General features: G+C 49.0%; 2 protein-coding genes and 1 non-coding gene across 6 annotated transcripts in view; all 3 read left to right on the forward strand.

The window, feature by feature from the left end:
- RPS7 (ribosomal protein S7) overlaps window positions 1-5888 on the forward strand; it is a 6001-nt gene extending 113 nt beyond the window's left edge. Inside the window, exons 2-7 of the mRNA XM_063078134.1 lie at window positions 199-281; window positions 367-438; window positions 1380-1523; window positions 2338-2402; window positions 5008-5158; window positions 5778-5888. Of these exons, the coding sequence (XP_062934204.1) occupies window positions 207-281; window positions 367-438; window positions 1380-1523; window positions 2338-2402; window positions 5008-5158; window positions 5778-5855 (585 nt within the window). The 5' untranslated portion in view covers window positions 199-206 and the 3' untranslated portion in view covers window positions 5856-5888. The remainder of the gene's footprint in view (window positions 1-198; window positions 282-366; window positions 439-1379; window positions 1524-2337; window positions 2403-5007; window positions 5159-5777) is intronic.
- Window positions 5497-5704, forward strand: LOC134363459 (small nucleolar RNA SNORA73 family). The gene has a single exon (XR_010021714.1). It is a non-coding gene; the product is annotated as a small nucleolar RNA SNORA73 family (small nucleolar RNA).
- Window positions 5889-24551: 18663 nt separating the features above from the next.
- On the forward strand, window positions 24552-60693 carry COLEC11 (collectin subfamily member 11). 4 transcript variants are annotated; one of them, XM_063078762.1, is made up of 6 exons: window positions 24552-24684; window positions 34928-34999; window positions 54555-54626; window positions 57294-57347; window positions 59292-59387; window positions 60186-60693. In XM_063078762.1, the coding sequence occupies exons 1-6, from the start codon at window positions 24552-24554 to the stop codon at window positions 60575-60577; spliced, it is 819 nt and encodes a 272-aa protein (XP_062934832.1). In that variant the 3' UTR covers window positions 60578-60693. The 4 variants fall into 4 exon arrangements, with proteins under 4 accessions (XP_062934832.1, XP_062934834.1, XP_062934833.1 ...); XM_063078764.1 differs by lacking the exon at window positions 54555-54626 and having other exon boundaries at window positions 24555-24684; XM_063078763.1 differs by lacking the exon at window positions 34928-34999 and having other exon boundaries at window positions 24555-24684.
- Window positions 60694-68768: the final 8075 nt, after the last annotated feature.

Here is a 68768-nt window from a genome sequence, read left to right on the forward strand (position 1 = left end):
CGCTCTTTGGAGTCAGCCCTGGAGCCGCGGGCCGTGTTCGCCGGGAGGGGATACAGCCGATTACCCAGCTTGCGACCTCCGATGGCTGCTGCGGGGCGGCCAGGGCAGGGGTCGGGGCCGCGGCCGGGACCGGGGCGAGCTCGCGGCGCCTGCGGCCCGGGGCCCTGACCCCCGACCCCCGCGCGTTTGTGCCCGCAGGAGAAGCCATGTTCAGCTCGAGCGCCAAAATCGTGAAGCCCAACGGCGAGAAGCCGGACGAGTTCGAGTCCGGCATCTCCCAGGTGGGCGCGGGGTCACGGGGTCGCGGGGTCGTGGGGCGCTCGCGGGCGGCGGCGCTGAGGGTCCCTGTGCCTTGTGCCGCTTCAGGCGCTACTGGAGCTGGAGATGAACTCGGACCTGAAGGCTCAGCTGCGGGAGCTGAACATCACCGCGGCCAAGGTGGGCGCCGGGCCGGGGGCGTGGGGGTCCTGGAAGCGGGGACCCGGGGGGTCCGGGAAGCGGGGGTCGTGGAGCCCGGGGGTACAGGGGGTCTTGGAAGTGGGGAGCCGGGGGTCCGGGAAGCCCGGGGGTGCAGGGGGTCTGGGAAGCGGGGGTCGGGGAGCCCTGGGGTGCAGGGGGTCGGGGAGCCCGGGGGTGCAGGGTCTGGGAAGCGGGGGTCGGGGAGCCCTGGGGTGCAGGGGGTCGGGGAGCCCGGGGGTGCAGGGGTCGGGGAGCCCTGGGGTGCAGGGGGTCGGGGAGCCCGGGGGTGCAGGGGTCTGGGAAGCGGGGGTCGGGGAGCCCTGGGGCGCAGGGGGAGGCCCTGGCTGGACTCGCGTGCCGGGGCTCGGTCCCCGTCCGTCCTCGCTCCTGCCCTAGTGCGGAGGCTGGACAGAGGCTTGTATGAGCCTGGTGCAGCCTGCAAAGCTCGGGCCTAGACTGTGCTCCTCCGCCTCTAACTGGTCCGCGGCGCTTCTTCTTTATTTGCTGGAAGCGGTTGTCTAGAGTTAGTACATCTGCTTCGTGTGCAGAGAACTGGGAATAGTTTTTGTAAATCTGTTTTTATTCCTGAATCTATAGTGTGCGTGGACAGTGTGGAGAAGAGGCCTGTGTGGAGGGCGGCCAGTCATCGCTTTTGGTTGCAAGAAACCTAAAAATTTCACACTTTAAGCTGAACGTTTTGCGTTTCATGTTTGTCAGGCATGAGAAACACTGATAGCGGGGCTGTGGTACGTGGCAGTGAGAAGTGAGCTAAGAAATGGCTTTCAGAGGAACTCGAATTCGGGTGTCCTCCTACCTAACTAGTATTTACGTTAACTGGTGTCACGTGGGATGACGCCTGAGCGGGGAGAAGAGGATGGTAGGAGCTTTAAAAAAGGAATTTTTTTTTTTTTTTTCTAAAGGAAATTGAAGTTGGTGGTGGTCGGAAAGCTATCATAATCTTTGTTCCGGTTCCTCAACTGAAATCCTTCCAGAAAATCCAAGTCCGGCTAGTACGCGAATTGGAGAAAAAGTTCAGTGGGAAGCACGTTGTCTTTATTGCTCAGGTATCTGTTTTGTTAAATGTTTTATTTTGTGGGTTTTGTGTAAACTACTTGTGTTTAGACTGTGTTGGTAGTTAGAATAATGAAAACAATCCTATCATGAATACAAAGAAACTAGTCTAGGTGGTAGGGTGCTGGGAAAGTTGTGTTTGCTTTGGGCTAGAAAGATAAAGTACTCCATTAATCTTAACAATTTAAGAAATCTGTGAAGTGACAGGGCTGTATTTTTGAGCTATTAAAATGGCCCTCCGTATTTACAGTTTCATGAACGTAGTGGTGATCAAACTAAGAAGCCTGGTTGATACTGAGCAGTGATTTTTCTACCTGATAGAATTACTGGTCCTAAGCTCATGCTGCTCCGGTGAATCAGACTATGGGAGGGAAAAGAGATGCTAAAGACTAGTTGGTAGGAAAAAGGGCAGATAGTCAAGAAAGGTTTTTTAAGGTTCGGATGCAGAGTGAAGTCTATGGGGAATTAAATGTCAGGACTGAGCAGGAGTAAAAGAAATAGTATTTAGTACCTGTATTGGGTAGTGGGCCTTATTGAATGTGGAAAGATGTACTATGTTTGGGAGATGTTTTTCTCAGTAGCATTTTAATAAAAGCTATGGATTCTGAGTGAATTTCTGAAAAATCAGGAAGTAACTTCATAGAAGGGTTTCTCAGTAAATGATTTAGGTTGTTTTGCTTTGAACTTTGAACTTACTCTGTTACTGTCTTTGCTTTTAAAGGAGTTTAACAGTTTTTAGCTTTCTATCAGTTTATGGTCCTTTTTATTTTTTTTGCATTTTCTTACATGATAATTTTTACCTTGCAGAGGAGAATTCTGCCGAAGCCAACTCGAAAAAGCCGTACAAAAAATAAGCAAAAGCGTCCCAGGAGGTGAGTATTTTAGCAGCATTGAAAATGTGTGTACTGTTAACTCTTAATTTGTGCAAGTTGTAGTTTATTATACAACAAGCTGTTCACGTGGAAATTTTTGAGTAACGTTTGGTTTTCTATGTAATTATATGTGATGTTTTAGAATTCTAAATGTAAAGTTTACGTGTAGTGTATGTGTAGGCAGTATATGCGATAGGTCAGTGCTGTCGCAAAAGATGAGACTGTTTCCTCCAATTCTTTGGGTAAAGGCTAGGAATGAGAAGGAAGTCATTGGTATTATGTGATAAGGCATACTCAACAGTAGAGGTAGGCTGAGATGTCTCTTTGCTCTTCATTTTTGCTGTGGATTACAAGTAAAAAATTAGATGGATTTTTCTGGTGCTGACATCACAGTTAACACTACAGTTGAAGATGCTGATGGAGAATGATTTATGAACTTGATTGACTTACAGGTAATCTGGCGTAAACTCAAATACTGATAGTTGATTTCTTGAACTAGGCCTCTGGTATTTTGTTAATGTCTCTGATGAGTACATTGTTTCACAAACTTAGATTATTAGATTTCTGCAGACCCTTCCCTAGGGACCATTTTGAGAAAAGATGTTCTAGGTATCCCTATTAACTGCAGCCACCCTGTGAAATGTATGATTGTCAGTGGATGAGAAAACTGACTCAAGGCTTGGAGTATTTGCTTATTACAGCTAATAGTAGTAGTACTAAGAATTTTTTAGAAATCCAGTCATGGTCTAAAAACCACTGGAAAAGGGATGGGCACCTAGTATTGTGGGTAGATGTTATTACAGCACCTTGCGTGCAGAGAGGAGAAGTAGCAGATGAGACCAGGAAGGGAGGGGCCAGATTTTCTGGAATATGAATTATATATGGCTTAGGATATTTTTTTCAGGATTTTTTTTATCATGATACTTAAAAAGGGGTTTATAATCTCAATTCTGAGAGTCCGAATTAGAGGTTAAGTATAAAAACAGTACCTTTGCTTTGTACCCAACCAAGGGACTGCCTCCCAAATCTGCAGCTTTTTCTCCCTCATCCCAAACCTATGTTTTCCAAGTTTTCTCAGGTAATGACTTCACTGTGTCCCTACACATTTAAACGCTGTTCATTAAACACTGTAGATAGAACACTATGTTCTGTACATTTATGCCTTCTATTCTCCTTCACACCAAGGTCTAGTTGGTAGGTCATAGTGTTTCTGCCACTTGTCCAATCTGGTTTCCTGCTTTCAGATTTATTTTCTCGCATCAGCAGAGTTCTCTTCAGCTCAGATTAAATGCTGAAATTTTTTTTTTTTGCGGGGGGGGGGGTGGCTATAGCAGTGGTATTTGGCTATAGCAGTGGCTATACGGTCTGTCATACTCTGATACTGTTTAGAGTTTAACAGTAGGTGTTCTCACTGACTTTTCCTCTGAAGCACTCAGTGTCTGTGTTTTGTGATTATTAAAGGGGCAGTGCCATTGCTCCCTGTTTTAAAGGATTTTAGATAACCTTGTAATCGGAGAGACGACTTTTAAGGAGAGTGTTAATTCTGTTAGATTCCCATATTTGTGTGCCTTCCTAGTACTGTAAAAATATGCCTTATTAATGAGCAGAGAACAATCTAGCCATCTAATTTGCTTTCTGAAGGGTAGTGAAAGCTTTGGGAAGTGGATTTCCTTCTAGCTTGCTGTCTGATCATGGAACAGTAAGTCCTTGGCAAACAGATTGAGAGTCATTACAAAACCTTTACTGTGTAACTTGGTACCACCAAGCAGGAAATACAAATGAGTAGAATGTAGTGTCTGTTCCTTCTGTGGGGTGAGTAAGACCTAGACAAATTGCCATAATATAGGCAGCTCTATAAATGTTGAAAATAAGAACTGTCTTTTGATTTACTCCTGACATCTTGTGGTACAGAATAGGTGCCCAGAAGTTTAGAATTAATAGAGCCTTCTTATTTGTAAGGCAGCAACTTAGGTAGTTGTGTACTTGATAGTGATAATCAGATGAGGAGCAAGATTTCATTGGCAGTATGTGCAGTGGGGTAGGTTGAACATCAGGGCACATGGGAGGGGCCGCTGTCCTAGAGCTGGTGAGACAGTATCTTTTGGGATAGAATATTGCCTCATTTGATCATGGAAGACGAGGAGGAGCTTTAGTGGTATCTTGGAGTCTAAGAAATCTTCGTAAATTATGTGATCACATCAGTATTTTAGAAAGGTTTCTTTGACAGCTTTGGAGGGGGTGGTTTTGGAGGAAGACTAGTAAAGTTACTTCAGTGACTTAATTGAGACATTATGAGTGAAAAATAAAGATGTATAAAATTCGTCATTAATCTTCTCCTTCCCAGAGATAATTACTTATAATGGCTAGGTAAATATGTAATTTACCAGGTTATCACATTTAAGATAGACTAAGCTTTTGTAAATTAATAAGCTACTTATCTTATTCTAGTTAACAAAGGCTTTAGTGTGATATATGAAATATAATTAGACAATTTGAAAATTAGTGTTCATTGGACTTCAGGAATCCGTGGTTTGCATTTTTGTTTTGACTTGGGGGTCACCTGAGGTAGGGAAGGCATTGCTAACATTTGTCACTATCCCTTAAGCCGCACGCTGACAGCTGTGCACGATGCGATCCTTGAGGATTTGGTCTTCCCGAGTGAAATTGTGGGCAAGAGAATCCGTGTGAAACTAGATGGCAGCCGGCTCATAAAGGTGCACTTGGACAAAGCACAGCAGAACAATGTGGAACACAAGGTAACAGGTTAACATTTTATTACAGAAAAAGTCAACCACAGAGGAGAGTGGATCGCAGTGTAAATGGGTCTCCATGTCCACTGGAAACAGTAATTGTAAACTTAGTCTGCACCTCAGCCCTGTCTGCTTTGGATTATGTATGTCAGGTTTGAAATTGGGAGATGTTTAAAAAATTGGACACTTGACACTGTGTACTGTTCAAGTTATTAGGAGTAAAATAATTTTTATGTTCTGACGTTAGGAAGGCTGTATATTCTAGATAAGTTAGGGGTGGGATGCTGGTGGTATTAAATGAGTCTTGGGAGAACTGTCATTTTTCTTCACACTTGGTAAAACAACCAATGTGGACAGCCACTGGGTCCCTTCGTGTCTTCGTCTGTGTGGCACAAAGGAGCACAGCACTCAGGTGCAGTGGTGTAGAATCCTGTCCCATGACATTGGAGATGAGCTTGTCCCCAGTCTTGGGACTGTTGTGGCCACATCTTGTACATTCCTTGTCTTCTCAGTGCCTGGTTGCTGAGGAGAAAAACCATGTAGGGCACAACTTCACAAAGTCATTAGGTTTTAAGATGAGTGTGTGTATTTAAAAGTTTTGTGACGATTATTTCTTTTCTTGTAGGTTGAAACTTTTTCTGGTGTCTATAAGAAGCTCACGGGCAAGGATGTTAATTTTGAATTTCCAGAGTTTCAGTTGTAAACAAAAATGAGTAAATAAAATATATTCATGGTATTCTGTTTTAGGTATGTTTTTCAAAATTCCGAAGACTGGATGCATAGCTGTCTACATTACGTTGTAATAGTAGCTTCCTATGTAGGCTGGAGGATTTTGGGCTGAGTGGGGGCCTGTTTGTCCAGGAAGTTTGTATTTGAAGGATGTCCATGTACCTGGTGAAGAAATATACAGGTACTTTTTTACTGTGACAAGAAACAAAATTTACCATTTTACCCACTTTTTGTAGTTGAGTTGCCTACACTGTATAGCTGCATTATGAAACACATCTCCATCTTGTAGAATGGAAACTACACATTGACAACTTCTTCCTCTTCCAACGGAATCACTCAATTTTTATACATAAGTCCATGTTAGGTTTTAAATGGACTTTCAGAAGTCAAGTGTGAGAGCACAATTAATAGATTCTAATACACTCCAAATGGTATGTAACGTGGGTGGGTAATTAACTGCTCAATTCCTTAGTTTTCTAGTCCATAAAATGCAGACATTAGGTGAAGTGAAAACTCTGAAGTTAGGATCCTGGAGCAGTATTAGTTGACCATAGTGGTTCTTCCAGGGGAAGTTAGGATCCTGGAGTCTTAGGGAAGGTAGCCCCAAACAACGTGTTTTACTGCAATTATTCCTACACGCAGACTAGCTCATCTGATTTCAGACTAACTTTGAAAGTTAATTTTTAAGACTAACTTTGAGTTGAAACAATAGTATTTTCCCATTTTGCAGTTGAAGGTCAGGCTGTTGAGGGGCTGAATTACATGGTGATGCAGGCATAACAGATGTTTCACACCTGCAGTACCTGCTCTGATGCTCTCCCCTTACGTGGTGACCGAGGTCTTGGTAGATTCACGGGTGAGTGAGGAAGATACCCCCTTAAGCAGTCAGTCACCAAGAACCTCGTCTTATCCTCACTGGTCCATTTTCTCCCTCCCCAGTCCTGCCGTGTACGTCCTGTAGTCCCTGTCACAGTAGACACGGCTGTGGTCCTTTTCCCTGATTTCTCTGGAACGTATTTACTTGGGCCAGGGTGCTGTAAACTATCCATCTCACCCTTTGCCAACTCAAAGTCCCCCCTTCGTCTTCTGATCTGGGTTTTGTGGTTTTGCAGTAGGCTTCATCATTGTCTTGTCATCTCAATGTTTAGCATATGTTGGTCTTCAGAAAATACTGGATGAACGTAGCAGAGGAATGTTCAGTTTTTGTGGCCATAAATCTGGAAACTGATCTGATAGGCTGTATAGGAGGATGCATGTTTTTACTTGAGCATAATTCTTTTTTTATTTATTTTTATTTTTTTATTTTATTTTATTTTTTTAAATTTTATTTTGTCGATATACATTGTAGCTGATTATTGCTCCCCATCACCAAAACCTCCCTCCCTTCTCCCTCCCCCCTCCCCCCCAACAATGTCCTTTCTGTTTGCTTGTCGTATCAACTTCAAATAATTGTGGTTGTTATGTCTTCTTCCCCCCCCCCGTTTTTGTGTGTGTGTGTGTGTGTGTGTGTGAATTTATATATTAATTTTTAGCTCCCACCAATAAGTGAGAACATGTGGTATTTCTCTTTCTGTGCCTGACTTGTTTCACTTAATATAATTCTCTCAAGGTCCATCCATGTTGTTGCAAATGGCAGTATTTCATTCGTTTTTATAGCTGAGTAGTATTCCATTGTGTAGATGTACCACATTTTCCGTATCCACTCATCTGATGATGGGCATTTGGGCTGGTTCCAACTCTTGGCTATTGTAAAGAGTGCTGCGATAAACATTGGGGAACAGGTATACCTTCGACTTGATGATTTCCATTCCTCTGGGTATATTCCCAACAGTAGGATAGCTGGGTCATATGGCAGATCTATCTGCAATTGTTTGAGGAACCTCCATACCATTTTCCATAGAGGCTGCACCATTTTGCAGTCCCACCAACAATGTATGAGAGTTCCTTTTTCTACTTGAGCATAATTCTAAGGACATAGTACTCTTTGGATGTCACCACTGAGCCTCAGTTTCTAGTTTGTAGTGTGGGATTTCATTACCTACTCCATAATGTATGTAAAATATCTATACCAACAGATGAGTTCTTTTTCATAGTAGTGGCTAGTTAGTGTCAGGGATTGTAAATATGTGCCTCACTAAATTGCACTGGCTAGGCCTTGGTGTCAGCCACTGCAGCTCCATTACCTAGGGATCTTCAGGGTCTGAAGCAGATCTCCAAAGGTGCCATATGGGATGAATCGGTGAGGGAGAAGATGAAGCTTTTTAACTTTAAATTATAGAAGGTGACATGAGCTAAACAGCATGGAGGAGTGGACTGGAGCAAATTCAGTCTTGTTTTTTTTCAGCTTATAAAATGCTGCAATTAGCAAGCAATTATGGGTTATATTAAGTGGTTGAATGTTTGAATAAGACAGGGCATGATTATGAAACTTGCTTGTATCATGGGTTCACTGGTTAGTCTGGGAAACGATTTATAAGCTACCTAGAATATTAGACGTTTTTCTTCTAAGATTTTTTCTGAATTTATTTTTCTGTGACGCCATTGTCTATCAGTGAGACACCTAGTAGATGTTAAATCAAAAAATCTATCTGTAGGAAGAGAAGTTTTAACATTACATGAGAAAATAATGGCTTTTGGAAACTAGTAGAGTGAGCATATTTTAAGATGGCCATTTGGGAAATGCTTCCATTTAAGGTGAAAGAACGTGACATATTACTCTGCATACTGTAAAAACTTAGGATTAGAGCATTCTAACCTATTTAAGACTTACGAATAGTTTGAGGTGGCTTTAAATTCATTAATTAAAAATTTAAGTATTCAATACCTTCCAATTTGCAAGAACAAAGATTACCACAATACAAGGAAAGATGGAAAATTTTGGTTGGTTTTTAACAAAAACTTCTGCGCAATTGCTAGATAGAAAGCATAGCCGAAGACAGGCTTCTTCCATTTGCGTTTGTCTTTGAAAGATGTCTTTAAAATCAGACTTCATAGTGGAAAGTGTGTCACAGGCAGAAGTATAACAGAATAGTGTAGTGGACTATATGTATATGGTGCAGTTATATATTTCTGTGTATAATAGTGTGGTGGATTAACTGTCCCTGTCACTCAGGTTCAGCACTTAGTGATATTTTGCTGATCTTATTTCATCTATTCCTGCCCCTCTTTTTGTTGGAGATTTTTGAAGTGAATTCTAAGCCTCGTATTACTTGAATCTTCTTTTAGCTCTGATAATTATTAAAATTAAGTACAAAAATAAACTAAACTTAGAACTAGGTTTTAAATTGATACATCGTTAAGTATTAAGCCAAGCTTTTCTGGGCTGGCCAGTTAGCTCGCTTGGTTAGAGTGTGGTGCTGATAACACCAAGGTCAAGGGTTTGGATCCCCATATTGGCCAGCTGCTGCAAAAAGGCTAAAAAAGAAAAACTAAGGTTTTCAAAATTGTGTCAATCACATTGCTTTCACTAAAATTAGTATCTAGGTGAACAAAAAGGTTTGGGTACCATTACTACTTTTATCCATTTAAAATTTCTTTGTTTTTATAATGTACATACTCTTTGTACTGTAGTACATTCTACATTAATATCTACACATATTGGAGATGCCAAAAAATTTTACTTGATGGAATACATAACAAAACAGTTTGGGAACTAGTGTGCTTATAGTCACTACAATTTATCAGTAAACTTGCTCTCAAGAAAGAAAAATGTGTAGAATAATTTTGAAAAACAGTTCAACAAAGATTTGATACTAAACCCACAAGAATGTATGGGAAGTAATTGTGGTTTTTAAATCTTCCTTTTTTCCTTGTTCTATATAATTCTATCTTTTCTCTGATTTGAACAGAATAAGAACTGGTAACGGTACAGTTGCACAGATCCTAAGTGGTACATCATTTTGAGGTTTTTGAGGCACTGAGATGCATGTTTAAAATAGGTATTAGGGGCCAGCCTGTGGCTCACTCGGGAGAGTCCGGTGCTGATAACACCAAGGCCACGGGTTTGTATCCCATATAGGGATGGCCGGTTTGCTCACTGGGTGAGCGTGGTGCTGACAACACCAAGTCAAGGGTTAAGAGCCCCTTACCGGTCATCTTTAAAAAAATAAAAAATAAAATAGGTATTAGACTTGATATTTATTAAAACTTATAACAGTACAATATAACTACAGTCTAATGAAAGTAGAGATGTTTCAATTCCCAGAGATGGGCCTGGTCACTGAGATCCCTGTTATGGCTGGAGAAGCTGTTAAAGATGCATTTAACTATTGAATTTTCTCACTATAATAGCAACAATGGATGCGTGATTATAATGAAGTTTAGTCTGAATGCCTCTTTGGCAATTACATTTTTACTCAAACTTCTGTGTAGATAAAAATGAAATACGTGCTCTGTAATAACATTTAAATGAGGCTGCCATTTCACTTAGTGTGATGTTCATTGCACCTAAAATGGCCTAACCAGTCCCTTGAAAGTAGAAAAATTCACTGCTTACTCAGTTTTTAATCATTTGACAGAACTCAGCATGTCCCATAAATAGACTTATCATTCTGCTAATTTTATTCATAACTGTTCTCTGGCAATTTGCAAGCCTGTTATAGTACCCTGAAAGCGTGCTCACCACTAGTCCATGTCTCAGTCTCATGAGGTTAGAATCTCTACTGAAAACTCCTGCTTGGGAGGATGCTGTGGATGGGGAATCACACCTGTATGTGGGTTGTGGCCTGAGGATGAGTCACCTTTTTTCTCTGGGCCTCAGTTTTCTTATTTGTGAAATGAAAGGGTTGGATTAGACCAGCGGAGTCTGATGGTCCTTCTAATTCTGAAAGTCCTTGATCTTAAGTCATAACAATTCTAAAAGTAAGTACAGACTAGTCCTCTGCACCCAACAAGGAGGTATGTGTGCTGAGCAGATTACCTGGCACTTAGTAAAAACTTGAATGAATGAGCTGTCCTGTCCTTGGAAACTGAGTCAGTTATAGGATTTTTTAAAGGAGGAGTGAGAATTAGTGAAACCTCACGATGACCATGGTTGTCAGTGCCTGAGAGTCATCTTGGATGCGGGGTTAGTAGATGAGGAGCCATGTCTGCAACTGATGCATGGAACAAGGGAGGAGATTCTGAGCTTCATTCACATTTTCAGTTGGTTGCTTTTCCCACTTCATTCTGTGTAGCTTTCTTGAAGTCTCTTAACTCCTTTGGGCCTCAGCCCTCTATGACATGAGGGGATTGACTGAAATAAACTCATCCCTGATTGCTTCAAAGTTAGATGGTTCTGCGAGGTGGCTAGGAGGTCCTCTGGCTCTCAGCTGAGGGTCTGACATCAAGGATCTCTTAGGAGAAGCGAAGAGATTAGATTGTGTGTGTTTGTGATGGGTGTATTTCAGAAAAGATGCTACTTCTGATAAGGTCTTTTAGCTGAAATATTTCTTTTTTAGTTCCAGGTCATCACTGGTATGTTTAGTGGCCAGTACTTATTGACAACCGGTGTAATTAAGATCACTGACTTCAGCCACTGGCCTGCTAGACTCCAGCCGCAGCAGTCACTGTCAGATTCAGCCCTGATTTGATGCACTAACAGCATGTAGCGAAGATGAGTGTGCAGTTCAGTTCATGCTAGGTTGTGCAGAGGCACGCTTTGTCAGGCGTTCACTGCATGCCAGATATTGTGGACCCTGGGGACAGGAAGATGAAATACGTTGCTGTCTCTATCCTAAGGTCCTCATTGCTCAGTGGGTGAGACAGACAGAAAATAATTTTAAAACAATGCAGCACACACTTTTAAATTACTAATGTGTGCCTTAGGCAGGCATGTTTTTCTTTGTGGCTTGCGGAATGTATTTCTTGGACCAGTGTCTACCTCTGGCATGGATGCTCAGGCTTGCTTTGGAAGATGGCTTGGGAGGGGCCATGAGAAGACTGAGGCCCCCCCCACCCCCGCCAGTGTCCTTGTGTGATGTTGTCAGCTTTTACATCTGCCCTTGATGTCCATTTTAACCTGATTTTCCCCACCGCTTAAGGAAACCACACTGTCAGACTCACTTTATATGTTTCTGTTGGTGGGCGTAACTACATGGGTGTGTCTGTGTGATTGCTTTGTGCCATTCCAAAGTGACCACTGACTGGATGGTTAGGTAGTGTCCCCCTAGGGTGGTTCCCACACCCAGCAGGTCTTTCCCTCAGTCAGGGGCCCATTTGTTGATTTTCAGTTTTGAGGTATGTGGTGGAGCAGAAGTGTCCAGTCCAGCGTGACAGATGGTTGAGGCATGGCAAACGGTGAGTAGCACAGATGTTTGGTAATGCCAGCAGCAGCTGCCACATGTTTACTGAGTGTCCACAGGTCAGGCATCGGGGCAGACCATTTGCTGTGTTGGCTGAAATCCTTGCAATGATCCTCTGAGGGAGGCACTGGTTCTCAAAGTCCGGTCCCTGGACCAGCACCCTCGGCACTGCTTGGGAACTTGTTAGAAATGAAGATGCTCAGATCCCACCACCAACCTATTGAACCAGAAACTCTAATGGTGGATCCCAGCAATTTGTTTTAAGAAGTCCTTAGATGACTCTGATGCAGGCTTGAGTGTGAGAACCTCTGATACTAGGTTCCTAATCTCTGATGGGGTGCTGTCTCTCACGTAGTCACGGTAAGTGGTGTGGTCCCAATTTAAATGTGTCATCTGGGTGCCTGTACTGTTGGACTGTCTGTGTCCCGTATCCATGAGTGACCAGGGAAGACGGAATGATGAGTCCCATGTGGTGGAGGGGGAGGCGGCAATGCTGTGCTGCACTTCCAGGGAGCTCTGGAGAAATGAGGGATCCCTCTTCAGGGATGAGGAGGGAGAGAGGTGGCCACGGTGAATGTCCTGGTGGGCAAAGAGTCGCAGAGATAGGGCAGCACGCACTGTAACCTCCAGTGAACGTTCCCATCAGAGACAAATGGTTTCCTCTGGCTCCTGCTGTCCACATTTCTCAGCTATCTCTGGGAAATGTAAATACCAACTGGGATGCGAGCCAGACTGCGAGAGGGTCAGAGGCCATGAGGCAGAAGGCTGTTCCCAAAGGCCATGACCTCGATGCTTTCAAGAAAAAGCTGAGGAGACAGGAGGAAGGTGGAGAGGGCCTACAAGGGCCGCCAGCACTCACCGGGACGTTTGGTGCTTATTTGTGACGTTGGGTGTAACCTGAAAGTGATTCTGACTTCCCGTCTACCTGACATAGGCAAATTGAATAGTCACTTTTATTTCTGTGACTGAGGGTAATTGTCGGCTTATTGGCAGTTTTTAAAAAGCCTGTAACCTTCCAGGAGCACAGAACAAATGGGAACCCGCCTCTGTGAGGCGCGGGAAGGGGCTGTAGAGGAGGGAGGTTTGGTCTGGACGCGTTCTCGACGGCTTGCTCCATGGAGGTGACAAGTGTGGCATTAGTGAGGCAGGTCTGGACTCCAGTCCAGCACATTCCCTTGTGAACCGTGAACTTGGACGAGGTACCTAGTTCTTGGGCTCTGGGGTGATGGTAATAATATGTCAGCGAGGGGTTCTGAACGATCCCAGCCGACACCTGGGTGCCGAACACGGTTCTGTTCTTTTCACCCATTAGCCGTGCACAGGCAGAGGGAGTGGCTGCCCGAGCGATGGGATGTGAGTGTCCTGGGCTGCCAGGTATGACACACTGTGCCTGCCACCCCCTGCCCGACACCACAGGCAATCAGGATTCAGCTGGAGGGGCCCTAGTGTTCCTTGTGCTCCATGGTCACGTATTTCTGTAAAATTACCAAAAATAAAATGTTAGCCACAATCAGTGAAGACCGCTCGTTCCTCCATCAGTCCTGCTGAGTGATACTGGAGTGGCCACCGGCCTCTCTGGGATGGGCTGAGGTTTCCCGAGCTCAGCACTGCTGACACTTGGGGTTGGATTGTTCTCCGTCGGGGGCGTTCCTGTACGTCGTAGGATGTTTAGCAGCGTCTTCGGCCTCTACCCACTAGAAGCCGGTGGGTACTGTGCCCCCACTTGTGACAACTAAAAATGTCTCCAGAACACTGCCAAATATCCCCTCAGCCTGGGGTGAGGGGTGGGGGTGGGGGGACAAACTGAACTTGAGCTGGATTATTTTGGATTTCCGTTGGATGTTATGTGGTTCAGAGTGATTTCCATGTACAAAGAGGTCGTCAGTCACAAATTGGTCAGTGGTGTGTGGTCAGTTCAAAGACTTAAGATCGTTGTCTACACAAAACAAAAAACCAAGATGCAAAATGCCTGAAATCATACACCTTATATGTGGAAGAAATCTGATAGAAGTTTTCGTGAATTTGATAACCATCCAAAAAACCTATGTGACATTGCCAGTACATACATGTGAAGCCATGGGGCCGGCTGGTTAGCTCAAATGGTTAGAGCGCAGCCTTGTAACACCAGGTCGTGGGTTCAGATTCCTGCACTGGCCAGCCACTAAAAATAAGTAATTCAAATAACCATGCTAGAGAAAATATTGAGTTCTCTTTACAGAAACTTGTTTTCATGGAGGAGGCAATAAAAGCCAAATAATATAAGCAAAGAAACAAAAATAGTAGGGCTGTCAGGCAGCTTTTTAAAATTAAACATTTTATTTTGGAGTAGTTACAGAGTCACATGCAGTTGTGAGAAATAACATAGAGAGATCCCACGTATACAATTTCCCACTAGTAACATCTTGTACAACCGTGGTGCCTGTCGCAGCCAGAGTACCGACATTGATCTGCCAGGTCGCACATGTGGTCATCACAGAGACCCTCCTGTTGCTCTTCCTCAGCCACCCTCACTTCCCTCCTGCCCTGCCCGCTCCTTCATCCTTGGCTACCACTCATCTGTTCCTAGTCCCTACAGCCCTGTCATTCTAATAGTGTATAAATGGAATCCTGCAGTCCGTAACCTTTTGGAAATAGATTTTTTCACTGCGCAGAATCCCTTGAGCTTCGTCCAGGTTGCTGCATGTATCAGTGTCTCATTCCTTTACAGTATTTCCGGGGAGCATTCTGCAGTGAGCACGTGTCTCAGTCTGCCTGACCATTCACCTGCTGAAGGGCGTCTGAGCTAATTCTCATTTGTGGATATTACAAATAAAGTTGCTGTGAACATTCGTGTGCAAGTTTATGTGTGAACATGTTTCCATCCCTCTGGCATAAATGCCCAGGAGTGCATTCATTGCTGGGTCGTGTGGTGGTTGCGTATTTCATTTTTCAGGAGACTCCCGAACTGTTTTCATCTTATGTTCCCACCAGCAAGGTATCAGTGGCTCCCATGCTGGCCAGCATTTGGTGTTGTCACAGTTTTGTTGTAACCATCCCAATAGGTGTAGGGATATCTCCCTGTGGGATTAATTTGCATTTCTCTAACGACTAATGATGTTGAACATCTCTTCATGTGCTAATTTGCCATCTGTATGTCCTCTTCAGTGAAATGTCTGTTTTCTGCTGATTTTCTAATTGGATTGTTTGTCATTTTAGTGTTAAGTTTTGACATTAATATGTCCCAGATACTAGGCCTTTGCCGGATATGTGGTTTGTAAATACTTTCTCCCATCCTGTAGCTTGTTTTTAAATCTTTTTAACACGGTCTTTTTCAGAGCCCAAGTTTTCTTTTTTGTTTGTTTTGTTTGGCAGCTGGCTGGTGCAGGATCTGAACCGTTGACCTGAACACAAGTTTTTAATTTTGATGAAGTTCAATTTATTGATTACTGGTTTTGTGGATTGGGCTTTTGATGTTATATCCAAGTACTATTTAGTTATCCTTAGATCCTGAAGATTTTTCTCTTACTTTTTTTCTAAAAGTCTTGCAATTTTACATTTTACATTTGAGCTCATGATCTATTTTGAGTTAGTTTTTGTATAAGGTGTGAGACTTAGCTGGAGGTTCATTTTCTTGCCTGTAGAAGTCCAATTACTCCAGCATCATTTGTTGAAAAGGCCGTCTTCCCTCCATTAACTTGCTCCTTCATCAGAAATCAACTGGGTATATCTGTAGGTCTGTTTCTGGGTTCTCTGTTCTATTCCATTGTGTAATAAGTCTTGGAGGTGGGTACAGAGATTCCTCCTAGTTTATTATTTTTCAAAATTATTTTAGCTATTCTAGTTCCTTTCTCTTTTGTTATAAATTTTATAATAATCTTGTCTATGTGTACAAAAATTCTCACTGTGATTTTGATAGAAATGGTGTTAAACTTGTATATCAGTTTGGGGGAGAATTGAAATCTTCACTCTGTTGAGTCTCCCGATCCATGAACATGGTATGTCTCTCCATTTATTTAGATCTTTGATCATTTCATCAGCATCTTGTAGTTTTCAGCATATAGGTCCTATATATATTTTATTAGATTTATACCTAAGTATTTATTTTTTTGAACAATTGTAAATGATAATTTTAATTTCAGTGTCTATGAGTTCATTGCTATTTTATAGAAATATAATAGCTTCTTAATGTTTATCTTGTATTCTGTGACCTTGCTGAACTCATGTAATAGTTCTAGGAGTTTTTTTGTGTGTGGACTCTGGGATTTTCTAAGTAGACAACCATGTCATCTGCAACAAGCAGCATCCTTTTCATGCCTCACTGTAGTGTCTAGAACTTCCAGCACTGCTGAGTGAGAGTGGAGAGGGTAGACATTCTTGCCTTTGCCTTGATCACAGGAAGAAGACGTCTTTCACCGTGAAGTACGATGTAAGCTGTAGATTATTTTAATATATGCTCTTTATTAAGTTGCAGAAGTTTTCTCTCCATCCCTATTACCCTGAGAGGTTTTTTTTTTTTTTTTTAAATCTACCATGAAAGGGTGTTGAAATATGCCAAATGTTTTTCCTGCACCAGTTCATATGATCGATTGTGTGATTTTCCTGTTAGCTTGTTAACACAGTGGATCACATTGATTAATTTTTGGATATTGACCCAACTTGCCTCCCTGAATGAAACCCCATTTGGTCATAGTTTATATATCTCTTTATATATTATTAAATTCTATTTGTTAATATTTTTTAAAGTATTTTTGCATCTGAATTCATGAGGGATATTGCTCTGTAGTTTCTTTGTACTTTGGTTTTGATATTAGGGTATTATCAGGTTTATAAAATGAATTGGTGGTTATTCTCCCTGCTCTTCTAATATTTTGGGGGGGTGGGCAGTGGCTGGCCAGTACGGCGATCCAAACCCTTGATCTTGGTGTTACAGCACCATGTTCTAACTGAGCTAATCGGCCAGTCCTTCTCCTCTTCTGTTTTCTGAAAGTACTTGTGTAGAATTGGTATTAATTTTTCTTTAAACATTTGGTAGATTCTCCTGTGAAACCATTTGGCCTAGAAATTTCTTTCTGGGGAGTTTTTAAATTGCAACTTTAATTCCCTTAATTGTTGTAGAGATAATTAAATTATTTATTTCATATTGGATGCATTGTGGTAGTTTGTGTTTTTCCAGAAGTAGTCCATTTTGTCTAAGTTGTCAAGTTTATACATAACTTGAATACATTTTTAATAAAGAATTCATACTTTTTCATGGATTTTGTGATTTGTGTGGAATTTGTCAGTATTTACATTTTTCATGTTATGATTTTTCAGTCTAAATAAATATTTGCCTTTGAACCTAGCTTTATATGATCATAATTTTATGTAAATCTTTTTGTTAAAGAAGGCCCCTCCCCCTCCGAAAATGTGTAAGTTCAGGCTGCACAGGAGTTGGGTCCGCCTACCCCACTACAAGGACTGGTCTCTGGCGTGTATTACCTTTTAATGAAACTTAAACAAGCCAGTGAGTTTGGGGCCTCACTGTAGGCTAGGTCTCCACAAGCAATGGTCAAAGACTTACTGCCTTCTGAAGTTATGTCCCATATGGAAGAAAATGAAAGGAGATGTCAGCTGCATTTACTTCTGTCCGATGTGATGCCAGGTGGTTATTATTACTCTTTATACTCTTCTGAATTTCCATAATACTCATGCTTATTTTTTCAAAGAAAAAAAAAAGCAAGAAGAAAAGAATGAAAGAAAAAGAAAAACAGAAAAGAAAGCCAAAACAGAGGCAGGATTGGGGCGTTTGGGTTGGAGAGTTAGCAGGGGCATCTCCAGGAGGGTCCCACACATCCCCCCACCCCCAAGCCCGGCATCACGGCTGTTCCCAGCATTCCCACACTTTCCCCTACTGTCCTGCAGGACAGCCGAGGTATTTCAAACAGGAAGCGGCTTGCAGATAACCCTGCAGCCGTTCAGCCTGATTTGCTGGGCTGCTGACAGTGTCAGGCAGTGGCTTCGCTCTGTGTGCTGGACTGCAGCTGGCTTCTGTAAATAGCAGCCATGAGGCTCCCGAGTGCAGTGTCCTGGCGGGCTGGCGACGGGCAGGACACCCCCTTCGCCTAGTGTGCGTTCAGGTAGGAGACGCTGGCCGGACACTTCGTGGCCCCAGAGCACAGAACCGAGGGCCGGACCGGTGCTGAGACAGGCAGAAAGGCAAGATTCCAAACAGGGACAGAGGTAGGAATCGGGCTGAGGGGAGATGGGGGGGATTTGTTCTTAGATCCAGGCAAAAGACGGTGTCTGTACATAAATCACGAGAATTCCAAATTTTGATTAGTTCAGTAGTTCATGGTGGAAACTTCGAGGAGCCTGTTGATGAGATGGATTCAGACCCATCAGAATTGGTGATGATGGGGTCTTGCCCTCTCGGGTTACTTGGAATTCAAAGTACCTGAGGTCCCAGAGGGTGAAGCAATCCTTCCTAATTCCAGACCACAGTGTGACAACTGGCCCGGTCAGTTGTTCCTGGGCAGCGTTTGAGGGCGGGGCTGCTGGACAACAGCATCACCTTGACTCGGGGCTCAGTGACAGGAATCACAGGTGGGAGGGACTTGCAGAAATGACTTTCAAGGGGGTGGCTTTGGGGTTCTGATGGGGTCATCTAGTACCCAGTGGGCATCATCTTGTCTTCTAACACTGGAAAAGAAAGATGTTTCATTAGGTAGCCCCCCTGCCTTGACACTGTGTGTCAGGAACTGGCTGTCTTGTGAGAGCTGAAGGAATGTGGTAGTTCTAAATTCAAACGACAAGGCTTTAAAGCCATTGCATGTCCTAACTGGATTTCTGATTTGATGGAAAACACTGCCAGGTGCCAGGTCGAGCAGTGCCCAGACCTGCACGGCTGTTCCGTTCTATGTACGGTTTTCAAGTGTCTGTGTGCCAAATAAGAGGACAGACCGACGAGTAAAGCGAGGGAAGGATGTAGGGGGGAGGCCTCTTCTCACTCCCTGGTCTTGGAGAGAAGCTAAGAATGGGTGTGGCCACGGGGAAAGCACATTGTCAATGCAGGAAGCAAAATGGCGGGGGTGGGGCCCTGGTGCCAGTAAAACAAGCCCCCGAGTGCTTCTTGGGATGTGGCTCCCAGGAGATGGTTATAGTCTCTGAGATGCTGCGCCTTGCTGTAGATAGTTCAGGAAAATGCAGATTGTACGTTTGGCAACCTAAGGCACATTGTTTTCCCCACTGTCTATTTTTTTCTTATAATGTATTTCTTCTAAGAATCCCACATTTAACCCTTTCTCCACTCGGAAGCCAGCCTCTTTCATTGCAGGGAGGGCCCTCAGCGCCCTGGGCCCCTGCTGGGAGATAAGGATGTTGTTCTGAAAGACATCCTGGGGGTAGCTGTGGCTTCTTTGTTTATAAAACTAAATTCCTCTTCTTTTTTTTTTTTTTAAAAAAAGATGACCAGTAAGGGGATCCAAACCCATGGCCTTGGTGTTATCAGCACCACACTTTCCCAAGTGAGCCACTAGCTGGCCCTCTAAATCCTCTTCTAAGAAGGCAGTCAGAGTGCAGGAGCTCTGGGGAGAGGGCCCTCCAGCGAGCCTAGTGCCTCCGGCCCGTGCTGATGCGCCCTGGTTTCTGCAGTGGCACCTACTGAACCTGAACTCTGAGTCCAAGCCTACAGGGCAGGGCAGTGCCTCTTTTGTGTCCACAGCATAGACTGGCCAGCCACAGGGAAGTAGACAGAAGGGCAGGCGGGTCAGTGAATGCGTGAGTGGAGGGACAAGGGACCCTGGGTTTAGCTTCGTCTGTGTTTCTACCTCTTGCTGTTGCCCGCTTTCTTGGACGAGGGCAGCCAACCTTTGGCGAAGCTGCTTGTAGGAGTTCTTAGAGCAAGAGCAGTGAGGGTCTTGCTGAGCACTGGGTTGTCTGCGATGGAATCATTTTTAACTAGAGAGGAAACTCCCAGATCAGCTTTTGATACCAGAGACGTTTAAAAAAATCTAACCCAGTTTGCGTCCAAAAAACACCAAGAAGCAAGTGTCGGCTGAGCAGAACGTGGGTGGAGTAGGCCTGTCATCGCTTTTGACAGACATGCACCAGACAGGACCACAGAATGCAGCTCAAGCAGCAGCTGAGCACATCGTGATGGAGCAGCAGGCCTGGCTGCAAACTGTGCGGGCCCCTTATTACTAGGAATTTCAGGATGATGATGGCAGGGCAGTGACCCAAGTGTGTGGGCCCCACGGCTCCACACAGGCCGTGTGTCTGAGGACACGAGTTGTGATAGAGACTCGAGTGTAAAGTTCCATCTGTGTTGCAGCTGTGAGCTTCTGTTCATTCATCCACACACCGTTTATTCCCTCAGTCTAGTGCCTGCTCATCTCCAGGCTCTCGGGCGCTTGGGCACTTCACGAACGACAGAGCTGTCACACATAGCTCACTCATACGTGGGCCCACGCCCGGAGGGAGCAGAGAGAGAAGGGGAGCCGCCACTTGAAGGGGTCCTGGCCTGGTGGGCTGCGCCCCCGTTTTGTCTTTTGCTCACTGCTCTCATGCTCGTGCAAGTGTGAGCCACGTGGCCCGAGCAGCAGAGCACGGAGAGGAGGCCGAGTCACAGCACCCCCCACCCCCACGGCTGGGCTGATCGTTCAACTTTGCCCTTCACTGCCTTTAAAACGAGGACTCAAACTATTTTGCAAAGTTGTTTGGGGAATTAAGTAAGATCTATGTGCCCACAATTGGTATATAGTATATCCTGGCTCCTTTTTCCCTCTACGTGGCGGTGACTGATTGAGGGAGGAAGACGGGCTCTTCTTTTGATGGATGGAGCTTACGGCCGGGTGGCAGGAAGAAGCCCTGGGTGGCAATCCCATCTTCACCACTTACAGCGGCGTAATGCTGGGAAAATGACTTCATGTTTCTTAGCTTTGGTTTCATCTGTCACACGGGCATAATGGTGCTAATCTCTGTGGGGAGTTATAAGTTATTTTCTCCAACTCAGTGAACACTCTTCATTCCTGTCCTTTACAGTGGCAATTCTGTAAGTGTCTCCACAGAAAGAAGCCAGGTCCTCGTTTCGTGCATAATGATACACACTCCCAGGTGTCCTAGAGTGGAAATAGTCTTTACCTGTGTCCATCTCGTGGAAGAACTGACTACAGCAGAGGCACAGAGCATTGTCTGTGGAGAAACCCTGACTTCCAGCTCTCCCTTGTCTGGGAGCCCACCCACGTACCAGCAGTGGCAGCAATAGCTGTCATTTGGTGAGGCTAGGCCCCGTGCGGAGGGCTTCGTGGGCGTTACCACCAGTATTCCTCAAAAGAACCTTCGAGGGTTCTTGTCACCATTGTAATGTGAGGGACAGGCTTGGAAGAGGCGTGTGATCTGGCCAAGGCACTGGCAGGTGGTGCTGCCAGGTTCGCCACTGTCCTGTAAACAGAGCACCCTCCAGGTATCACAGTCCATGTGGCAGGTCTCTGTGTGCCGTCTGTGACTTCCTCGGTGGCCATGGAGGGAGAATTGGCCCACCTGCTGCCACGTCATGGGGGCGAGCTCATCCAGCTTCCACCCCGTCCCCACACCCATGAGGGATGGGTGCTTTCCGCCCCAATTTAGACAGTCAAGAAGCCACAGCTACACGTAGTGACATGGAGCATAATGTTGAGAAAAAAGTCAGACAGAATGTGTCTTGATATGTTGCATGACATTTTGTAAAACTCAAAAACAAGGAAATGCAGTGATACATTGTTAAGAATACATGCATGTGTAGTGATGCTGCTTAACACTGCAAGGGAATGATAAGCTGAGAACCTGGCGCAGTGAGTGGTCCCTCTGCGGGACCTCCCTGAGTGCGGATGTGGGTGCTGGATAGGACCGGGGCGCACAGGGACGACAGTGGCGCAGCGTCTTCTTGCCTGTGAAGCTGGAGGCTACAAATGTTTGCTTTATGGTTAAGCTTCATAGTTTTCATTTAGGAGGGTACCTCAAATATTTCACAGAAAAGTAGAATTAAAAGATAACACGAATCTTTCCTGAACTTTATGAAGTGCCCTCGTACAGTACATGTGTACCTTTGTGTGTATTAAACATTGATAATAAAGAACTTGAAGAAGAAAATCTGAAGTAACACTGCACAGGTATTAATAGTTGTCAAAGCGGGCAGTGGGTATGGGTAAGTTCACTGAACTACTTTTGAGTGTATTGTAATTTTTCCATCATAAATAGTTAAAAAATAATGAAAAAGACCTCGTCAGGAAACTGTGGCCCGTGTGATGGGTGTCCAGGCACCCGCGGGGCGGCCTCCCCCGCTGCGCCCTCTCAGTGGGCATCGGGAGCCCCTCTCCACCTGCCCCCTTCTCTCTCATCCTGATTGAGAACTTAGATACTTTTACGTCTGTCTGGCTTTAATGTTTTTTCTCTTAGGAAAAGCAGAAACGCCTAGGGGCCACTCTCTTCTCCCTATTTAATTTTTCCAGCTTCCTTCCCCTAAGCCGGCCTGCACTCTGAAGTCGTCTGCACTTCTGATTTCTCGCAGCTTTTGAACATTTGAATAAGGGGGGCAGTGGGCGTTTTGTTAATTAACCTCTGGCCTCCGTGAATTCCTGTTCCCACCCGCTGTGCACCCCCACAGGGAGGACAGCCTAGTCATTTGGCAGAAGCTGCGGAGCTGAGCCCAGGGGGCGGGCAGCAGGGCCCTGAGCGGCCCTTGGGACCTGACCAGCCTCTAGAGCAGGGGGCTGGGGCACTCATGTCCTGATGCTGCACGTCCCACAGCCACAGCGGCCTGGCTTCCTTCCCGTGATCTGAGCTTTAAAGTATCTTTTCTCCCCTGGGCCATTCCCGGACATGGGGATGAGGGGACGTTTTACCTTCCACACCTCTAGGTTTTCACAAAGGTTTAAATTCAGTTGTCTTCACATTTACATTCCTGGCAAGTGACTCTTTAAACCCCGAGATCCTTGCTCACTCCCCTCTCCTCCCTGGCGTCCTTTCACTGACCCTTTCTGTAGGCTTATGTGGACGTTTAGCATTCAGTGTTCATGGCAGTAACATTAAAAAGCAATCTCCGTATAGTCTTTTCTTCTGTTGCCGCTTGGGATTTTTTCAGAGTTGGTGGAAGGATCTCCAGTGACTTTCCTATGCTGCAGGGATGGGCTTTGCTCACGATCACAGGATGGAGCTTTTCCATCTGATGCACACGTGGCCGCGTGTCCATGCGGATGTCCTCGGGCATCTCCATCCTTCTGTACATTTCTGGGAGGCTTTTGGAAGTGAGTGTAGCAGGGACTTCAGGTATAAAGGTGGGTGTTAAAACGGACTGGCCTGCTAGCTCACTTGGGAGACCGTGGTGTGGATCAAGGGTTTGAATCCCCATACTGGCCAGCTGCCAAGAACCCCGCCACTCCAAAACACCGATAAAGTTTGGGTTTATCACACCCAGAGACAGGGCTCTGTAGACTCGGGATCTGAAGACTGGATGGGACCTTGGCCTTTAGGGGTGTCTGTCCGATCATCCTCCCCTGGCTTTTGTACGAGGAAATGAATAAACGATGATCCCATTGGGCTGTTGATGTGGGGACCCTGCTGCCTCAGATGGCCTTTCTCTGGCAGCTGACATGACCTTCTTGTGTCTGAGAGGGCTAGCCAGCCTGGAACCAACGGGAGAGCACACAGGGCACCTTGGCCTCCGAGTCTTGCAAACCAGACCACTGCTCGGTGCCCCAGGCCTTGCTGCTCCCTGCTGGTCCACTCTGCAGCCTTACCAGTGTCTTTAGACTCAGAGTCAGACCCCAAACTCGATCTGTCCTCCCGTCCCACCCTCTTACTCAGTGGCTGGCTGCACCATTCACCTGGCTGCTCAGGACAAAAGCGTGAATCTTTGACTCCTCTTGTTTCCCACATAATTCATCAGCAAAACCTGTCTGCTCTGCTTCCAAAGCGTGTCCCAAATCTGACCTCCTGCACCTGCGCCTGCACGGTGGAGCCCACCGGCTGTCCCTGCTGCTTTGTTATTGCCATCACCTCCAGGGTCTCCTTGCTTCCCTTCTTATCCCCTAAGTCCAGCCTCAAGAGAAGGGCCATGGTGACCCTTCTACAAAGCCACCCCCCTGATGCAGACCCTCTTTCCCACTTAGAGATACCTCCAAGCTGTCCCACGAAGGCCAGGGATCAGCCTGGCCTCTCCTGCCACCGGGGCGGGGGCCTGTCCCTGCGTCCCGACCACCTGCCGTGCCCTACTCTTGCTGTGGCTCTGGGCCCCGCCGCTGTCCATCTCTTCTAGCTGGAGTGACACCTCACATTGTTGCTCTGCTCCCGGTGCCCAGAGCCAGCGGGAGGGCTGGCTGGGGCGGGGGGACAGGGCTACTTGCTGACCCCGCTCTGTCTGTCACTTCCCCCGTGTAGGAGCCTCATCCCACCTGTGCATGATGACGAGGCACCAGGCGCTGGCGGGCGCGCTCATCGGCCTAGCGCTGCTGTCGCTGCCGCCGTCTGGGGAGCCCCAGCCGACCGCAGACGACGCCTGCTCCGTGCAGATCCTCGTCCCCGGCCTCAAAGGTAGTGCCTGCTGTGGTCACGGGGGTTGCGCACGTGGGGCGGGACAACGAAGGCGGGAGACTGGCTGTGGCCTGGGCAGGGTGCTCGCCTCCCGAGGCCTCCGTGTCCCCGTCTGTGAGCTGGGGCCAGGCCCTCTGCAAAGGGCCCTGCAGGGCGCACCCCACCTGGGTTTCAGGGTCTGCACGGGTCACCTCCCGGAGTCCCAGCGTGACATGACCTCATTTGGTCCCTTTTACAGACAAGGAAACTGGAGGCTCACATAAACTTATTTATTTTTAAAAATTTTCTAATTTTTTGGCCACAAAACAAGTCTTAATACATTTAAAAAGACTAATATCATAGGAAAGATGTTCTCTAACTGTAATAACAGAAGGAAATTTAGAAAACTCGCAGATGTGTGGAAATTAAACAACACTCTCCTCAATGAACAATGGGTAAAAAGAAACATCACAGGGAAATTAGAGAGGACTTGAGATAAAGGTCAAAGTGCAACTCTCATAATGTACAGGATGCAAGGCTCATGCAGTGCTTAGAGGAACATTTATACTTGTAAACACCTATATTAAAAATAAGAAAAATCTCACATTAGTAATGTAAACCTTAAGAAAATAGAAAAAGAAGAGCAAACTAAACTGAAAGCAAATATAAGTTAGGAAATAACAAAGATTACAACAGAAATAAATGAAATAGGGGGTTAAAAAACAATAGAGAAAATCAACAAAACCAAATATTGTTTCTTTAAAAAGATCAGTAAAATTTGCAAACCTTTATCTAGACTTGCCAAGAACAAAAGAGAGAAGACAGAAATTACTAAAATCAGAAATACAGCAGGGGCGGGGTAGAGAAGTTGCTTTTTCTATGACGCTGGAGTGGGCTTTGAGGAGAGAGACGTCATCTTCTTTTTCCAGTCTCTGCTGGTGACTCTCCTGTGTCAATGCACTCGAGTGTCTGGCGGTCCTCCTGCATGGCAGCTGTGGCTCCTGCCGTGGTGTCGAGTCACTTTTGCAGCAGCCGTGGCTGTGGCGGTGGCAGTGGTGGAGCCACCCCTGTGGAAGTGGTGTTTTCAATGTGCTCCTGGCCTGCTTCTGGGCAGAGGGGGCGGCTGCCCTCAGCTCCTGCCTGGCACCCTGGGTGTGCTCTGTTTCTTGCCTGCTTCCAGGTGGAGGGGACTGTTACCCTCAGCTCCCACCTAGGACCCTGGTCGTGGGCTGCTTCTTGCCTGCTTCTGGGTAGAGGAGGCTGCCCTCGGCTCTCAGAGAAATTTAATAATATGCCTGTTGTGCTCCTACATTGGTTCCTGAGAGCTCTTAATATTCTTTATTTTAAAAGTCAAACCATTTCTTTTCTTGTTGCTTTGTCTATAAATTAATTCCAGGTAGAGGTAGTTGTGCAGATCAGATCTGCAGGTGAACTACAGCATACGAGAAACGTACCTGAGGCTACAGTATCTGAAGTGAAAAATCATGTTTCTACAAAGCACAGGCAAGAAATTCCAAAACTTTGTGATTCTAAGCAGGACCAGTTACATGATTTGTGGGGCCCACTGCAAATGCAAATGTGGGGCCCCTTGTTCAAAAATTGAGAATTTCAAAAAGGGACAGCAGGGCCTGCACCTTGTGTGGGTGGGTGTGGGCCATTCCTAAGTGCAGGAAAGGAGTGGTTGGGGACCCAGCCTGTGACTTGGAGAAGTCAATGAGGATATGGCGGTGACATACGGTTATGTTCTGTGCCTCCAAATTTGGTTTTGCCTCCTCCCCAGCCCCGCAGGGGCTGCTTGGGACGGGGACTCCTGGGAACCTGGACTCTGCTGAGTGGTGCCTTTTGTGAGAAGGCTGCAGGCTCTTTTTACAGAAACGTTAGAGAAGAGTGGATTCTCACATTTAGAAGCGTTCAAACCCATGATCAAAACAACCACCACAAAAGACAAGCCTCTATTATCTCTGTGTTGCCCCAAATAAAAGGAGCAGCCCTCTTGTGGGGCACAGGCAAGGTTAGGTCCTGCAGTCCCGATGGGGACTCCCTCCTGAGGGGTGACCAGGGCTCCAGCATCCGGACTAGGGAGTCAGGAAGGCTGGCTCTTTCCAGGAAGTTGTCCAAGGGGACAGCCGTGTTTGGGAGGTTGTTTTTTGGCTGCTTCCACTCTGCTGTGTGGAAACCAAGGAGACACCCCTGCGGCCCACATGAAGGTGGTTAGGAGTTAGATCCCACTGGCTTTTACATTTTTAGTGATAATAAACGTGCTGACTCTTTTTTAAAAACTTTTGATTACGTTGGAAGAACTCAAACTATGGAACGTGTACTGCTCTCTCAGACATTTTGGTGAGAGTGGTTTTGGCCCTCGACTTTGCCACAGTGTGTGGGTTTGTGAGTGGAACCTTCAGGTTTAAATTTGAAAATGTGGCCATGGGAGAGTCACACTTTCTGCCATGGACATCACTCTCCATATGCAGAGGTGGGCGGCTCCCTCGAGTCCTGAATGCCCCCTCCCTGGGCTCTGAGGCTCCTTTCTGGGTGATTTTCCCAAGCGCCGTTGCCAGGGGCCTTCCCGGATGAGATGCGGGTAGCAGGAGGGCCGGGGGTGTGGACCGCAGGAGGCCTGAGCTTGCCTTGCAAGAGCTGTGCGTGTGATGCTTCACTGTGCTGCCTGGCCTTGGCCTTGGCCTCTGTGCCCATGAGATGGGGAAACGATGCCAGCCTCAGGGCTGTGAGGATTAGGTGGTGGCAGCAGGTATGGTGCACATGGTGCGTTGTCACATGCAGCGCTCACTGGCTGGTTTGGGTGGTCACGAGTTAGACTCAGACAGTTGTTTGTTTTCCAGTTTTGAATGATTTGGGGCCTCCTGAGCACCCAGCTCTTGACTCTGGAACTAAAGCCTCTAACAACCCGGGAAACAAACTAAAGGAAAGATTTTGAAAAATGGTTTAAATGTATATTTATCGTTACAGGAAGGTTCAGGATTTTCTAAAGCTAAAATAGTGAAATACAAAATTTTAAATAGTCCCTTCCTAATTTAATTTAAAAATATACAAGTATATAGAAATATAGAAAAAAGCTAGAAGGAAATATACTGAAATGTTAACAACAGCGATAATCTCAGTATAGAGTTACAGATGTTTAAAAATGTTCATGGGGTAACACTCCAATTTTCTACAGTTTTGAGTATTTGCAATTTAAATATAAAATTGAGACAATATCAGTATTCATATCTCTGGGTTGTCAAGCATGTTGTAATAGGTTTCTGTCACTTACAACAGAATACCTGGAACTGGGTAATATACAGAAATGGAGTTTATTTCTTACAGTTTTGGAGGCCGGGTAGTCCGAGGTGGAGGGGTCATCTGGTGAGGGCTTCTCCCTGGTGGGGACTCTGCAGAGTTCCATGATGACACAGGGTATCGCATGGAGAGGGCTGGGCAAGAGCTCCTTCTAATGTGCTTTCCTCCTCTCCTTTTAAAGCCCCCATTGCCACTCCTGTGACAACCCACACATTCACCAATCCACTGATCCATGAATGAACCAATCCATTCATGAGGGCACAGCCCTCATGGTCCAGTCACCCTCCAAAAGCCCCACCTTTCAACACTGCCACCTGGGAATCAAGCTCCCACAGGAGCTTTGTAGGGGCAAACATTCAACCCATAGCATGTCTCAAGGGCACTTCTGAGCCCTTTTGGAGATCTGTGTTGGCAACTGTGCCAAGTCCAACATTAAAGCTTGTTCCACTTGTGTGTGCTCTGCAGGGGCAGGGCGAGAGGGTCTTCAGGTGGGGCAGCCAGTGGCTCCTTTCCTCTTTGTGGATGGCACGCCTCCCAGGGCATAGCTGCACCTCTTTTTATCAGTAGTTTATTAGCACTTTAACACTGTGCTCTAGTTACTGGTGAGTCACTATAATTGTGAGACTCCAGCATTGTCTGCAGAGCATTGACCTGATGTTATTCGTACCTTTCACATGTACTTATTGAGCACCTACAATTTATTGGGAGGAGCTGTAGGTTCTTTAGAGGGTCCTGTCAATGAATCAGACATGGATCCTCCTTTCTGTGGGTTTACTGTCCAGCAGGTGACCGAGGACACGTTCCTATGAGCTGACGAAGCTGTGTGGAATGTTTTAGGGCCCTGGGCAGGATACAGACTGCGCGCCGTGGAGCTTGCATCTGTACCCCTAGATTCAAATCATCGTTTCACGAGGCAGACCCTGGTCTGTCAATACCAAAGGGATGATTCTAGTAGAGAAACTTCTTAGCACAGTTATTCAAGCCTTTAAAATCTGGATGTCTTGTTCTGACAGCAGAAACACAGAGTCCTCTGTGATAATGAGTGTGCTGATTGAAAACAGAGCCACCATGATTTCAGTGAAGGAATTGTACTGTTCCAGTGTTTAGATTGGGCAGCAGGGGGAAAGGTAGAGAAGGGGAAATTCCTAACCAAGGAGTGGGGGGAAGCAAGTTTGGAGCTTCCAAGCAGTAAAAATTCAGGATTAATGCAAATTTTTGTCAAGAGCAAAGTAAACAGATTGGCATCAAAAAAAAAAAAAAAAAAAAAAGGAGCCTCTACTTTTGAGTCGTGCCCCTCCTGAGGCGGGGCCTGCTGCCCATGGCATGAGGTGCTCGAGCATGGGGGTTAATGTCTGCGCCCTCATCTAGGCTTGGTCCATTCTGCACAAGCGCCTGGTCCCCTGTCGGTGCTCAGTCCTTCCCTGTTGAGTGGACAAAGCTGCTTGCTTGTCTGGAATGTTCTTTACCTGTATAGCAGGGTCTGTCATGTCAGTCCCCTGACCTTGCTGAGACACTGTGATGCTCACACAGCATAACGCCCACAAAAGCGGAGACATGGGAGCCCATAGCGTAGAAATCCAGGACCTTTCCAAGCCTCAGGCTGTTCCATACCATTTGGTAAAGATTTTGTGGAGTTACTACTATTCACCATAGTTTATGTGTTGTGTGTATGTCTGTCACGGCTGCCTTCATGGCAGTGCCAGGCAGTGGGTGCACAGGGATGATGGGATCCAGGCCCTGCCCTGCTCCTGGACGGCGACTTACAAATCCCTAATCACACGCCAGGCACGTGGGAGCAGAGAAGGTCTCCATCCAACAGATATCCCATGAGAGTGTGCAAGTTAGAGACAGGCACAAGGAGCAAGGACAAGTTCTAAAAGGACGTGTCATACCCCGTCTTTCAGGAACTGAGTTAGTCGATGGCGGAAAAAGTACAAACACAGTGCAGTTCCTGCTTTTAAGGGGGTGTAGGCACAAAAATGGTCACCACCTATTCACCAGACAAACATTTACTGGGAATCTGGAAGGGCCAGGCTCAGAGATGGGGGAAGAAGCCCCTGCCTGTCTCTGTAAAGTCCTGCCATTGGGCGAGACGTGGAGGGTGGCGTCTGGCCAGCCAGACACAGCACATGGTGCCGTGGGTCCCAGGACTTCTGCTAAATCCCTATGTGGCTGTAGAATCTTCCTCAGCACATGCTCCAGGCAGCCCATCACCGGTGGTGGTGTTTGAGATGGAGTTTACTTGTATTCGCTCTTGCAGGTCTAATAATAATATCCTTACATTTGTATTTAGAGAGAGTGACACTCAATTTGATGGGGAAAATATTCCCATTAAGTCTTTCCTTAATGGTTAAAGAAATTAGTTGTAGGTGGGAAAACATTTATATGTATTAGCAAGCCTGCTGTTCACAATTTGAAAAGGCATAGTAATTTTTATAGATTTTATCAAATCAATTAAAAAATCATTAACTGTCATCCCTTAAAACAAGATTGATAAGGCCAGTAATGGGGCCCGAAGGACACACGTGAGCAGGGGTGTGCTCCTCTGACCCCGACATGGCTCGTCTGGCCCTTTTCCTCTTCTGTAGCCGGATCTGGCTGGGCTGAGGTCCCCAGCTCTTCTCTCTCCAGCTGCCACGGCTCCGTGGTGTTTGCATCCCTGTGGTTGGCTTGTGTCCAGTTTTAGGAGTCGGCAGAATCAGTCAGGGTGTGTCCGTGGCTCCTCCTCAACTGGCTGCAGATACGTGTGAGTATCTCATGTTCCACGTGAAAATAACTGACATGTGCCTTCCTGGTTGGGGTGAAAATGAGCCCCAGTGTAATCCAGGCAAAAGCCTTGTGTTCATAGACTTATATGATTTGCAGGGAGGCCACGTTTTCCTCATTTCTTTGGGGGAGGAGAGAGCAGTGTCATTAATGACATGGGAAAATGAGCAAGACCATTGAAATGTTTTCTCTCCTGACAGAGAAACAAGTTGTCATTAGAACTTGATGCAGTAAATTAGCCCCAGATCGATACCTGGTAGAGAACAGAATGTGGAAAAAACGCCGTTGTGCTCCCTGGGTATACATTATACCATGCATGTAATTTTTGAGTGCAGAGGTTTATAGAAATCCTGTTCTGGAGTCATTACGAGCCGGGGCGTATATCTTTGTGACCCCTGAGGCCAGTGCGTGGGGGAACACGTTTTAAAGCCTGCAAATTATGAACAGTGCTTGGAAACAGCCTTTGTTCTTAAGAAGCATGTACATGGTTGGTCTCCAAGGAGGAGAGAACAGAATAGGAGGCCGTCCTGCCATAGATCTCCAGAAACAGGAATTCAAGTAATTTTTTTTTTTTTTTTTTAAAAGATGACCGGTAAGGGGATCTTAACCCTTGACTTGGTGTTGTCAGCACCACGCTCACCCAGTGAGCCAACCGGCCATCCCTATATGGGATCCGAACCCATGGCCTTGGTATTATCAGCACCACACTCTCCCGAGTGAGCCACGGGCCAGCCCGAAGTAATTTTTTACAACAGCAGCCAGCATGGCATTTTCCAGGACATGCTTCATTCAGTCTCATCAAAGATTAGGAAACTGAGTCTGGGAGGGTTTATGTGGCCCAGGTATTTAGGAGGTGTCTGCAGGACCACCTGGGCTTCCCGACGGCAGCTCTGTCCAGCGCTGGGCAGATGCAGCGTCCTCGGGAGGGCGGCATTTAAGTGAAGTGGATTTTCTGAATAGCTGAGAGCTTTGAAGAAAATCCATGGTAGGTCCTGCTCTTTAAAGTCTTGCTGTTTTTATTGACTTAGTATTCCTCTTTCCTACTTAATAGGGGAGTTTATGGGACACAGTGTCCAGTACAGACTACAGTCTGTACTGTCTGTGTTTTTTAGGGTCTTTTTGAGTCTCAGGATTGTTACTATGAGCAATTTTTAAAAATCAGATTAAAGACGGGCACGTGGTTGCAGCTGGAGTTTGGGCAGAAGTTACCGCGGCAGGCGGCGTCCTCACCTTTCTCCTGTTGGAGGAAGGGGATGGAAAGTGGTGACAGGGCCCGCAGGGGGCCTGGCTCTGTGCCCTTGCCCTGGTTATGTTTGGATGCCCGAGGGAGGCATGGTAATGACTGGAGCTGGAGTGCCGGCCTGTCCAAGCTCAGGCCTGTCACCTGGCAGCTTGTGTCTTCATCTGTGAAGTGGGCACAGTGCCAGCCTCCCAGGGTGGGGGTAGGCTCATCATGCAGTCAGTCCAAATAAATGGATCCTACGTACAAACTCTAGGGATTTTCTTACGCAACAAAAGGAAAGCTAACAGATTTGCTTAGTGTTAATTCCTGTGAATGTGCACAGAGCGCCTGCCGTGGTCCAGGCCTTCGTCCCGGTGCTCTGCAGATGCAGGGCCGGGTAGAAGGGAGCCCTTCACGGAGCTCAGCCTGGGCAAGAGGCGGCGGACCGCCAGAGCACAGGGGGTGGGAAAGGACTTTTTGCCCTAAGCAAAAGCCTTCCTCCACCTCGTCCCCTCTGCAGTGGCTGCCGCCTGCTGCTTCCCTACACCGGGATGATGGCATTGTCTCCCGAGGGCCATCTGCCACCCCGGCCCCCAGCCCTTGCGGGCTCACTGTCCCTATTCCAGAGACTTCCAGCTGCCTCGGCCTCCTCTGTGAACCTGCCGTTCCCTTCCTCGGGACACTTCCCCTCACTCCTGGCCCGGTGACATCCTGCGCATCAGCAGCTCTCCGCTTAAAAGCCATTTCCTCAGAGAGGCCTTTGTGATCTCTCGATCTAAATCATGTCTCTTCTGTTGAAGTCACCGCCTCATTTTATTCCTGTGTCCTGTGCTGCTAGTGACATTCCTACGTCGTCCGATTGTGGGTCACACGCATGCAGTGTTCCCGTTCTTGTCTCCTCTGGGGCAGCTTTCAGCATTTTCTTTCTATTCTTGATGTTCTGCCCTGTCACTCTAACGTGTCTAGGTTATGTCCCCTGATGTGTCCTGTGTGGTTTTCTGTGGATGCTTGCACAGTGTTCTGTCATGATTTTTCTTGGTACTGGGAAATCACAGCTACTAAACTTCACAGCTATGAAGGCTTCAAATGGCTGTTCTCTCTTTCTGGGATTCCTATAAGATGGACATTGGCATTTATGGGTTTTTCCTTCATCTCTCCACTTCCTAACTTCAAAACAAACCGGTTTTTCCAGTTACTCATCTCTTAGAGTTGCCTTGTGACAAATCCTTCATTCTAGTCTTTTGCTTCATCAATCAGCTCTTTATCATTGGCTGTTCTGTTCGGCCTCTGACAGAGAGGTTTATCCCAGAGTTGGTCTCATGCAGCAGATCTCTGGCTTGTTTGCTCCTGTCCTCAGGCGCGCTGTTCTCTCTCATCTTTATGAGGTGTCCTTAAAGTGACTTGCTGCGTCGTCCGTGGTGGCTGCCCCACTGGTTCCGCTTGCTCTGTCCTTTCCCTGCATGGCGCTGGTGCCTTCTGATGTCTGGTGATTCCTGATGGTGAGTTCATCTTGTGAGTTGCTGTTTTTTGCTGGATGATCAGTGCTTCTTCAAGCATTGCTACCGTGATAATTTCCTTTCTTTTTAAAAGATGAGAGAGACCATGTGAGAACTACTGGAGATTCAGGGCATGTGTGCGGGCTGTCCGTGTGTCCACCAGTGCGGCACCACGGGTCTTCAGCAGGTGGCCCCACAGGGCCATCGTGGCTGGGCATGGGGGTGACTCAGGCTCTGCCCCCTGGTTTTGTCAGCACTCACTGTGTTCTTCTCTTTGTTTACTTAAATTTAAACCGAATGTACCTCCTTTAGGCCAGATCATAGCTTTGGGGATTTCCTTGGGGAATCTATACTCTCAGGTGTGCCTCTCACTGAGTCAAGATGCACGTGGAGAATGACAGGGAATGGAGTTCCTCGAGGGCTGGCCCGCGTGTGCTGAAGCGGGGAGGTCGGCCTGTGCCCGTGGACATCGCACGTGTGTGCGTCCTGCAGCTCTCCAGGGAGCGGGAGTGCAGCAGGGGAGGGACGAGGCTGTGTAGAAGCCACCATGACAAGGTCAGGTGAGAGAATCAGGAAACACTCCCTAGAGAGAGCAGGTGAGAAGGTAAAATCTGGGCAGGTGAGCGGATGGACCAGGCGGGCTGGGCGGATGGGGACGGAGGAGGGCAGACCTGGGTCTGAGGGGAGGACCATGCTGAGGACGATCTTAACAACTGGACATTGTTTATAACTAGTTTTAGCTGTTGGTGGTTTTAAATGTCTTTTGAGAAGGGAGATAACATAATCCCATTTGTGTTTTAGGGAGATCGTTTTGGCATGGATTAGAGACGGGGGGGATTAGGGAGGGGGCGTTGGGGTCCCCCCAGGCCCTCCCGTACCCGCAGCCCTGCCACACACACACCTCTGTACTGCGTCTCCACGAGTTGCTCACGTGTCCATCTCCTGCACCTGGCGGAGCAGGGTGACTTGGCTGGGCATGCCCACCCGGTCACAGGCAGCCCCTGTGGGAACCCCGGCCCGAGCAGGAGTGTGTACTGTGGGTAGGGGCCTCATGCTGGAGGGAACCAAGGTGACGATAGGAGCCGCTGAGTTTATGCTTCCCAGTCTGTGTACCAGAGGAGGGGGGAGGGGCCGGAGTGACATTTGGGGACATGTGCTCTGTTGTTAGGACTGTTGGGTGGGTGGAGGGCAGCAGCTAGAGTGGGTCTGGGGTGCTGTGTGCCAGAGGACAGGCCTGGGCCAGCGCCAGCCCAGAGAGGACATTGGAGAGTGGGATGGATACACTCCCTGAGGGGAAAAGCAGGGTGAGGAAAGAAAGAGTCCCAAGGACAGAAGAGGGCGCCCCCAACAGGGCAGGGACACCGAGACCCCTGGAGGGCTGGCCGTGGAGGCGGGGAAGGGGGCGGGGTGCTGTCCCTTCACACTCACACTGGGTCCTGTGCTGCCCCACACAGTCGCTAAACGGATGTGGCTTCTTCCACAGGGGATGCGGGAGAGAAGGGAGACAAAGGCGCCCCAGGACGGCCTGGAAGAGTCGGCCCCACAGGAGAAAAAGGTACCTGCTGTCCCTGCGAGCGCTGCAGACCAGGCGCAGGTGTGCCAGCTTCTGCTCGGGCGGGGGCGGGAGGCTCGGAGGTTGGCGCTGCCAGGGAGCAGGGGATGGTGCTCTTTGAACAGTGCTCCTTGGTGCTGGCCTGCAGAGCTGCAAGACATGAGGTGCATTCTGGAAACTCAGGGCTGGCTCCCGGACCTCACTGATCCTCGGCTGTAAAATGGGAGCAGTGACTTCCAGGATCACTTGTGAGCATTAAATGAGATCAATGCAGTGATGAAGGTGGGGGGACAGAGATGGCACAGATGTGGGGGGCGTGGGGGTAGGGAGGAGGGGGTTAACAGCGGCTGTCCCAACTTATAGCCGGCAGACCCTCCCCACTTTGAATCTGCTTCTCCTTAGTGAAATAGTGCAGTCCTGCCTGCCTCGTGGGACTGTGCTGAGCCCTAGAGGAGGGAGGCCACGTTCGCGAGGGAGCCAGGCCACCTGTGCAAGGGAGCTGGGCCACACGTGTGAAGGATCTAGATCATAAATGTAAAGTAGCTACACAGGAAATGGCAGGTGTCCAATAAGTGGTGGGTATTATCTTTAGGATATATATTGATTTTTCCTGCTTTAAAAATTTGTTGAAACATAATCGATAATACTTATTTGTGGGGTACAGAGTTGACTATCGATATTTGTGTATGATAAGTGATGATCAAATCAGGTTAGTTGGCACATGCGTCATTACCAAATTTACTCATTCTTTGTATCCATTAACCAATTTCTCCCTAACCCCCTCCCCGTCTCCTTTTTCCCTCTAATATGCTTTACAATTTTTATCGAGGCATTAATAACTGTCCATAGAAATGTTTCTCAATATTTACACATCATTCTACGAGAATATATGCTACGATTTATGTAGCCAACCCCCCAACCAATCTTGTAAGATTGGAGTTAAAACAATCATTATAACAACACAAATATAGATTATTGAATATATACTTTCAAGGCCATGCAGTTTTCTTAAACCTTTTTGAGGTGTGATTATGGACATTCCCCTTTTGAAGTGTAAAACCCGATCAGTTTCAACAGTGGCATACACCTGTCACCACCAAAAATGCTTTGTGCCCTTGCAGTCAATCCCTCCATCAGCCCCAGGCACTGGTTGTTACTTATTTTCTCCTTTACTCATAAAAAAACTAATTAAAAAAATAAATGAAATATTCTCATAGTTCCAAGTTCAAAGTACATAAAATGGCATTTACAGTGAAAAGTCTTCTTCTGCCCTATACCCCATCCCCACAGACAGCCATTGTTAATCTTTTATTTATCTTTTCAGAGACATTTTGTGAATTGACAAACACATTTATAATCTATTTCTCCCTCTTTTGTACCAACAGATGATATATTGTTCTGCATTTTTCTCCTTTCACTCAATGTATTTTGGCGATTGCACTACATGAGGACGTACAAGATTACCCTTATTCTTTTGTATTCTGACTGGTGTCCGACTGTATGAATTTATCATGATTTCCTGGAGATTTACATTTTTCTAGGTGTTTGTTGCAGTGTGTAACCTTGTATGTATGTTGTTTTTTATGTGTATGAGTATAGCTTGAAGATAAGTTTCTGGCAGTGTACTTGCTACATCAAAATGTGTGTGCATTTGAAATTTTGATAGATATCGCCAAACTGCCCTCCAGAAGGAATGATTCATTTCCTCTGTGACAGGCAGTGCACAAGAATGCATGTTCTCAGGACTTGTCACTCTAAAAGGTTGCCAGTCTGCCAGTGAGTGCTAAATGCTGTGACTGTGTGGTTTCCCTTGCTTCTCTTTTATTATGAATGATGCAGGGACATCTTTTCACATGTTTTCAAGGCATTTGTGTCCTTTTCTGTCTTTCTGTTCTTTTGTGGGGTTGTCTTTTTCTGTCTTTTTGAAAACCCTTTTTGGGTTCTTTTTCTTCCTGATATGTCAGATACTTTTGCACTTGTATTTTCCATACATATCTCTGAATCTTCCCTTAGACTAAGTTGCTGGAAGTGGAATTATGACCTTTAAAGAAGGCTCCTGATACAGTTCTCACGCCTGCCCACGCACAGCTCACCCTTCATGAACAGCCCCTCCGCCTTTTGCACGTAACCGCTCAGTCTGTGTTTGCTGACCTGGCTCCCAGAGCCCGTGACACACCGCGGGTCCTGGTGCGCCAGGACAGAGCCAGGTGCAGCTGGCCAGGTGAGCAGAGGGCTGGTGAGGGGCAGGTGGGCTCCGAGGGTCCGTGCTTTCTCATTTAGAAAGTGGGGGATGGCTCACCTGCTTCTTAAATTCTTGGGTTATAATAAAAGTATCTTAGAAATACAAAGTGCTTTACTATTTTTACTTTGTTCCTATACTTCTTAAAGTTGGAAGTGCTGTACATAGTCTGTGTTACTTATTCAATCGTTTAACTAATTGTGAAATTCCAGTGATAAAATGGTGTTCCTCTATTTCCTTTTGTAGATGAGTTCTTATTTCAGCATTAGGAAGTAGACGTCGCCCCTATCCTAGGTGGTCAAACATTTGCTTTCCCGATGTCATGTCACCGACTTGGTGCTGACGTGGTCTCATCTGCTCTCTCTCGTGTTATCCTCACCATTTAGTGCTCTTATCTCTCTTGTGATCATCGTTCTCTCTTATTCTCACAAGTCAGTGCAAGGACGTGGTGACCACGGATGCTCATACTGTACCTTCTGAGTCCCCGGACAGGAGTGAACATCGCATTGTTTCCTGCGTTTGGCTGCTCTGTTGCATGTCTGTTAGGTGCTGAGAGCCTGGGGAGGGACTCAGAGCTGAGAAAGGCTCAGTCCTTGACCGGGAGCCCATCACAGCCCAGTGGAGGAGGCAGATTGTGCACCCCATGAGGGCAGAGTGAGGCAGAAAGCCACGGGGCAGTGCAGAGCAGGATCTGGGCTGGATTAAGAAACCGTCTTGTTTCAGATTTTTCTAATATGTATCAGTAACATATGCTCATGATGGAAAAGTTATATATATATGAAAGTGGTGAGAAAATCATCCATAATAAAATCATCCAGGGGCTGGCAGGTTAGCTCAGCTGGTTAGAGCATGGTGCTGATAAAACCCAGGTCAAAGGTCTGATCCCTATACCAGCCAGGCGCAAGAAAGAAAAAAAAAAAAAAAATTCCAGAGATAGCCATTTATTTTGTTATATTTCCCTTTTTTTTGGTGCCTTTTTGTTGCTTTGTTATGATTATGTTGTATATGTAAATTTGCATCCTATTTATTAAATCTAACACCGAATTTAAGTTAAGCATTTTTCATGCTACAAAGTCACTTTAATGGATGCCTACTATCCATGGGTAACTTAAAATTCCACCCCAGGAGAGTGTGTCCTATGCTAGAGTCCTCTGCAGGCTGCAGAGCAGGAGCAAGGAGCCTAGACAGCGGGTTCCATAAAATCATATTTCAGGAGCAACGTACTGAACAATGATGCTTCCAACCTGAGCCAGCCAGTGCAGTGGTTGATAAGTAACTATCGGGTTTACTAGTGGGATGGCATGGGCACTGAGAAAGTAGGCAGCCTTGGTTTGGGGTGTTTGCTCCTTCACAGCATATAGCTAGAACAAGGTAATGAAAGTGGGATTTATCTGGATTACTGAACAGTGGAAAATAAATTATGTCTATTTAGGAAATAGCCATTTCTAGGTGATCTTTAAGAAGAGGACTAGCCTTGGCATGATATAATGTAAGTTAAAACAGGATATGAGAACAGGTATATAATTGATTCACAAGTTAAAAAAAAGGTATACCAAAATGCTGGAAAAGAAGTAAACCAAAATATTAGTAGTAGATATTTCTGGGTTATAGGATTATGGACATTTAAGTTTTCTTTTTTATTCTTGTCTGTATGTTTTATATTTTTGACATGAGCATGTACTGCATTTCTGATGTTAATATATTTTTTAAAGATAGCTGAAACTGTGGTCTGGCATGTTGACAGTGTAGGCTTACCTGGAGGCCAGGTGTTTGTTTATAACCTCCGGCTGTCTCTCTCAGACACCTGCCACTCGCTCTCCCAGCCCACATGGTGACTGTTAAACTCATGGTCAGCGTGGCTGTGCTTTAGCTCGTCTATGCTCAGAGCAAATGAGATTTGTGGTCAACCTCAGAACTGCCATACATGGCTTCAAACCAAGCCCCAAAGCTTGAGGTCAGCTGTGACCAGGGAAAGTACAGTCACCATTTATCTGGTGGTTTTCCACCTGTGTAGACAGAACATGACTCTAAACCTTCCAGGATTCCGGGAGGAACCATCCAATCCAACCCTCTGTTGATTATATAAGGACTGATTCAGATGAGGAAATGAGCCTGGACGAGGAGGCAGTGGCTGGCTCACGTGGAGAGTGTGGCTGAGTTGGGCTAGTTCAGGAGCCCCAGGTCCCAGCTCATGGCCCCACACCCATTCTTAACTTTGCCCTCAACAGTCTTCAGCCTCACCCCTTCAGACAGCTGGTCCACACCCAGCCTCACCCCTGCAGACAGCAGACCAGAGCTCAGCCTCACCCCTGCAGACAGCAGACCAGAGCTCGGCCTCGCTCCTGCAGACAGCAGACCAGAGCTCGGCCTTGCCCCTGCAGACAGCTGACCAGAGCTCGGCCTCGCCCCTGCACACAGCTGACCAGAGCTTGGCCTTGCCCGTGCACACCGCTGACCAGAGCTCGGCCTCACCCCTTCAGACAGCTGACCAGAGCTCGGCCTCGCCCCTGCAGACAGCAGACCAGAGCTCAGCTTCGCCCCTGCAGACAGCTGACCAGAGCTCGGTCTCAACCCTGCAGACAGCTGGCCAATATAAGGAAGAGTTTTACTGATGATGACTTTATTAACTTTTTAACTTGAGATATCAACTCATAAGAAAGTCTCAGATCTGTTGCTTTTTGTTCTATAAAATTTTTGTTTTCATTTCAGAAGTTGGGGGCATTAGTGGTGTTAGTGGGGGAAAATAATGTGCCACAAATGCTTTGGAAATAATGACTCAACCATTCCTATACCTAGGGCTTTATCATATGATCCAAACCATGGTCTCCCTTGTCATTTCCTAGGGGAGCCTCGGCCCACCTGGGCCGGCCCTGCTCCCTGCGCCTGCATGCACCTGCTGCCTCCTGCTTGTTGGCCGGGCTCCCCACCCCTGCTTGCCGAACTGATCTCTAGGTCTGCACAATTGAGACTGGGTGGGAAACTCATTGTCGACTCTGCCTTGATTTCCTCCCTACTGTCACTAATTCCTCCTACTGAATCTTACACAAGCTCCCTGAGGAACGTCTTGTGTGCAGATTGTGTTCCTGGAGGCCAGGTGCCTGCGCAGTAGCTCTGGCTGGATGAGCCCACACCTTTCCCCACCTGGCTGCCTTTGCTCTGGCTGCTCTCTCCTGTTCTCTCTCATCAGGATGTCCTGTCCCTCCTCTGATCTTTACAGATCCTACCCAGCCTGGATGGCCCCTTCAGCTCTCACAGCACCATCTCTGGTCTCCAGCAGCAGTTTGTCATTTTATTCCATAAATATTTATTGATCCCTGTTATTTGCCTAATTTCTTCCAGTTACTACAGCCTGAATCAGGACAGACCCACCATGGAGCTAGGCGGTGAACAGATGATCAGTTTGTGGGGTGGGGACAGTGCTGGGGTGGAGGGGTGGATGAGGGCACATCACGGAAATGCTCACCAGCAAGGGGACATTTGGGCAGAGCTTGGAGGGGAGAAAGGAGCAGGGAAGGCAGGTGATGTCTGAGGGGAGCGGCCCAAGCAGAGAGACCAGTGACACAGAGTCCCAGGCTGGCAGGAACGTGGCATGCCCTTTTTTCTATCATCATGCATATCTCTTATTTTTCTATCGGGCTGGAATTTTCTTAAACAATACCTTGTGTTGAGTCACTATAATTGTGTGAGTGACTGAGTGTGATAGGAACACTTCTTGGCAGTGTGTGGTTATCTTTTATATGTGCACGTCTTTTTTTTTCAAGTATACATTATTCTTAACCACAGCCACCAGGCCTGGCCTTAGATCTCCACACTTACTCACCTTTTGATGGGAAGTTTGTACCATTTGACCATCTTCTGCCTGTTTCACCTACTCCTGCCCCTGGTAACCACCTTTCTACTCTCTGTTTCCTGAGTTTGCCTTTTTTAGATTCCATGTATGAGTGAGATCGTACAGTATTTGTCCTTCTGTGCCTGGTTTATTCCACTTAACATAGTGTGCTGCAGGTTCATCTGTGTCACAGATGCAGGATTGCTTATTTATTTATTTATTTTTCGTCTTTGTTGTGACCGGTACTCAGCCAGTGAGTATACTGGCCATTCCTATATAGGATCTGAACCCGCAGCGGGAGCGTCGCTGCGCTCCCAGCGCTGCACTCTCCCGAGTGCGCCACGGGCTCGGCCCAGGATTGCCTTATTTTTAAAGACAGAATGATATTCCATTGTGTGTGTATACACACACACACACACACACACACACATATACATATACACACTTTTATGTACATATACCATATTTTCTCTATCCATTCACTGGTGGCTGGACACGTAGGTTGCTTCCTTATCTTGGCTGTTGTGAATAGTGCTGCAGTGAGCACGGGAGTGCAGGTGTTTCTTTGAGATCCAGATTTCACTTCTTTTGGGTACATACCCAGTAGTGGGATTGCTGGATCATATGGTAGTTCTCTTTCTAATTTTTTTGAGGAGTGCCCGTGCTGTTTTCCATAATGGCTGTACCAATTTAAATTCCCGCCGCCGACGGGTAAGTGTCTTCTTTCCCCCACATCCTTCCCAGCGCTGGTCATCTTTTGATTTCTTGGTACCAGCCATCCCTACAGGTGTGAGGTGGTCTCTCTCAGTGGCTTGGATTCCCATTTCCCTGGTGATTAGTGATGTTGGGCACCTTGTCACATATCTGTTGGCCATTTGTATTTCTTCTCTGGAAAGATTTCTATTCAGGTCCTTTGCTCATTTTTAAATTGGGTTATTTGTCTTTTTGCTATTGAGTTGTACGAATTCCTTATATATTTGGCATGTTGACCCCTTATCAGATATACAGTTTGTAACATTTTCTCCTGCTCTATGGGCTGTCTTTTCGTTTTGTTAATGGTTTCCTTTGCTGCACAGAAACTTTGTAGCTTGATGTAGTCTCACACATTAATTTTGCTTTTATTGCTTGTGCTTTTGGTGTCATATTTAAAAAATCACTGCCAAGACCAATGCAAGGAGCTTTCTCCCTGTTTTCTTTCAGGAATTTTATGGTTTCACAGTTCACATTGAAGTCTTTAATCTATTTTAAGTTGATTTTTGTGTCTGGTGTGAGATAACAGTCCAATTTCATTTTCTGGCATGTGGACACCCAGTTTCCCCAGCAGCACTGTGACTTCGTGCTGCCTTTGTTGGTTGTTGACTGCATATGGAGCATTTGGGTGCCCGTGGGCCCGCTGGGCTGGTCTGCAGCTGATGTTTCCCCGTCGGCTCATGGGCAGGCTCCCTGGTGGGATTCGCAGAGCAGTTAGGAGGGTCCGCAGTCTCTCTCCCCTGCTCCCAGTCACCTCGGTGTTCCAGGCGGGGCAGGGAGAAGCAGGCCTCTTTGGGCAGTGTCCTGCATGGTGGGGAGCCAGCTCTCACCCCCGGTGCACTCAATTTTTCCTGTGGGAGAAGTTGCAGGCCGAGGGGACTCCCTTGATGCTGAGCTGGGCCACCTTAGGGAGGGGGTGACAGGCAAAGAGAAACTGTTCTTACCCCCTCAGTCATCTGATTAGTGGGTTGATGGATTTACAGAGCATCGTAAAACACACACTGGCTACTCCAGAGATACGGGATTGAAGTCTGGTAGTCTCTCTCCACTTTTACCTTTTAAGGGGGCTTAATAAAAGGGGCCACAAACACAGCGGGATGCTGATCCCAGGCTGCAGCTTTCTCTGTTAAAACCTCTGAGGAATTCCTCTCCCTCCCTCTCTCTTCCTTCCTTTCTTCTCCTACTTAGCACTGGCAGGAGGCAGCACGCGTCTTGAGGCTCGGAGGCCTGGCCGCGCTGGTGCTGAGGGGTGGGCCAGGCTTCTGGTGCTTGGGGAGGCCTGAGAGGTCCCTGTGGAAGGGGGCATGGGTGGGACGGTGGGCCCAAGGCAGGTGGTGGCGGGCAGCAGCTGTCTGGTGTCCTTCCTCGCTGCTCTGTGGGGGGTGCAGGACCTTGGTCCTAGCCCCAGAAGGGGTTAAAGGAGGGGGATCAGGAGGCTGCTAGATAACTCGAAGTTTCTGCAATCTGAGGGGCACGGAGGGCTATATTTGGCATCCCAGGGAGTCAGCTTAGGGGAGTGGAAGTACCGTGGGCTTTAGCATTCACGGATCTAAGTCGTGCCACTTTCTGGCCCTGTGCCTTTGCAGAAGCTATTCAGTCTATTATCTTAGTTGTCAACTGGGAGGAGTCATGATGTCATACTTACTTTTTCCAACAGTCACAGTCGGTCATAGCAACTTCTGACATCCCCAACAGCAAGCATGCAAGTGGTCCTTTGTAGAGGTGGGATTCCAGAGCAGCAGAATGGGTAGTCCCACCCACACGTGGCTGCACTTGGAGCCCAAGACTCAGAGGATAAGTGACCAGCCTGCCTGATGTCACACAGCGAGACACAGAGCTGGAGCTTCAGCCTCCGTCTCCAGATTGGCACGGTTTGCTGGGAGGGTTAGGAATGGCATGGCCCTGTCCTCAGCTGGGTGGTGCAGAGACCAGATGTGGAGCCAGACAGGTCAGGGCTGCCAGTCACAGCAGCTTTTGCAAACTCTGTCATCTTTCTGAGCCTTTAATGTACCATTAAAATGGGTGGGGGTGTCTGCTTTGCAGGACTATTGGGAGGTCACATGGGAGGATATATGCAGAATGTCCTGGATGTGGCAGGTGCCCGATGCACAGTAGCTGCTTTAGTCCTCTCTATTTGTGTAGAAGAAAATCTGGGCACTGGTTGCCTTTGTACATGTGGAGCTCACTAGGGAATGAGCCAGGTTTCTGGGCTCTACAATAACTAACTGACGCTGTTTTTTTTTTTTTTTTGATAATAGCGTCTGTTTCTCTCAGCTAACGGTAATGAGTGTTCTGTTATGGATAATGTTTATTCTCACGGACATTAGGTGATAAAGAGAAAATGAAATATGTTTATGTATGGTGTGGGATTTATGGGGATAAATCTGTGACTGTTTAGTTTAACACACAGTGACCTGGGATGAACCCCCTCGCTAACAGCAGGGGCACCCGTGCATCAACCTACCTAGGCTCTGTGCTGGCTCTGCGTGGGGACCAGTGGCCAGGCCCGTGGGAGTCGGGGCTCAGCTGTGCTGGGAAGGGTGACTTCAGCCAACATCGACTCTCCAGACACCCCCTCCCTGGAGTCCCACTCCAGCGTGGATGGGAGCTTTGCAGTGTTTTGGAGTCTCTTTGGCACTTCCTACCCCAGCTCTGCACTGGTTTCAGATGGTTACAGCAGTCGCACAGTGCACTGCTCCCTGCAGCCCAGTTGCCTGCTTCTGCAGATTCCAGATGACTCTGCGCAGAGACTCACATGGTGAACAGTGACCACTGCAGGGACTTGGGGCAGGGGCTCTTCTGGTGTTAGTATCCCAGGCACTGGCACAGTCCTGGGCAAACTGGGACTGTTGACTCTGTTTCCACTGAGAATGGCCAGTGGTGGACCTGGGTACATGTCCAAATGCTTCTTGAAGGGGGCTCCCAAGGAAGAGGGCACCTGTGAGCAGGACAGTGGGGTCTGGGGGTAACAGACCTGTTCTCACCCAGCCCTGCCACTTCCCAGCTCTGTGGCTGCTCCCATTGCAGCTTCCAGGCTGTGATGTCAAAACAGTGACACTTAACTGGGTGTTGTTGCCTCCTAGTGGGCCACTGGGGGCAGAGCCATGTTGCTGTCTTCTTTGTGTCTCCAGGACTCAGCATGGGACCTGGTGCAGGAAGGCTAAAATCAGACATCTGAAAAATGTCTTGGTATTTCATATCTGTGAGTATCTTTCAAGTCTGTGGGTGACCCCAGCCCAGGTGTGCCGACATGCACTCCCTTCCCCTGGGTGAGGGACTGCCCCACCTGGTTCTAGACTGCAGGTCTGTGGACAGAGCAGGAGCCACTTGGGCTCATGTTTAAGCACAGCTCCTGGTTCTGGAGGAGCCTGAGACCTGTACGGTGTCACCAGTGCCCAGAGGCTGCTGCTGTTGCAGGGCCTGGGCCACCTGCTGGGGAGCAGGGTCTGGATGCCTGGGCTTCCACGAAGTGTGAGCTGTGCCCCATGGGGCCTGGCCTGCAGGGGTGGCTCCAGTCAGCAAAGTGCACAGCCCGTCCTTGCAGAGAACGTGCATCCTGCTGGATTGCCCTTTCTGAAATAACTAAGCCAGGCCAGAGAAATCTCCTGCTGTCCTTTGTCCATTGTTGAAATAAGAACAATTTCCACATTTCTGGACTCTGTGGTTGTGTGGAAATTGTACAGAGACTGGCTTTGCTGACCTGACCTGCTGAGAGTATGTTGTCTCAGCTTTCTCAGCTTCTAGTTGCCAGACACATGCTAAGAAAAGAGCAGGAGGCTGCCCGGGCCCCTCTGTTGCAGGTGGAGGGTGACCCCACACCAGCACTGGGCATTCTGGGCTCAGGGATGTGCACGTTACCATTCATTAAAAGTCACTGAGCAAACTGAATTCCAAGTGCTTTTTTGCCAGTCTCCACTTCAAATGACTGTGCAATACTGTCATTAAAATTGATCAGAATTATGCACCTGCTGTGAGCCACCCTGCCCCTCGTGCATGTCTGGAGACACATGGGAGGTACCTGCTTCTTGTGTAAGAGAGGTGAGGACGGGCATCACGCTCACTCCTGCTTAAAGGAGCAGGATCTCAATGCGTCAGGCACATCCCTGTCCTCTCCTGAGACTGGGGGAAGGGAGCCTGGATTGCTTCCGCAGGAAGCTTCCTGACACCAGGAGGAGCACCAGACCTCCTTGGAGGTAGGATAAAGGTGTTGAAGCTCTTGTTCTAATCTGCTCTCCTTGGAGAACCTCTGAGCTTGTAACCTCACTGTTCTGTCCAAGGGTTAGTTTTCAAGAAATGTCTGCAAGTTAAAACAAGTATGCTGTAAAAAGGCCCCGGCTTGCTATAAACAGAGAATGTGTTGGCAATCTCAGTGGATTTTAATGGTTCTTGCCTTTTTCTTCTTCTTCAACACACTCAAAAAATAGAATATTCCTGTCAGAAGCAGCAGGTCACACTAGCAGTAGGTCCTATAGTGTGTAGCTGCTGTGATGGAGGGCAAGGTGTAGTGAGAGGGGCTCCTGGTGCTTCTGGTGGTCTGGGCCCAAACCTACCTCTGTGCTCACCAGCTTCACAACCTTGAATTGTGTGGAGATCAGAGCTATGTTTATGTACATGGGCTGTGCACACACGTGTAAAGCATATGTATTCATGTGAATGCCCATGCACGCATGTGTATGTATGTGTATGTGCATACATATAGTATGTATGTATGTGCATGTGTTTTTATTTGTGTATATTTGCTCATATGCATACACATGCATGTATGTATATGTATGTGTGTATGTAAGTTTGTATTTGTGTATGTGTGCACATGTGTGTATATCTCTATATATGATTATGTGCATATAGTGTGTGGTTTATTTGTGCATCCATGCTTGTATGTTTGTATGTGTGTATGTATATGTATTTCTAGTATATATGAGTATATGTATGTGTATGCACATATGTATGTGCGTACACATATGTGTATTCATGTGCACATGTGTGTATAATATGCATGCACATAAATTTGCATATATGTGCATGTGCATATTTCTGTGAATTTACATATGTATGTGCATGTGCATAGTATGTTTGTATTTGTACAGCATGTCGATGTACACATCTCTGTGTATGCATGTACATGTGTATGCATGAATGTGCATGTGTATAGTATTTGTATGTCTATATTCACTTACCTGTGTGTATGTACATGCACATATGTGTATACTGTGTATGTGTATAGTGTGTGCATATGAGTGCATAGTATGCATGTATAGCATGTATGAATATGAGAGAAAGTGTATGCATATATGTATAATATGATGTGTTTATGTGGATGTATGTGTGCATAGTATGTATGTTTATGTGAACGTGTATGCATGTGTATGTATGTGCATGCATACACACATATAATATATGCATGTATGTATGTGTATGGCATGCATTTGTATGTGTGCATGGTTTGTATGTATATGTGCATGTATGCATGTGTATTTGTATGCATATTGTATATAGTGTGTATATCTGTGTATACATATGTGTCTAGTGTGCATGTGCATAGCATGACTATAATATGTACTTGTATGAGTATACTGTGTATGTGCATATGTAAGTGTATGCATATGTATATATAGTCTGTATGCATGTGTGTATAGTCTGTATGTGTGGGTACATATGTATGTGATGTATGTATATAGCATGCATTTGTGTGTATAGTATGTATGCATATGTGCATATGTGTGCATGCTTATCTGTATGCATATTGTATATAGTAAGTTTGCATATATCTATATATGCATATGTGTGTATTGTGTGTATGTGTACTTGTATGTGTACAGTATGTATGTACACATGTAGGTGTATGCACGCATGTAGTATGTATATGTGTGTGCATGTGTGTCTGTGTGTGCATGTGTGCACACATATGCCTGTGTATGCGTATTGTCTAGACCCAGGCATGGCCCACAGCAACTGCTCGGTTGAATGGCAGCTGTTCTCATTCTGCTAGATCAGGGCAGGACTGCACTGGGTGGAGCTGTCCACGGGGAGCCGCTGGCTCCCTCAGGCTGATGAAATCGTCGTCCACTCCCTGGTCCAGCCCTTCCCACTCAGGCCTTCTTGTGTCCGAGGGTCTGTGGAGTGGGGCCTCATGGTTTAAGCTATGGTTTCGGGTAGAAGGGAATGAGGAGGGACATTCTGTGATTTAACAAGCCCCCAGGGGATTCTGATACCCCCTGAAGTCTGCGACCTGCTGTCCCAGGTTAACCAGCTGGCAGGAGGTTCTCTTCCCCAGCATGGGACTCAGTGTCTGTTCCCAGCATGTCTTATTTGGTAAGCTACTGGCTGTCTCACATGGCATCTCATCTTCCATGTTTGTGCCTGGTTTCTCCCGACTCCCTAAGCAAGGACTGTGGCCTGTACTTCTCCAAGGGCAGGAGCTGAGCTCAGAGCTCAGAGCCGAGCTGGTGACAGGTGCCAAGTGTCAGCAACAGCCTTGAATTCACGTTAATGTTTGGTGGTACAGTTTAGAGATGGGCCCGAAGCCAAGTGCTCTCAAGTCATTCTCAGCTTGTAGCTTATCACAGCGGCAGGGTGTCTGCCAGACTCTTTCTGCATCCTCCAGCTGATGAGACGAGTGGTTGGGGAATGCACCTCCGTGTGTGTGTGCGACTGCAGGTGCTTCTCCAGGGATCTCTCGCGGCCCATTATCACCACCGCATCCACTTGCTGGCTGGGGGCCGGACCGCCTCCTGCCAGGAGCTGTCTGGGGAGAGGACAGGGAAGGCAAGGGCTGCAGGTCGCTTCTCTTTCCCCTCTGCTGTCCCTGACCAGACCTCATGTCTCTCAGGAATCTCAAGTAGAAACAACCCCCCAGGTGGGCAGGAGGCTCTTAACTCCCTTCCCATCTCTTCCAGGTAGAATCTTCTTAGCAGACAAGTGACTTCGTCGTTCAAGCGAAGGGCTCATGGTCACATCTAGTCCGCTTAGTTGAGGTAGTTTTTCACTCCCCTGTCATGTTGGAGCTTTTTTTTTTTTTTCTGACTGGTAAGGGGATCGCAACCCTCGGCACAGTGTGGTCCGCACCGCGCTCAGCCAGTGAGCGCACCGGCCATCCCTACATAGGATCCAGACCCGCGGCCTCGGCACTGCCAGCGCCGCACTCTCCCGAGTGAGCCACGGGGCCGGCCCGTATTGGAGCTTTTTAAAGGCAGCATTCCTCAGGCAGGAACTCTGGTTTTCACTTTCCATGCTCGGGCACCCCTGCCCCTCTCCAAGTGGGGAACTCAGTGGGGGTCTCCTGTGTTGGGGACGACCCACCAGCTTATTTTTGCATGTGCCAGGACAGTGCAGTGGGGTGGAGGGTTGCTGGGCCCAGCTCTACTCCAAACAATCTGTGTGACCTCGGGCAAGTCCCCAGGTCTCTCTGGGCCTCCACCTTCCCACTGGAAGATGTGGTTCAGTTAGGTGGTCTCCGAGGCATCCTCCTGCTATGGATATTCACTGATTCGTGAGAGTGCTGCACGAGCTTCTGTTTAACCTGAGTCAGTGTGTCTGAACTTCCTTGGTGGCGGGAGGTAGGGGGACATCACAGCAGGCCACAGCCAATCAGAGAGGGAACAGTGTGAAAACAAGCAGAGGCACCCCAACATTTGCGAGATGGAAAGAAATAAAAGCACTGACTCTGACATTCGCTCCACAGCTCAGCCCAGCGTTTGCAGCACAAATGCTCAGCTCTGGGGCCTTAGAAGGGGCACGTTAGAGAGTTGGGTTCAGGAGAGTTAATCTTTGGAAGAAAAGGCTTGAGGAGGAAGGTTGTACCCTATGGCAGGCAGACAGGTCTTGAGACAACACTACTACATAGCATATATGCTTTTCAGGGGACATTTTTCTGTGGAAACCTCTCTGCAAGAGGCTGAGCACCGATACTGTAATCATCTCTGAGCTTTAGCCCACACTCGCGGGTACAGAGTCCAGAACAGGGAGGCATGGTGGTCAGCTGGGGCTGCCATAACAAAATGCCACAGATGGGGTGGTTTAAACTCACAGTCCTGGAGGCTGGAGGTCTGAGATCAGGGTGCCAGCAGGGTCGGGTTCTGCTGAGGATCCTCTTCCTGACTTGCAGATGGCACTTTCTTGCTGTGTCCTCACATGGCAGGCAGAGGGACCCACTCTGATGTCTCTTCCTCTTCTTATAGGGTCTCTGATTCCATCATCAGGGCCCCACCCTCTGACCTCCTCTAACCCTGATCACACACCTAAGGCCCCATGTCCAGGGCTTCAGCACATGGACAGTTCAGTCCACAGCAGGCAGCAACGGTGGTCAGCCTGAGCTTGGGCACTCAGTCTGGGGGTGTGTGTTGGTCCTTTAGAGGAGCAGAGACACATGGAGAATGTCCAAAGGAAGAGGAAGCCAGGATGCAAAGGCACTGAGGGCTTTTCACCAGGCAAAGGGAAGATTTCAGAGAGAAAACAGCTTTTAAACATGTGGAGGGCTGTGCTGGGGAAGGTGATTAAGCTAGCCTTGCATTTCTCTGGATGGCAACCAGCTCGACGGGGTGGACATAGCAGTGCAGCAGCTCTCAGGTCCCTTCCTGACTGAGAGCTATGCCCTGGTCCTCCTGCAGCAATCAAGTAACGCCCCTACTCACATCCGAGGGTGGAACTTGGCGTTTCCCTACAGTGAGTTTTTGGCATATGAGATCGCACAGTGATCCCAGCACTATCTGCATCCTCCTGGTCACTGCCTCGTGGTAATCTGCCGTCACTTCTGCTGCTCTCCAGCTGGCCTCCTTCTGTGTCCCTTCCAGGCCCTCTGGATGCAGCCTCCATCCTGCACCGGGCCAGGGCCCTCGCCTGGGCTCCCTTGGTGCCTCTCGCCTCTCCTGCAATGGCCTGATTGTTTTCCCGGTTTCCCCAGCAGACTCTAAGCCTGGTCACTCCTGGGTCCCAGCGCCATGCACAGCGTATGGTACACGTGCTGGCTGCATGCAAGGCCTCCGCCTGGCTGGGCCGCGTCTGGCTGCACTCAGGCCCTCCCCTCACACCCCTTACCACTCTGCCTTCCAGGCTGAACCTGGTCCCTAGCTGCCACTGTCCCTAGAGAGCAGCCCTGGGTTTCGGATCAGGAGATCACAGCTCTTGTCCTGGTTCTGCCATGCTACGCAAGGAGTCATTTTTTTTTATAACCAAATAAGAGAACTTAGGTGAATGTGCTTTGTAAATAAATACTTCATTTTTATGCAAATGTAAGCCTTTCTGTGGGCGGCGTGTTTCCGTTTTAGCTGTAGCTCACTCCCAAGCCTACGTTCTATCCTCTGGTCTCTGTGTGTTCTGAATTTAGGGAAGGTTACAGCTGCTTAACTAGACAAGACTAGGAGTTTCTGGCAGGGAAGTCTCAGTTTTAAGGAGCCAGCTGGTGTTGCAGGGGACAGAGCATTTCCTGCACGCAGTCTAAGTCCTTAGCACCACCCCTCTCTTGCCAGAGTTGCTTACACTGAATTTCACTTAGTTTCTGCAAAAATGTGGGTCATGAATGATCATGAAATCCTCATCATGTGTAAACATGTCCATGAAAAAAATTTTTTATTTTTATTTTTATTGATTATACATGTTCATGGGATACAGAGCTTTGACTGTCGGCACCTTTGCTCAAGATGTGGTGAGCAGATCAATACTGTCAGCATGCCCACCACCGCAAGCTGCAGTTATTCCTCGTGTCCCCCACTCAGCCTCTCCTCAATCCCTCAATCCCCATCTCCCTCCCCCACCCTTGCCCCTGCAATCCCAGGTCTGTTCTCTCCCTCTGCAAGTCCAGTGCACCACTGTGGTCTTTCCTTCCTTCCTTCATTATCTCTTAGCTCCCACTTATGAGTGAGGACATGTGGTATTTTTCCCTCTGTGCCTGGCTTATTTCACTTAACATAATTTTCTCCAAGCTCATCCATGTTGCTGCAAATGGCAGAATTTCATTCATTTTTATGGCTGAGTAGTATTCCATTGTGTATATACCACATTTTCCTTATCCAGTCATCTGATGATGGACATTTAGGTTGGTTCCTTATCTTGGCTATTGTGAATAGAGCTGCGATGAACATGGGAGTGCAGGTGTCCCTTCAGCATGATGATTTCCATTCCTTTGGGTATATTCCCAGCAGTGGGATTGCTGGGTCGTATGGTAGTTCTATCTGTAGTTATTTTAGGAACCTCCATACTGTTTTCCATAGTGGCTGTACTAATTTACAGTCCCATCAACAGTGTAGGAGTGTTCCCCTCTTTTCACATCCTCACCAGTGTTTGCTACTCTCTTTTTAATTATAGCCAGTCTAACTAGAGTGAGATAATATCTCAGTGGGGCTTTGATTTGCATTTCTGTGATGATTAGTGATGCTGAGCATTTTTCCACGTGTCCATTGGCCCTTCGTATGTCTAGTTTTGAGAAATGTGTATTCAGCTCCTTTGCCCATTTAAAAAATTGGGTTGTTTTTTTTACTGTGCAATTGTTTGAGTTCTTTGTATATTCTGATATTAATCCCTTGTCAGATGTATAGTTTGCAAATATTTTTTCCCATTCTGTAGGTTGTCTTTTCATTCTGTTGTTTCCTTTGCTGTGCTTTTTAGTTTGATATAATCTCATTTACTTTTTCTTTTGTTGCTGTGCATTTGGGGTCTCATTTGTAAAGTCTTTGCCCAGTCATACGAACTGAAGTGATTCCCCTATTTTTTCCTTTAGTAGTTTTATAGTTTTAGGCCTTATACTTGCGTCTTTAATCCATGAAAAAAAATTGTTAAATTAAATCTGATTGCCTGTTTCTTTTTCCACCTTTTCTCTGTATACTTTTTGTATGTGTTGGTTTGGCTTGTGGTCTGTGGTAATCCCTGGCAGATAAGCAGGAGCAGCTGCCAAGGGTTTAAGAACATTTTGTGGAAGAGAAACTTAGCACCGAGAAATTCTGTGCGTGACTTAATATGTTCTGTGAATGAATGAGGACGGCCACTCTTCAGTCTTAGTCCAGTGATCAGAGAGACAGTCTTATGGGGCATGGTGTGTGTGAGGCTAGAGGAGGTGGGGGAGGAAGGGGTGGTGACTCTACATGACCCAACATACCATAGCCATGGTGAGAAGTGCTGAGAGGTCACGTGCAACCAGGCCTTTTGCTGTAGAAGTAGGCAAGTAATGAGTCATGAACAGAAGCATGCACAGGACCCTTCTCCCCAGATCCCCACCTCTCCTCCAATTTCACCTTCAGCAGAGAAGAGCCCAGTGGCTTTGCATCTGACACATGCCCTGATGTATCTGAGAGTACCCACTATGTCTGTGTTTACAGAATGAGGGTGCCTGATTTGGTTTGTGTGCAGGAGTAAGAGCTGGGATGAAGGAGAGACCATCTCTCCTTCTCTTGCGCAGCCATAGAGGAGCATGGGCCTTGGTTGAGTTCAGGACTCAGGAATGCAACATTCCTCCTCCGTTCTTAGGCACATAAGTGGAAGTGTGTGGCTTTCTTTGGAAAGTATAACAGGTGACCTGTGAAGAACCCTCCAGTGACAATCACATACCTGACCTCGAAGACAATACAAGCTGTAGTTTTTTGTTTCCTTGTGTGTTTGTGCTGTTAAGGAGAAGTGTATGAATCATGTGTGTGTATGTGTGTGTGTGAGAGAGATTTTAAGGAGGAGATGTATGGGTCACCTATGCACGTGTGTATGATGTTAAGGAGATAATGGATCACCTGTGCACGCGTACATGCAGTTAAGGTGTACAGATCACTCGTGTGTGTGCGTGTGAGGTTAAGGAGGAGGTGTACGGAGCACCTGTGCATGTGCGTGTGAGGTTAAGGAGGAGGTGTATGGAGCACCTGTGCGTGAGTGTGTGAGGTTAAGGAGGAGGTGTATGGAGCACCTGTGCGTGTGCATGTGAGATTAAGGAGGAGGAGTATGGAGCACCTGTGCGTGTGTGTGTGAGGTTAAGGAGGAGGAGTATGGAGCACCTGTGCGTGTGTGTGTGAGGTTAAGGAGGATGTGTATGGAGCACCTGTGCATGTGTGTGTGAGGTTAAGGAGGAGGAGTATGGAGCACCTGTGCGTGTGTGTGTGAGGTTAAGGAGGATGTGTATGGAGCACCTGTGCATGTGTGTGTGAGGTTAAGGAGGAGGAATATGGAGCACCTGTGCGTGTGCATGTGAGGTTAAGGAGGAGGAGTATGGAGCACCTGTGCGTGTGTGTGAGGTTAAGGAGGAGGAATATGGAGCACCTGTGCATGTGCATGTGAGGTTAAGGAGGAGGAGTATGGAGCACCTGTGCATGTGTGTGTGAGGTTAAGGAGGAGGAATATGGAGCACCTGTGCATGTGCATGTGAGGTTAAGGAGGAGGAGTATGGAGCACCTGTGCGTGCGTGTGTGAGGTTAAGGAGGAGGAATATGGAGCACCTGTGCGTGTGTGTGTGAGGTTAAGGAGGAGGAGTATGGAGCACCTGTACGTGCGTGTGTGAGGTTAAGGAGGAGGTGTATGGAGCACCTGTGCGTGTGAGGTTAGGGAGCAGGTGTACGGAGCACCTGTGCGTGTGTGTGTGAGGTTAGGGAGCAGGTGTACGGAGCAGCTGTGCATGCGTGTGTGAGGTTAGGGAGGAGGTATATGGAGCACCTGTGCATTACGTGTGAGGTTAAGGAGTAGGTGTATGGAGCACCTGTGCATGTGCAACGTTAGAAAGGAGGCTGCTGCATCACCTGTGCACCAACCAACTTTGCTCTTATTGTTTTCTACAGGAGACATGGGGGACAAAGGACAGAAAGGCAGTGTGGGTCGCCATGGAAAAATTGGTCCCATTGGTTCTAAAGGTATTTGCGATGCAATTCTTGCCTCATGTTCCCTGCCAGGCTCTCAGCGTCTGGATACTCTAATCATAGACGAACCATCTTGCCTGGTGTTATTTATTTTTGTGTGCTTTACACATGATAAATTCTGTCGCCATATTTACATTTTGGGAGTGATCAGAGCTAACTGCTCTGTGCCCACCAGGGTGTGGGGTGAAGAGCTCCTCACCCTGCAGGATCACACACCACCCCAAGGCAGAGGATCCAGAGCTAGTGTGCGTGGATGAGAATTTGGCTTTTCAGCTACAACTTGCTGAATGAGTTTAATAAAACAGAGCCTCATTTAAGTAACTGATGGACCATGCACAGGGTGCCCTGTGCCTGTCCACGCCCAGCTTCGGTGTTTTGGGCTTTTTGAGACTACAGGATGATTCTCAGTGAGAGCAGGTGAGGCCACAGGAACGGGTGTGCCAGCGGCAGGTCTGGTGACCACCCCCTGGCTCAGAATACACCTGCGGTTTCAATCTGTGCCATCTCTAATGCTGCGCTGGACTCGCACAGCCTGGCGAGGTAGATCAGGAGCTGTCCTCCCATGATGAGATCGAGGCCCAGGGCAGGTAAGGGATGGCTCAAAACCCACTGCTCTTAAGCTCTTCTTCTCATCAGCCAATCAACACACACTTTCTGAGTACACAGAGCTTGTTCCATGCCTGTGCTGGAGTCTGGGGGACACCACGGCTGAGGGGGCTGAGCTGGGGGGCAGGGGATGGTGCAGAGCTGCCCTGAGAATCATAGGCAGGGAGGGAGTCTGGCTGGGCTCTGGCCAGTCCTGCTGCCTGGGAGCGGGTTAACCCAGGGACGTGAGGCCAAGGTTTGAGCTGTGAGTGGGTTCGGTGGTTTGTTCTGATCCACGGCCACACCCTCCCCCAGCCCAAGCCTGCCCCTGGTAGAAAGGGGTCCTTGGCCAGGAGTGTGCTGGGGGTGACCAGCTCAGCCCAGCGGTGTCTCCTGGAAAACCCATGGAAGTACCTGCCCTAGGGATGGCCGATTCATTAAGAAGCACACAGATAAGCATGGTATAATAAGGGACATGTAATGCTTTACACAACCTTAAAAATTATGGTAAAATATCTGTAACATAAGGTTTGCCATTTTCTACCATTTTTTCCCATTTTAATTGTACAATTCACTGTCATTTAGTACATTTTCAGTGTTGTACAACCATCACACTGTTTCCAAAACTTCTTCATCACCCCTAAGAGAAACTCTACCCGTTAAGCATTGACTCCCCACTACCCCTCCACCAGCCCGTGGGAGCCCCTAATTCGCTTTCTGTCTCTATGAATTTGCCTATTCTGGATATTTCATGTCCTTTTGTGTCTGGCTTATTTCACTTAGTACAATGTTTCCGAAGTTCATCCACAGTGTAGCACGTGTCAGAATTCCCTTCCTTCTAAGGCTGAGCAACGCTCCATTGCATGGGTGTTCCACATTTTGTTTCTCCATCAATCTATTGGTGGACACCTGGGTTGGCTCCACCTTTTGGCTGTTGTGAATAAGGCTGCAGTGAATGTTGGTGTACAAGTAGGGATGTGTGTGTATGCTTCTAACACACAACCTGTGCTCTGGACACATTCCAGTGTCTCACCAGGGACAGCTTGCCAAGACCACCTTTGTCTGGCTTTGCTTAGTCTCTGAGATTGTCATCTTGCATCCTTGCCATTATGAGTTTTCAGTCACTTTCAGACCCCCAATGTTGGTAAAAGTGCACAAAGGAACTAGGATGGAGACTGCCAAGTTGCTCTGTGAGGACAGAACCTGAGTCTATAGACGTGGAAGTCGCGGCCCCTCCCAGAGATATTATTAGGTTCTCCCTGTGAGAAGAAAGATGGTGCTTTAGGAGCACGCACGTGACTCAGTATACATATTCACTGTTGAACTGTAGAGTAGTTGGAAGGCTCTGTTGCCATCCTGCTCAACCCCCTTGTTTTATAAGTTGAGAAACGTTGAGGGGCCAAGTGGTTCAGCAGCTTGTCCTAACAGGGGGGGCGCCCAGGACCAGGAAGGAGCTGTGGGCTCCTGGCGTCTGGACCCTTCTTGACATCATGCTGCCCAGAGGGATCAAGAGGACTTTGATGACAAAGGAGATTATAAGTACTGTTTACTCTTCTTGGATTAGATCAGCTCTAAGGTCCACTGCAACTGTAACACTATATGAGGGCACTTCAAAAAGTTCACGGAGAGTAGAATTAAAAGATAACCCTAATCTTTCCATGATGCTTTTGAAGTGCGCCTGTACGTGCTATCGGGATTTTCTTGCTGTAATGAGGACATGAGGGGACCTGGCATCAGAATCAGCAGCCACTTGCTCATGGGGTCCAGGATTCATGAGGTGATGACTGCAAAGTGTTCTATGGAATATACTGGATTTCCCAGGATTGGCTTAGAGAATGGTCATCTGATAATCCCTAAAATCCCATCACGTGCATGTGGCCCATGTCACATAAATAGAGCCTGAAGAGTTAATTATCCTATGGAATATAGCTCCTATACTTCACCACAAAAACAGGGTCCTGGAGAAATGCAAGGGCATCATACACAAAAGAAATAATATTTTAACCTTGATATTTTTGAACTCATGGAACATGTCCTCCTCTGCTCAGTGACTTTGACCTTGCTCTTCTTTTTCAGGTGAGAAAGGAGATTCTGGTGACGTAGGACCCCCAGGTCCTAATGGAGAGCCAGGTATGGCATAGGGCCCAAGGGTTTTTAATAAAAGTTACTAAAAATTGCACTTTCAAAAAAAAATGTAGGTCGTTAAATAAAACCACAATGGCTGGAAAACAAGGAATACGTGTTACTGATACACACCCTCCATGTCAACCATAGCCTCTTGTAGGATATTTCAATATTTGATTTTTTTCTACCCAAATCGTAATGTCCTCCTTAGGGCTGTAGTCTGCTGGACTACTGTGCATTAGTACATCTGCACACATAATTAGGCACTCGTGCACCTGTCCCACAGCACATGTTCCTCATTTCCTAGTGGCTCTCCGGGTCCTGCAGGATCCCCCCTTTCCTTTTATCACCAAACTTCTCAGAAAAGCACTTCTGTCCTTCTTGGGTTTTGTTCCTCATCTTTAGACGTCCTTGCAGCTGATCCTCCATTAAGGTGACTCCCAGCCAAGGTCACCAGGGGCCTCTGGGTCCAGCTCACAGGACTTAGCTCAGCTCCCTGTCGAGCATCTGTTTCCTGATATGCGGTGACCAGGACCCGGTGGCTTGCCGGCTCCCTCTGCAGCCCTTCCTGTCTCTTACTCTCTGTCTCTTCTTTGCAAACTTCCACCTGCAGCCCCTCTGCATTCTCCAGATGGCAGCGGCCTTGTCTGCTCCCTGGTACAGCGTCTCTTCCATGCGGCACTGCCCAGGGGACTGCACAAGGCCCAGCCCCACAGGTCCACTGTGAATGGGCATGTCCACCGGGGGGCCTGGTGCCCCCCATTGTGCTCAAAGACCTCTTCCCTCACGTTCTGCGTTTCCCACACAGCATGCTCGCCTCCCGTGCACATCCCACACAGGCACACACTGTGATGGTGGCCAAGGTGAGGAGCTTCTGTGGGTCTCAGTGTCCTCGCAGGTAAAGCAGGGATAACTGCGCCATGCAGTCGTGGGTCTGTGTGAGAATTAAGTGAGTTCATACAGGTAAAGCATTTAGAACATCTGCTGTGTTGAAAGGCTCAGGAGGACTCACCGTTACTGTTATTCCAGTGGAGGAGGCGGTTGCCACCTGTGCCTGGCCTCATCAGGACACTGGCACGATTCCCTCCTATGTGTGCGGGTGGACACTGTCTGCGTCCTTCATCCCTCCCCTCCATCAGCTCCCTCCCGTCGTCATTTAAAGATACTCAAGTGTTTCCTGTCTTAAAACTGAGCGAAACAGTTTAGAAGCCCCCAAGAAGCCCTCCCGCCTCGGCCTCTCTGGCCGCTCACATCCAGATCTCATGAGGCTCTTCCCCCAGGGCCTCTGTGTCCCCCATTCCTGCCCCACCGCCTGCTGCGACATCCCTGGACCGCTGCGTGGCGATCCAGGCACACCAGCCCTCCTCCCACTCGACCTTGAACATGTCCCAGCTGCCGGCCACGCCCCTCCTCCTGGCTCCCTCTCAAGTCCCCACCTGTTTCCCGCTGGTGCTCCCTGTTCCCTGTCGTCACCTGTGGCCGTCACCCCAGTACCTGTTGGTGCTCCTTGTACCAGTCGTCACCTGTTGCTGTTACCCCATCACCGTTGGCGCTCCTCGGGGCTGTGGGAACACCCTCCCGAGTCCTCTCCCGAATCTGTCCTCGGGCCCAGACGTGGCGTGGACGTGTCACGGGCTCGGCATGCTGGTCTTCCCCAAGCCCGGTCAGCCGCGGCGCCGTGTCTGTGCAGCTGGTCAAAGCAGACACCTCGGGCTGTGTCCTGCCGCTGCCCCTCTCCCCCTGCGGCTGGGGCCGGGCCCACGGTCACCCTGTGACCGAGCTGGTCCTGCCGCTGCCCCGTTAGAACCTGCTTCTCCTGCCTGTGCAGAGAGCGTGGAATGGTTCTCACGCGTCGAGGCCGGGGTGGGCGCCTGCGGAACACAAGTTAGTTCTCGGGGAGGGTAGCTTTCTGAGCCCGGTGCCCGCGCACCGATGCCCGGGTCTCCGCAGGCATCCCGTGCGAGTGCAGCCAGCTGAGGAAAGCCATCGGGGAGATGGACAACCAGGTCACGCAGCTGACAAATGAGCTGAAATTCATAAAAAACGGTATGTCGCCCGTGCTTCCTGTTGCCCTCACCTCCCCTGCCTCCGACGCGAAGCCCCTGGGACGCGTGGGCTGGTCCCCGGGACGGCAGGGCTGGCTTCCGTCCCCTGGGACACCAGGGCTGGCCCCCGGGACAGCAGGGCCGGCTCCCGTCCCCCGGGACACCAGGGCCGGCTCCCGTCCCCCGGGACACCAGGGCTGGCTTCCGTCCCCTGGGACAGCACAGCTGACTCCCCGGGACGGCAGGGCTGGCTTCCGTCCCCCGGGACATCAGGGCCGGCTCCCGGGACGGCAGGGCTGGCTTCCGTCCCCTGGGACACCAGGGCCGGCTCCCGGGACGGCAGGGCTGGCTCCCGTCCCCCGGGACATCAGGGCTGACTCCCCGGGACACCAGGGCTGAGTCCCCGGGACACCAGGGCTGGCCCCCGGGACGGCAGGGCTGGCTCCCGTCCCCCGGGACACCAGGGCCGGCTCCCGTCCCCCGGGACACCAGGGCCGGCTCCCGGGACAGCAGTACCGGCTCCCGTCCCCCGGGACACCAGGGCCGGCTCCCGGGACAGCAGTACCGGCTCCCGTCCCCCGGGACAGCAGGGCCGGCTCCCGTCCCCCGGGACACCAGGGCCGGCTCCCGGGACAGCAGGGCCGGCTCCCGTCCCCCGGGACACCAGGGCCGGCTCCCGGGACAGCAGGGCCGGCTCCCGTCCCCCTGGACAGCAGGGCCGGCTCCCGTCCCCGGGGCGCCCGGGGGTGGCGGGCGCGGTGGCGGGCGCGAGGCCTCACTCAGCGCGGCCGCCCCGCAGCTGTGGCCGGCGTGCGGGAGTCGGAGAGCAAGGTGTACCTGCTGGTGAAGGAGGAGAAGCGCTACGCCGACGCGCAGCGGGCCTGCCAGGGCCGGGGCGGCACGCTGGGCATGCCCAAGGACGAGGCGGCCAACGGGCTGATGGCCGCGTACCTGGCGCAGGCGGGCCTGGCGCGCGCCTTCATCGGCATCGACGACCTGGAGCGCGAGGGCGCCTTCGTGTTCGCCGACCGCTCGCCCGTGCGCACGTTCCAGCGCTGGCGCGGCGGCGAGCCCAACAACGCGTACGACGAGGAGGACTGCGTGGAGATGGTGGCCTCGGGGGGCTGGAACGACGTGGCCTGCCACGTCACCATGTACTTCCTGTGCGAGTTCGACAAGGAGCACGTGTGAGCGGCCGCCCTGCAGGAGGAGCGAGGCCTGGGACGTGCCCCGGAGCCACGCGCGCGTCCCCACGGCTCCGCCCGTGTCCGAGCTGCAAAGCAGTCCTTACCTCCTGCAGCAGTGACGCCCGCATGACGGCAGTGGGGCCGTGAACGACCACCTGCCCTAATCGCTGTGGGGGAAAGAACCCGCTTCACTGTGACCGACGCTCCTGTCATTTATACCAACGCAGAGGGCTTTGGAAATGTCACTGTCTGAGTAGAAACAATTTTGCTTCACTTCAAACCCAGATTTTGGGAAAACAAACAAATCTCCAAACTTTACTACTGAGTGTGTGGTGTCATTTTGTTTTCTCCATTTCTTCGGTAGTGTCTGTTGCTGTGTAACAAATGACCCCAAAACTTATGGCCCAGGACAGAAGTATCTATCGCTTCGCGGTCCGGGAGTCTGTGCGGGCCGGGCCACCTGGGTCCTCCACCTCAGGGTCTCTCACAGGCTGGAACCAAGATCCCCCACCCTGCGGCTTTGGCAGGGTTCAGTCCTTGCCAGTGGTTGGACTGGGGTCCTCAGTTCCTCACTGCCTGTAGGTGGGAGGCCGCCCTCTGTGCCTTGTCACATCCTGACCTCTCACTTCCCGGGCAGCTCACCACGTGGCAGCAGCATCATCAGAGCAGCAGGGAGAGGTGGCAGCCTTTCATGGCCTGCCCTGGGAGTGACACTCACCCCTCTCCATGTCCTGCTCAGCAGGAGTGGCCACTAGGTCCAACCACACATGTGGAGGGGACTGCACAGGGCCCCACACCAGGAGTGGCACCACGGGAGCCATTTCAGAAGCTGCCTGCCACACCAACCCACAATTCTTTTTCTTTTTGTATTTCAGAACCTCCAGTGAAAAATATTGTGTCTGCATTTTTCAAAGGAAGCACATATACTATATTGCAATCCCAAATGGGGTCGTGGGAGCAAGAGGGGGTTGTGGAGACAGCTCCCCAGGGGGGTCTTGCAAGGGAGGCCCTGACTGCCTTTTGTTCTGGATTATCTTTTAAGGATGTTTGTATAGGAAACTGCCTTGGAAGATAAAGACAGCATCTCCCCCGTCACCCCCCACCCTCTGAAGAAAAGGGAGGTTTGCTTACGGCCTCAGAAGATAGCACTTGTGTCCTATTCTGGGGTGAGGGGCAGGCCTGGCTACTGTCCAGTATAGTTAAGACGATGTCTCCCTCCAGAGGGGAGGGCATGCATGCTTTCTACCTGCTATAAAAGAGTTGGCTTCCCTAGGCTCAAGGGTCCTCCCTGTAATCGACCCTCCATGTGTGCAGGTGCTGTCTGCTCCTCTGCATGAAACCTGGGGGGACTGGGGCTCAGAGTACTGGTGCAGAAATGCCAATGCTCTGGCCACTGCTATTGCTGTGAGTAATAAATCCTTTGTCTCTGATCCAGGAGTCTTAGGTCTTCGGCAAGCATCCATGGAACTGGAGCAGGCTGACTTGGTAGCTTGTGAGTAGAGTGAAATCTGAGGTCCTTCGCAGTTCTTGACAGGACTATCTTGAAATTTACATGGATTTAATTATCTACTTCATCTGAAGGTCATAGCAAACATGTTTATTCAGGTGTCATGGATCTGAGAGGTACCTGGTTCAGTTGGAAAGAGGAGTTCTCGGTCTTCATGGGGCAGAAAGCAGAATCAGGTGACAGACGCACAGCCAGAGGGCAGGAGCTTCTCCTCACCAGCAGAAGCTGCCAGGATTTTACTTCCTCTGAGCAAACACTGCATGAGTGATCTGATTCTTCCTACCAGCGCTTACATCCTTCCAGCGCTTATAAGCTCCCTCATCCATGAATTCATTTGTGAAATGTCGACTCTGTTTCTGACTCCATCAGGCCCACAGCTTTCAGTGTGGAGGCTCTACCCAGCATCTGCAGTGTAGCCTCATGAACTGGCGGACAATGCCGTGCGTGAGGGTGGGCTGTCACTGAGCAGGTCATCTCAGTGGGAGGTGGGCAGGTCCTCAGAGACCCCCACTGCCCATCATCCCTGTGAGGAAGCAGAGGCTCCCCCAGGGCCCCTCACCCCACCATGACCCACCAACACCCCCGTTTACTGAGAGTGGCCTTGAGAAGACAGGGCACAGACAGGTAGGGATGTTGTGAGTATTCTCACATAGGCACTGTGGACACACGTGAGTGTGATACGTGCAATGTGACACATGCATGTGCAGTACAGGACATAAGAATCCTTCTTCACCCCCATCTTCCCAATCAACTTTGCTCCAGTTGGAGGTTAGTCTTTCTAGACCTTTTTTAAAAAAGTGCACATGTACACAAGCAAAGATATACATGATTATTAAAAAAAATAATCCTGGAGTGGATCATGGGTGAGCATTATCTCACTGACAAGCTGTCCCGGTGCCCTTCCATGGGTGGCTTTTTCCTGCAGCGTGGTGCTCCGCAGCATGGCTCTGCGGCTGTACCCGAGACCCTTCCTTAGACAGAGGCTTGAGTCATTTCCACTTCTCGCTCACAGTCAATCCTGCAATCAACATCCTTGATTAGGCTTCATGTGCACACATGAGATATTATCTGCAGCACAGAAATAGACCAGAAAGCTGAGTGGCCACATTTACAATTTGGACAGTTAGATGCAGGAGAGGAGAGAAAGGGCCCTGCCAATGAGGGTGCAGGTGCCCAGGGGTTGTGGGAGCCCAGGCCTGGACGGTCTTGCCCACTTCCCTGTTTAGCTACGAGTCTGGTTCCTTGAGCTGTGAGGGGAAAGAGTTCTTTGGCCTAGAGAGGTTTGTCCTCTTTTCTGTTTCTCACCCCCTCCAGGAGCAGAGGTAGTTGTTTAATGGATGGGCCTTATCGTTGTGCTGAGTGACTTCTCCTGGACGTGTATCCCAGTCAAACAGGAAAGAGTCTTCCAGTCTGTCTTTAATGAAGCCGTCACATGCTCAAGCCTGCTCTGCTGAGGCTGGGGGAGCCAAGCTGCTTCCCACCCCCCCGGGATGGCTGTCGCATGCACAGGTGTCCCCGTGAGGCCGCCTGGCTCTGCTCTGCCTAGCAGGTGGCACCTTCTGCCCGTGCATCCTGTCTGGGGGCTCCACGTCCAGCAGTCCTGGGGATGCCTCTGAGCTTTGGGATCCTGCAGAGTCAGGGGTGCTGCCCACAGAAGGGGATGGAGACCCCTTTCCATATACAGAGCCTCCTCTGTTACATGGTCACAGAGAAGTCAGAGTGTCCACGGGGACTCGGGCTGCCTGTCCTCCCCTCTCCCTTCCCTTTTGCACTAATCCCCTGTCCTCCTGCTAGTCAGCGTGAGCTAATAGCCACCTGTTCCGCCAGCTCATCAGATGACCCGGCATGTCCCAGCTTGGAGGGTGACGCTGTGACCTTGACTAAGTTCCTTAGGCCTGTTTGGCCTCAGTCTCCTCGTTTGTGGGCCTTGTGAGGGTTACTTGAGACTCGTGGAGCACTGGGTACCACCAGGTACTGAGCGCGCAGCCCTCTGGGTGTGGTGAGCCCCCGTGAAGGGCAGCAGCAGGAACGACCCAGTGTGCGGTGTCCCCAGACACCGTGTCCAACATCACCCAGGACATTTCCCAAGTGGATGGAGAGCCTCTCTGGGCCATCACCCTTTTCTTCACCTCTCATACCTGAATACACGAGAAAGCAGGAAAACCTGCGGACCACTGCATGGTGACCACACTCAGAAAGGAAGAGCCAGGAAGCTAGAACTCCTCTTCCTGGAGGAGAGTGTTCTCTGGGCTCCAGGGTTGGTTCAGGGGATAAAAGGGGCCAAAGCAATGGAGTCCAGCTCCAGGTTCCCATTGGAGCCCCTCTGTCCCCTCACAAGTGGCTGGAGTGGTGTCCACAGGGCTGTCAGGCAGCTAGGATTCCCTGTCCATGGCTGCTGGCAAGATCTGACCCTGAGCTGGCCCAAGTGCCCTGTCTTGGCAGGAAAGATGTCTCGCCAGGGCAGACGCAGTCTGTATGGGCCTGAGGCTTGTACTGTCTGGGGACCTGAGTAAGACAAAAGCCAGCAGAGAGGTGGCAGTCAGGTGGGAGGATTAGAGGGGCCTGGCCGAGGGGGGCTGGAGCATGAGCCCGTGTGGCTGTGCAGTCCCCTGGAGCTCCCTGCTTTCTGGCTTTATGGTGGGTCTGAAGCGTGTGGACCCACCGTCTAGTCAGCGCACCTGGAGCGCCCCTGCACCTGCCTGGGCCTCTGTTTCCTCCCCTTGCGGGTGGGGTTGGATGAAAACAGCTCTGTGCATTCATAGCCCTGCAAGTCTTGCGTGAAATCAGATGGAGATCTGTGGCCACACGGGCCCCACCCTGTACATCCTTCCTTTAAGCTTTATTTAGGGGAATTTGTGTTCAAGTTAAATACAGCAAAGGCACACGTACCCTTTATTTGTACCTGGATAATATACCTTTATAGGATTATGAATGTTTAAAAGCAAACATAATAGGACATAAACCACCGGGCATAATGTCAGAACCACTGCCCCTAATTTAGATCCCACAATAGGGACCTATTGGGCAGACTGCACAGTCTGATTTGTAAGATAGTAGGGAAACGGTTCGGTTAAGGGGAGAACAGGATTTATTAGGTGCTGCATTGAGGCATGACCAAAAGCCGGGGCACATATTTTTTTCAGAGCCTCTGTGAAGCGTGGGCTGAGATGGATGACCACAGAGACACAGCCTGGGGCTGCCCGGCAGGTGACAGCAGATCTGTGGTTCCACACTGCCATCTAGCGGGATGGGGGATGGAGGGCCCTGGTGATGGGTGCGACAGGTGCCGGGAGGCTTGCAGAGCTGCCGAGGGTGCTCAGGTGCCCCCGACCACATACCCTCCGGGAATTGTTTTGGATAGCGTGTGCGTGTGCGTGCACACGAGTGTGAGTGTGAGAGACAGAGGAGGGGGGGTCGCCAGTTAGAGATGGACGGAGAGGTGCAGACAGGACAAAGAGCAGGTGGGGAGGTGGGAGAGGGTTCTCTGGCCCCAGAGGGAGGGAAGCAGGGACCGTGGTGTCCTCCTCCTCAGGAAACACTCCAGCCACGTTCTCTGTGATTTACCATCCTCAAGGAACAGTCTGAGTGTGTCCCATGATGGCAGTAGCCATCCAGGCCTGACAAACAGTAGGCCAGCCAGGAAAAGAAGAGGTCATTCTGACTGCTGACAGTAAAGACAAGCTGCAGGTCGAGGGACGTGGTGCATTCACTTCTGGGTCCCCAGTGCCTCTGCCCCACCAGCACAGAAGCTCCGTGGACGCCAAGAGGCAGGGAGAAATGAGACGAGGCGTTTCTTCACGGGCAGGCTCGGTCCCCTCAGCTGCCACGTGGCTCTGTCACCCCTGTTCTCAGGCAGCTGCTCATCCGCACGGTCCTGCCACCCCCAGGCTGGACACAGCCTTCCCAGTCCACCCACATGTCTTTGGGAAGTTTGTCCCCCTTGCCTCCTTGTGTGCACCCCACAGGGGTGTGTGGTGGGTGGTGAGGGCCGGGTCACCAGGCATGACCCAACTCGATTCAGCTGACCCGAGCCAAGGGCCAGGGCATTTCTTAGTTGTAAGCAGGAAAGTCTGTGTTTGGCTAATTTAAGCAGAAAGGGAATTTGTTGAGAGCTCTTTGGGAGTTCACAGGAATTTTGGAAAGACGTGGAAGGGAACAAAGCCCATGAACCAGGCTGCAGATGGGCTGCCAGGCTCCCTCACTGCAGTGGCTGCAGATGCCGTTGCTAGGCAGCGGCTCTGTTGCCATGGCAGCGGGCTGGCGCTGCTGTGTCTGCACTTCGCTAGCTCCCCATGCAGAGCCTGCAGCATCTGTGTGGTGCCCAGGGTTCATCTGGAGTGTCTGCACAGCCTGTGCCCTGCAGAAGTCCAGAGGTACCATTTGTAGAACTGAGGCCTGCACAAGCATGCGTGATAGCTTTGGGTGTGTCTGTGCCCGCCACACAGAGCAGGCTGGGAGAGCTGGGCTTTCTCAGTTTCTGCGTGGGAGGAAAGAGCTGCTTCCTAAGGATGGGGACGTCCCCAACATTGCATATCAGCTAGCTTCTGCTGTGTAGGAAGTCACCCCCAGACTTGAGTAAGAACCACTTACTTAACCATTAACTGTGATTCTATGGAGCAGCGATCTGGACTGGGGTCAGCAGGGCGCTTCTCTGGTCTCTGCTGGGCTCATGCTTGTGACCCTGTTGGCCGATGGGCTGGCTGGTCTAGGACCCCTTAGCGGGGGTGCTGGTTCTGCAGCCCTTTTTCCCATTCTCAAGTAACCAGTCTGAGCATGTTCACAAGGCAGCAGCAGGGTTCCAGAGAGCGAGAGTGGGCCCACACCAGCCCTCCTGAGGCCTCAGAACTGGAACAACATCCTCTGTCACATCCTATGGCCAAAGCAAGTCATAAGGGGAGCCCAGATTCAAGGTGCCGGGACACGGACTCCACCCTGGACAGAGGAGCTGTGGAGTCCAGCACACAGGTGTGCGGAGGCTTGTGCCCTTGTTTGTAATCTGCACATGGGAAGGAAGCTCAGAGGTGACCAAAAATAAGGACAAATGCCGTCACAGCAGGATTTGGGGAGGGAAGGGCCTTCCCAGTAGTCAGGAAGAGATTGGACCTGTATGAAACTGAAGGGACAGCAGCCTAAGTGGACTGGCAGGCTGGCTGCTGAGTCGGTCCCTGCCGTGTTCCCTGATGGTGTAAGCACTGCGAGCTGGGGTGGGTCCTTTTGCTCAAAATCCTCCTCAGGGCTGGTGGGAGGTTGGGGCATGAGGAGTGTTGAAGACGACAGTTTTCGGCACTGCTCTTGGCCTCAAATACAGTGCGGTGCTCTGATGCCTGTGCTGCCAGGCCGCGTGCCAGATGCTCGGGTGTCTGCCCACCCACTGTGACCTGGAGGGCATCTCACTGCCTTCATCACTGGCAATGATGTATGTGCAGGGTAGACCTGAGCAAGACCCTGATGGGGGCCGAGCCTGTTTCTATACATCCTTCTTACCCTCCCCCATCTTGCTGCTTCCCGGCTGTGGCGGTCAGTCTAGTCCTCAACGTTTCCTCTTCCTCCTCCCCCATCAGCTTTCGTGCTGTATTAGTTATCTACTGGTATGTGACAAGTTATCCCACAGTTGATCCATACCCCTTGCATGGTTTCAGCAGCCCAGGAACTTGGGAGCTGCTTACAGGTGTGTGGTTCCAGCTCAGGGACTTCCACAAGATTGCAGTCAAGAGGGGGCCACGGTCTCATCTGAAGGCTTGGCTGGGGCCAGAAGATCAGCTTCCAAGGTGGTTACTTCCATGCTGACAAGTCAGAGCTGGTTGCGGCAGGAGGCCTCAGGTGCTTGGCCATGTGGACTTCTTTGCAGGGCTGCTTGAATGTCCTATGACAGGCAGCTGGCTTCCCTCTGAGTGATCCCTCCGAGGGCACTTGATGAGAGCAGCAGCAGAGTCACGTCCCAGAGAGGTGTGGACATGGGGAGGGATGGAGGATCCAGCCATCATTTTACCGGCCACACATGGGAAGGCAGGCAGCAGCTGCAATGGCTTTTGTGACCTAGCCTTGGGAAGCTCTCTCTGTCACCTCCTGTGGGTTGCCCTGTTTGGCTCTGCTCCACGTGGAAGGGCTTCACCCATGGGGTGAGCACCAGGAGGCTCCCTGGGCCACCTCGGAGGCCAGCTTCCAGGCTGCCTGAGCTCGTCCCTCAGGGCTGGGCTTTGCGTAGGTGAAGGCGAGTTCACCCGACCCTCACATACAGGTTATCGTCTGAAGGAAGCTAAAGAGCTGAGATACATTCCTCGATCCTTATGATGAGCCGGGCACCACCAGAGGCTTTGGGACAACAGTGCATGTGAGTCCCAGGGCACACTTGGGAGTCCAGGACATGCCACCATAGGCCGTGTGCTTCCATTCAGCAGAGTGGGAGAAACTTGTTGTCATCAGTTCTGGACTTCATGCCCAATCCCTGGCATTCAGAGCCCGGCCTGGAAGGCAGAGAAGGACTGCATAATTGTTTTCAGACAAATGCTGACATAGATAAGGAGTGCTTTGTGCTAGCTGTTTATTGCTGCTGCATAACAAATCACTCCTGAGAGTGAGTGGCTTAACCCAATATTCATTACCTCCTGGTGTCTGTGGTCAGCATCTGAGTGGGCTCTGCTGGGCCCTCTGGCCTGGGGCCTCTCACAGGCTGTGGTCCAGGTGCTTG

Source organism: Cynocephalus volans, chromosome 14, assembly GCF_027409185.1.
Source record: "Cynocephalus volans isolate mCynVol1 chromosome 14, mCynVol1.pri, whole genome shotgun sequence".
NCBI lineage: Eukaryota > Metazoa > Chordata > Mammalia > Dermoptera > Cynocephalidae > Cynocephalus > Cynocephalus volans.

Bases quoted from the DNA above. Each gene is read 5' to 3' on its own strand.
- COLEC11 (XM_063078762.1), top strand. From the start codon at position 24,552: ATGATGACGAGGCACCAGGCGCTGGCGGGCGCGCTCATCGGCCTAGCG. The intron at 57,348-59,291 runs GTATGGCATAGG...GGGTCTCCGCAG, and splicing joins AGGTCCTAATGGAGAGCCAG to GCATCCCGTGCGAGTGCAGC. The intron at 59,388-60,185 runs GTATGTCGCCCG...GCCGCCCCGCAG, and splicing joins GCTGAAATTCATAAAAAACG to CTGTGGCCGGCGTGCGGGAG.